This window comes from Epinephelus lanceolatus, chromosome 3 (assembly GCF_041903045.1).
Source record: "Epinephelus lanceolatus isolate andai-2023 chromosome 3, ASM4190304v1, whole genome shotgun sequence".
NCBI classification, from domain to species: domain Eukaryota; kingdom Metazoa; phylum Chordata; class Actinopteri; order Perciformes; family Serranidae; genus Epinephelus; species Epinephelus lanceolatus.
Window position 1 is genome coordinate 11,605,758 of NC_135736.1, and position 69,535 is coordinate 11,675,292.

The following is a 69,535-nucleotide window of genomic DNA, read 5'->3' on the forward strand; positions in this document are numbered from 1 at the left end:
TACGGAGAGGGCAAAAGATGTAATTCAAACAGGACGCGCACAAACACAAACTGGCCGACTTAATGTGATGATCTACGGCCAGGAACCCATAAATACAGATTGTTTTCTGTCATTTAGGAGGGCGATTTTAAAGTCATGCTGCGTAACAAGCCACATCTTTATCCTGTTAAACTTTATTAATTTGGCCTCAGCTTTCATCCAGAGTTTATAGGCCTTCAAAATGCCCCAGTCCCAGAGGTAGGGCTCGTTGAACAGGGCTCACCCACTGTTAGCTATGTAAACAGCTGTAAACCATGCACACACACACACACACACACACACTGAATCCATAGGAGCGTAGAAAAAAAAAAGTGAAACCAAAGCTGAACCTCAGAGGAGCAGTGTGTGTAAGTGTCATGTAACATTTCGCATGCTAACCAAATGCAGAAGTCTGACTGCAAATATTCAGAGGTGAGGGCAGGAAAATGTGACATATTTGTACAGTTAAAGGCAGGGTGTAAATTGCAATCAAATTTACCTTCACATTTCATATATATATTTAGCTGTATGCTGTATGTCTATTTCTGTGTATGTACATTTAGAGCAACGAAAAGCTGGATTCATATTCCTTGTTTGTGTACACACTGGGCCACTAACGCTGATGCTGCTTCTGAAAATTATCACTGACATTTGGGTCTTAGGAAAAGGTTTGCTTCCTTTTCTTTACTTGTTTTTATTTCAAGGTTGTATTTGTACACATTTTTTGATAAGACATGGAGCATTGTCTTATGCACTTGATCTGATTTGACTCAGAGTGTGTATGTGTTTGCAGTGTGTATGACACTAAGCCACCAAATGTGTGTGTGGTCAGGAAGCGCCGCTAGCAGCAGAATAACTGCATCTTAAAAGTTGGTTTACTGTAAACAGATGATGGTTGAAGTGCGTGTTTCTTTGATGACTAACTGTCCTGCTCTTTGGTATTTGTGGCTTCATGATATTTATTTATACAGCAACTTTGATTAAAAATAGAATCGATCTGATCGTTGCCTTTTTTTGCATGAATTTACAACTATCAACTGTGGTTTTAAATATTTTAATTCAAATTTAATTTTGTAGTATTACAGTGATGCAATGAACCAAATAAAACGAGGCAAGATATTTTTATGGCAAACCCTCTCTTGATTTAATTGTAAAAGTTCATTCATTTACTTTCAAGTAATTTTGACCAAAATAATAGTTAAAGCAAGTTGCATGCAGCACATTTCAGCAACAAGACAATTCAAAGTTCTTTTCATAAAACAGGTATGTCCAAAGTCCAGCCAGAGGGCCAATTGCGGCTCAGGGCCCCATGGCTTTTATTTTGAAATTTAATACATGACACAATGTTGGTTAATCAAACAAGATCACTCTGCATTTTTTCTGTTAACCTCACGATGGCAGGTCTATTGTAAAGTTTGTAGACATGCACCAAGACGGAGCTACGCAGGTGGAACTAATGTGTTTTTAATAAACAGATAGTAAACAAGCAAACAAACATTTACCTGACAACAGATATTTCCTGCTGGGTAGCAGACGTGGCCACAGCAAAGAAGCGTAATGTCAACAGTGGGGGCCACGACTTCCAGGAGCAGATGAAAGTTGAATTCTTTTTCACTGAAAGCTGAAACAGTTGTATGTGTCTCACTTGTGTGTGATTATCTTTTAACAGCTCATATGATGCAAGAAGCAGCTGGCCCCTGGTATTCTCACATTATCTAATCCGACACCGCCGCTGACATAAAACATCAAAAGCATCGAGACAACGTGCAAAAGAAATAAATTATAAACGGACATTTAGATACAATTTAAAACCTCATATAAGAGCAAGAGAACAGAAAAAAGGCATAAAATACAAAAGCTACAAAATATTTGATTTAATAAAAGGCAAACAGAAGTCTTCAACCTTGATTTAAAAGACATGAGAGTTGCAGCAGACCTGCAGTTTTCCGGGAGTTTGTTCCAGATATGTGGTGCATAAAAATGAAATGCTGCTTCTCCGTGTTTAGCCTTGACGCTGGGGACACAAAGCAGACCCAGCAGTCCCAGAAGACCTGAGAGTTCTCAATGGTTCATGGTGTAGCAGAAGATCAGAAATGTATTTTTGGCTTTAAACCATTCAGTGCTTTATAAACCAACAGTAGTATTTCAAAGTCTATTCGAACAGGAAGCCAGTGTAAAGACTTCAGAACCAGAGTGATGTGTTAACTTGAAGGAGGTTTATGGGAGCTGTCAGTGTTTCAGGTTTCATCACTCTGCAGAAAACTCTTGAAGAAGCTATGAGTTAAATTTTTGCAAGATTCTCATAATTAATATTCAAGGTTTTATTTGTCACATACATAAAAATATGTAAGGCTGTAATAAAAGGGCAAGAGTGGAATAAAATTAGAATAAAAGTAGGTTGAAAGAACTGCGTACTTGTGGCAGGTTTGTATTGTAAAATGCTCTACTTTATTTGTACATGTTTAACAGTAAAATCAGTCTTAAAATCAGTCTTTTGTTTCTCTGTAAGTTCAACCTGTCTCATTCTCTCTCATCAACACTCCCCTAAACACACACACACACACACACTCAGAGTATCTGGACATGTTTTGACAGGTGGTCATCACTAGTTTATACTGTATAATAGCAGCCTGCAGAAGTTCCTCCGGGAACGGAAGAGGAGAACAAATGTGTGTGTGTATGTGTGTGTGTGTGTGTGTGTGTGTGTGGGTGTGGGTGTGGGTGTGTGTGTGTGTGTGGGGATGTGTTTGTGTTATGTATATAATCAAATGACAGACAACCAGAGCAAACACACACACTCTCACACACGGAAAAAGTGGAGAGAGTGATTGAGGAAGAAGGCGAGGGAGGCTGAATGTTATTTCAGTCACAATGCATCCAGTTGTCACTGAGCCTCGTGACCAAAAGCGCTTTCATTCCCTTCTCTCTATTTCATAAACCACCTCCGTATGTTTGACCAGCACATCTGGCGGACAGATGTCTATCTCTGTTCCATCTCTTGTTTTCTCTCCCTCTGTACTTTTTTTTTTCCCTTTAGGCAGGACTGGTGTTAATCCCTCTCTCCTCCACCTGGCCCAGACCACCCACACACTGAGCGGTGCAGCGGCGGCCCACCAGCAGAGAGCAAGTGTGTGTGTGTGTGTGTGTTACAAGGCATCATGCCTGCAAAAGGAGAACTGTACTTACTTTTACATGTAAGTAATAATAAAATGCAGACAAATGGAAATGAACAGTGTAAATGTTTTGTGTACAACACATGATTAATTCTGTTTATGTTTCTGATAGCACATAAACATGATAATCAAACTCCTGCCAGTTTATAATTATAATAAATAGCACTGCGTTCTTTGCTGTGAATTGTTTTACAAACAGCACACGTTGATATATGGAAATATGGAAAGAAAACAACAGTGTCTTGTTCTTTGCTTTCAGAGAATGGAAGCACTTGTTGAGGTTAATTTGAAGCTGGCGAGCTGAGTTTATTTCCTTGGACGAAAACTCAGTTTGACTGTGTTGATTTAAAGACGGTGGAGCTCTGACTGGACACTTATGATCTTAACTAACATGCATACATGTCTAAATTAAAGAGTCCCAACTTGAAGGACTTTGGGTACATGGTCTATATTGACATATAACACTCACTCACTGCCCACTTCAACTGTACATCTGATGATACATTTACAATGTTGTTTGACTTTTCAGTTTTTCTATGTCATCTCATTTTCATATTAAATACATATGACATAATCAGGGTCATGAGCATGCCATACTATGACTAAAAGACATAGAGAAAATGATGACAAATTGTTTCCTTTAAACAAGCAAGTGGCTTGGAAATTGTTAGTTTAATAATTAGTCTTTGTCGCCATCTAGTGGTGAGCCAACCAAAACACAAAATAACAATAAAATCTGCACAGCTGAGGTACAGTACAGTACATGACACTGTAAGTCCATCTTGATGCATACTGATGCAGGACATAGAGGAAAATCACACCAGATTGAAATAATTCAAACAATAATTTTATTTGATAAATTAGTCTGTCGTATGTAAGTCAGTGGTGTTATTTTAATGTGGAATGTATGTGTGGTATTGTGACAAAACAAATAAGAAAACCAAACCAAAAGTGAAGATGATGAAGGTGAGAGAGGGAGACAGAATGAAGAGCCAGCCTAAATAACCAAAGACCCAGCGTGCTCAGGTGGAACTCATCAAGTTAATAGCTCCACCCATCTCTACCTGCAGGCGACCTGCAAAGACAAAAACACAAGACAGCAGGAGGAGCGCTGACAGGGTCAAGGGCTGTTTTAACCCCCATCTTAAGAACTGGGCCCTAAAATAAAACAATTTATTCAAACTAACTGTACCAACTAAGGATACATCAAATACAATAGTTTAAATGCACACAGTCAGTCAATGCAACATTCCTGATGTAAGTATCAGAATCCCCCACAGCTACCTCGATCAGGTCCGAGGAGCACTTAGCAACAATACAAACAAGTAGAGTGAACAGGTCACATCAAAGTGTGACATTCCTTGTGGCAGACAAGTACAGGACAAAGTATCTGTAATAAATCCTACCTTCATCAAAGTTGATGTTAAGTTTTTGTTTAAATTGTTTTTTTAGAAAGGTGTTGATTCAAATGTATGATCATGCTGGAGGCTGCAGTCTGTGAACAGTATAGAATAATACCGACCGGTGTTTGTGTTATTTATTTGACACGAATACCACATCTGTCCATTGTACAGGGTCAGGGTCAAGAAGAGAAGTAGCTCTTCAGGCCTGTGACAGGCTGTCCAGAAGTGGATACTCTAGACTTCTCAGACCGGCATGGTGAAGAAAATGACAGAGCAAAAGTTACTCTACCCTCATAACTTGTTTAGGAAGAGGAATCTGAACTCATAACAGCTCCAGTTAAGCCACTCAATGGCCAACAGATTAGACAGTGTTGAAAGGACTGTAGCCACCACTGAGGACACTGAGCCCATATGCTCTGTATTTTGGTGATTGCAAAATGTCGGCTTTTGCAATGTGTTACTTCATATAACTTTAAATTCGGAAGGATATTAGGTGCAGAAATAGGGCAGTGTACTACATCAAAGTATTAGACTAAAACTCAAACTCAAAGTTAGAGCTGTAGGTCAGATCCTGTGGTGGAGAGCTGAAGGAAACTCAACAAAACAATAGAGTTTTTTTCCCCTTTGGTGTAGTTAAAACAAAAAAGGTCATATATGCCATATGTGTTTACTGAAATAAAATTAACATTGCATCATTAGAGTTGTGTTAAGGGGGCTGCAATATTTGCTTCCATACACGCATGTTTTTAACATTTTCATAAAAACATATAACATTTTTGCAACAATGCCGTTTAATCACCATTTTACCAAATCCAGAAAAAAAAAAAAAAAATCTATAAAAGCCACGTGCAGAACTTGTCATCATCGTCATCAGTATGGGTGTTCATAATAAATGAAGATTTTTGTGTGTAATGCCCAAATTTCAGTGGCACTTACGCAGACAGATATAATTTCTCCCTAGGACGTGGCAGCATTTTGTACATTGGTGCATACAGTATATGTTAAAAACAGAAGAGGTGGTTGCTACATTACAAATGTGTTCCAGCCTCCGGCCATACACAGAAAAACAGCGGCAAAATATGAACAACAAAAGCATTTTAGATAAGAAAGCAAACTGCATGGAGCTTTTATCCAAAACAAACAATCAAGTCCAGAGCGAGCGAGGGAGCTCCAAACAGGAACTCATATATTTTGAATTAGCGGTGAAAAGTGAGGGAGAAAGTGGAAAAGTGATGCTGTGTTTCCTATTATTGCAGGATGGAGGTTGACAACAGGGCCGAGTCCCTCCGCCACGCTGTGAACACACCAGTGGAATTTGGATGGCAGCAGTGCTGATGATGAGAAATATGAGAGAGGAAGACATAATATGCTGTTGTTCCACGCGGTGTCATCGTGACCCAAGGGCCAGACAAACACACACACACACACACACACACACACACACATTTTATGTATGTGTGCTTAAAGACTCAGCCATCCAGATATGCGCAATTAGAAACACTAAGTTTTGGCACTAATGCACACTGAATCTCACACACACACACACACACACACACACACATAGAGGCTATTGTCAGTGCTCATCTCATTTGGAAATATTTGTACTTGTGTTGTCAAAAGTGGAAGTGGATGCGAGTGAGCAGTTTTAAAAGCCGCAGTGCACTCATAAAGTTCTGCACGTAATCCAGCGCAGGTGATGACGCTTCAGAGTCAAAGGTCAGACTGAGGCTTTGGGGTCAAATGAGTCAAACCAGTCCTCCCATTGAGAGTTACTGGGCTGGCTCTCAACTGTGTGCCGCCTCTTTCCCCCTGCTCATCTTGTTCTGCCTGTCTACACTGAGGACACTCAAATGAACAGCTACTGTCTGTTATCCTGAATGATAAGTTATAAAATGCAGACAAAAAAACCCATAAACAAACAAGATTGATTTTTTTTCGTGTACAAAATATTATTAACTCTGTTTTTGTTATTACTTAAGTATGATAATCATACTCTTTCCCAGTTTATAATTGTGACAAATATCACAGCACTCATTACTTTAAACTGTTTTAACATGTTGCATGTTCAGCAACTCAAATGGACAAACTTGCAAACTTCATAAGACAAGATCAGATGAAAAATAAACACTAAATAGGAGAAAAAAATTGAAATAATAGCTATGACAATAAATGAGAGAAAAACAAACAAACAAACAAAAAAACAACTGGGTCACAATAGCACAAAATTTTAACAATGACACCAGTAACATAATCCAAATTAAAAGCCAACTTAAAAAGTGGGTCTTCTCAGTTCTCAGTTCTGAGAGCTGAGGCGAGGGAACCCCGCAGGTTAAGGACTCTTTCCATCTCAGCCTTCTCCCAAACTTTTGAAGTTTCTATATATATGAACAGTATATTTATGCTAGAGAAACATTGTAATGTGCGTTTTATACTGCTGAAGGGTAGTGCACTTGCGTAATTAAACATTGTCACAGGTATTTTACACTCCTGGTTTAAGTACCTCATGAAAACACACTGCTGTGCTGCTTTCCTGGCTTCTGTTCAGCTGTTGATGTTGAATGTACAGTTTGTGTGCAATCAAGGAAACTATTGATTGAACCCATTATGCTCTGATTAGCCCACCAGCCGCGCTCTACCTCCCAGCTGAGTGAGTCTATTCTGAGACAATAAAGGAGCCCTTTCTCCCTCCTCCTGTCCAACCGACCTTCCTTTCTTTCTCTTCTATATACTTCTCATCTTATCCCTCTCTACTTTGTTTACCATTTCCCTCAATCATCCTACATCTTTGATGTTTGTCATAAAAAAATCTATGTATATATGAGGATGAGGAGCGTTGGTATTCTCACACCTGTGGCCATGGCAGACACATCCTGTTTGGAAAAGGCCTGATCCACCTCTTCGCCTGCCCCTCCACCCCACACCTCTCCCCCTAGTAAACCCTCCCCACCACTAACACTGCCCCTCCACCACCCCCCTTTGCTCTGCCAAACCAGGAAGTGTGCACAGGAAACAGCTGTCCCCCACGTCCGCCTGCTTGCCCCGGGCCAGGTGCATCCTGGGAACGGAGCGATGTGTGACCGTCGACATGTGGCTGACACCGAATGAGGTGCCGTTACAGTAATCAGGATCACCATGAACTTTATACAGCGATAAGATAAAAATAAAGCTCCTTGCTGTCTACTTGAACAAAATATATCTGCAGTGTTTGGGCCTTGATGTTACGGGGCTGTAATGAGGAAGAGCTACATCATTTGTTTGATCTGCTTGAGATGAAGTGGATACACTTGACTCACGAATGATCGCTTTTCCCCAACTTACAGGGGAACTCCACAGATTTCACACATCAAAGTCTGCTGACAGGTGTTGGAGAGTTTTACTGCACATTAAAACAGTTGTGTAAAGGGTTTAGTGGCTCCAGAGGGAGCTTTGCAAAAGCTGATTAATTACCTCAAGTGATGTCACTTCAGTCAACGTCGGCTGAGGGTGAAGACTGTAAGTCTGAAAATAAAAATAAGCTGTTGGTATGGAGTTACAGACCTTAGTAGCCCACTCATCATTTCTGCTTGAGGCTAACGCCTGGAGGTTATTAGCCGATTGCCTGTGTGGAGTTGCACTGTGGGTAATAGTCACCATGTTTTAAGACTGTCCACTGTGAGTCCAAATATGTTAAAGGAGTGAAATGTTAGAGCCCTGACACACCAAGCCTGACGGTCAGCTGTTGGTCAACACCGGGCTGACGGAGAGCATCTGTCCCCCTAGTTTTTGTGGTGTGTCCTGCACCATTGGCAATACTTGGCTCTTGTTAGCTGTTTTTTGGCTACTCCAACATTTTGAATCAGCAAACAAACGACTTAAGAGTTAAATATCATTTATTCTATCAGCATCGGGTTGTGTTGTTCATGTGCGAACTGGCTAACTAACGCCTTGAATCCGTCCTGTCCGTCTTCCAGTTTCCCTTTTGAATGGCAAACACAGGCCGCTAGTGCCTGCTGGTAATGCAGAGTTATTTCCGCTCACATAGGCACAAAACACATGTGCTAGTTAGCCACTGGCTGTAGTCTTTGCAGTGTGTTGAGGTGCAACTTTTTGGCAGTTTTTGAAATTGAGAAAGTAGTTTTGAGTTTATTCATTTAAACGTATGCATAGGTGCACAGATTGTCTCTCAATAGTCCTTTTTCTCTTCAAAATATTTGATACATTTCAGGCTAGAAGCGATGCTTTTGTCCAAATTTTGTACTCTTCCACCAGGTCTGACACTGACCCTCTACTATAATATCTGATCAAACATTTTAAAAAACAAATCTATCATGTGTATAGTGTGATAATATTGCTGCAGTAAAGCTCCTCCGCTGCTTTTTACACTCACAAATAATCTCCTCAACTTTTTCTTTATTTATTCAAACAGATGGCATCTTTTTATTAATTAATTATTTAGCCAACCTACAAGACTCCGATCTACTATTTTAATCTTACAAAACAGTTAAGACTAAATCTGTTTGATTATGCGTTTAGTGTTAACAATATTGCAACATGCACCTGATGTTCTGGTGATGGGGATCAGGTCTCTTGCTATGTTAATGTAAGTGGGTGAGATCAGATTCTAGGCTGGCACTGTAAACACATGCTCATGTTTTGTCCTAAATCTCCCACATAAACTCAAACTGTTCTTGTTGTCATTTTCTTTACTTGGATGGCCGGTTTCCAGGACAAGCAGGAAAAATAAATAGAGTCGACATCTGTCGCGGCAGAGGAGGACAGAGAGCGCCTGTCCCGGCCAGCGCTCACAGCATTGTTTGTCACTTTCTCCATGAAATGCACTGCGAATATTGCCTCAAACAATTAGGTTCCAGTGATCCCTATCGCCCGGCACACAATAGTGTTTACATGACGTGGAGGAAACGTGGCCATGGAGCCCACTTTGGGGAGTGTGTGTGTGTTTTCTTGAGCATGTGCATGTGTGTGTATGTCCTCCCCATGTGTTCATTTCACTTTTATGACTGAGAGTTCACACTGTATTTGGTGAGGGTGAAAAATATTGGTGTGTCATAATTCTCCAGTTTTCTTAATAAAAAAAGAACATCATTCACAAAAAATGTGAATAAAATATAGATAAAATATAGTCCATACCCACTGAGTGCACAGTTGCCCACGTACAGTTTCACATGGTGTGTGTTTGTGATACGGGTCATAGGAAATTGCAGATTAAATAGTCAGCTGAACCCATTAAGAAGAGCAATGTATTCAGACAGAGTTTTTGTGAATTTGATAGTAGGCCTACAATTGCTTTATTGAAAGTACAGTGGTACCATTGCCAATAGTGGGATAGTTAGTGGGCTAAAACTGTACATTAGTAGTTGAGGTAGCACGTTGAAAGGCAGATAGTTAAAGTGTTTATATGTTGTATTGACTTAAAAGTGGGGCGCACTGGTAGTTTACATGGGAAAGGTGCGGTTCGCCCTTGCTGCAGCAGCATACCATACCATGACTTAGTCATACCAAAAATTAAAAAAAAAACAACAACTTTCGGGCCACAGGGGGAGCCACAGCGATCAGTCACGTTTTAGCCATTTTTAAGCATTTTTCTGTTGTTATAGCACCACCCAGTTGCCAATTAGAGTTAAATTTCTCCAGTCACCTTGAGGCGTTCTGTTCTACATATCTACCAAGTTTAGTAAAAATCAATATGCAGTTCGGCCTAGATAAGAAATTAGCTCTCTAGCGCCCCCATTTTGTTTGATGGGGTCAATAATGGAGGGGTCCCCTCAGATTATGTGTGGTCATATGCCTACAAAGTTGCGTGGTGATCGGTGAAACCATTGAGATGTTATACACCTTTATGTGATGAGCCACGCCCTCCACAATATGCATTGCCTTATAGAAGCTCAGTTTTAGTAAGTTTTCCAACTTTTGCCAAGACGGAACTTTAGATATTGGTCCCTAGATTATGTTCACCGAGTTTCATGCGGATTGGTCAAACTTCCTAGGAAGAGATCAATTTTAAGTGTTTTTCAAAAAATTCAAAATGCAAATTTGTTCCTCATGAGGAGAGGCATCTCTGTACAAAGTTTCATGTCTCTACGACATACGGGGCATGAGATATGCCCATTCAAAGTTTGCAATTTCAGTTGGTTGCTATAGCACCCCCCTTTGGCCAGTTGATGTCATATATATCCTCCCATGACCCTCTACCACTGTGGCAAATTTCACATGGATTGACCAGGTCAGTGAGGAGAAAAACGTGGAACAAACACACAGACAGACACAGTTTTCGTCATTATATAGTACGATAGTAAGATAAGATACATAAACACATACCTGCACGTACACATATACATACATGCACACATACACATAAATAGATATCGAGTTTCAAAGCAGAATAAGGGGTTATGAGTTCTGAAATGTAAAGCAGAGCTAGACCATGTTGGGATTTAGAAGTAACCAGTAGAACCTTAAACTGAATTTTGCACTGAATGGGGAGCCATTGTTATTCGGCCAGGACTGGAGTGATGTGTTCCTTATGTTGAATATTTTTGAGAAGCATGCTGCCGTGTTCTGCACTAGGCTACCTGTAAACAGTTCACTGCTCCATTGTTAAGACAAGTAAATAGAGAGTTACGGTAATCCATGCGGGAAAAAATGAGGGTATGGATAAGTTGTTCAATTATGTTTCCGGTGAGCACTGGTTTCATGGCCAATATCGTACAGTATCGGCTAGTTGAACACAGCAACAATCAATTTCTCCTTTCACCACAAAGGGAAGATGCAAATCCACTCAGACTGAATAGCAGCAAATATGAGGTGAATATTAATAATATTAATATATATTAATTTTGCTTATGTGTGACCATGCCCTTTGTTAGATAGTCTTACTTTAAAGCACTTTAAAGGGGTGGTCATCTCAGACAGTGGCTCAGCAAAATTTATATGGGTGTCATTGTGAAATGTTTGGTTGTAGAAGCTTGTTGACATACAGGCTTCCTCTCAAGGCTAACTGGTGAAATACTGTGGCCAGAAAGCTAACTGATAACATGCTAGCTATCCATGAACATAAAAACTTTCCCAAGCATGTTTTTCTACATGCAGGCATCTTGTTCCTGGGCGTGTACATCATTGTACTCAATAAAGGCTCATTGAAGAAAGAAAAAAAGCTAATGAGCTTGCAAACCTATATTGTAAGTGGCTACAGGGCTAGCCTTACCTATTGACCCAAGCCATTAGCCCTGTGGCCCAACAAAAAGATTAATACCATCATATCCTGTCTTAAAACTGTAAATTGTCTCTCTTTTGTGGCGCAGTTGCTGTGACAGGGGAGTCAGTGGTGCAACATAGCTAATAAACTACAACAGCTTCCCTTATTTTGGACTCTTCAGCTCTGTCATGGCCTGCTGTACTGCTCAGTTAGGCAATGCAATGAATTCATTTTGCTGCAAAATTTTACAGTTTAAAATCTGATAACCAGGCTTTACTTCTGCTACCCATCAAAGAAACACACTGTATGTACAGTATGTCTCTAAAGATAGTTAATGTCATATTTATTTTGGTTCTTGGACGACAGTTAAGCAGCTGGTACTTTACCGTGAAAAGGCCACAAGCTTTTCATTTTCCACTTCTCACCCACACATGTTTACTGGGCCAGCAAGAAGATCAATGTTGTTTCTGCAGGTGCGCACACACACACACACAAAGAGAGAGAGAGAGAGAGAGAGAGAGAGAGAGAGAGAGAGAGAGAGAGAGAGAGAGAGAGAGAGAGAGCACCTTTACATTTACTCTTATTATAACTGACGTCTCCAGGGTATTTTAACAAATAGCCTGACCCTGGCTTTCACACATACATACAAGTACACACACACACACACACACACACACACACACACCCTTCAGTCATGCACAATGGCTCTCCCATAGATACTCAATTTATCGAGCTGGGTATTTTGAGGTAGCCAGGAGAAAGGCGTGACAACGCAGCTCTGAGATTAAAACAATCCTCTCTTGATTTCTTCCTCACTCAAGGGAAAAGCGGAAGCTGTCTGTTATCGTTTGTTTCTATTATTATTCTCCGTTTACAGTTTGGGTGTTCACACTGAGCTGTATATGAGAAAGTCAACTATTTGTCTTCTGGGTCTTTTGAGAGAGCTGAAAACCAGAAAACTGTGACTATCTGAGAAAGCAGGCTTTTACAGTAAGAGAGGGGGAAACCAAAATGTTCTCTGATTTGTTTTTTTATCTTTACAAAGTTAAAGAAATTAAGCGGCTTTTGAAACTAAAACTGCATCAGTGTGGTTTATAGTTGCAGTGTATTTGTTTTTGTTTGTTTAGCACATTCATGGTATCCTTTTTTCAGCTTAAACTCAGCTAAACTGACAGGAATCCAATATACAAGAAAAAGACACAGACGCCTGTAATAATGTCCAAACAGTCAGTACTTATCATTCTAATAATATCCACTCTTTATACTTGTACTTGTATTTTGCTTCTCTCCCAACCTGTTTTTATTTTTGATTTAAGTTAAAGTCTATCTATGCCACTGTCAATCACAAAAAGTAAAAAAAAAAAAAAAAAAAATGATCAAAACTATTCAAAATACAGTTTTTAATGTATATATGTATTGTCATGTATTTAATGCTAATAAATGCATGAAAACAGAAAAATACTGGAAATAAAACGATAGTACAATCTTTTTACATATTAAGTGTTTTTCTCCCAACCAGTTTTCACTTGGAAATCAAATATTTGGCCCAGAACAATGAAAGGCTTCTGTCTGGACTTCGACAGTGTACAGTATTTATTTTTCATCATGTGATTTCCTATCAGCACATATATCCACAGATAATCATAAACAAATGATGAAAAGCTAAAGGCATTTAAAAGAGTTTTGTTTTGAATTAAGGCAAAAAGCAACAGGCACAAAACAAACACCTTTAAAGAACCAAAACCATATTGTGTGACAGTATTGAACTTTGTGACTTTTAACAGGAGCATAAAGCACAGGAAAAGTTAAGCCCAAAGGATTTCTGTCTGTCCCCTGTGTAGCTTTTTATATATTACAGGCAAATTTCATGCAGCATCTGCAGGCACAGCAGTGCCACTGCAACGTTATTCTGGCCCACAGAGCGCGATCAACTGGAACCACAGCTGCCGAAGGCACACGAGTGTGACAGACCGATAGATGACACTGTCTGCACTCTGATTGTACTATTATTATTTCAGCATGATTAGACCCCAGTGCAGTTATTGTTTATAATGATGATGATGACTACAATGAAAAAAATCAGCAATGACGATGATGATGAAGGTGATGACAGATTTATTGGGCAGTTGCTCAGCAATGCTTTCTTTCTTTCCCAGGACCTTGAAGGTCACATAACTGTAAAGCCTTTATAATGTTTGCGTTACAGTCTGTCTAAGAAGGAAATGACTGAGGGAATGTAAAAATGGTGCTGACCCTGAGGTTGAGACAGACAGAGAGAGACTTTGTGATGAACAGGAATGGGTGAGCGCAAAGGAGAACGGGGTGAGAGATAGATTTAGGAAGGAAGTTTGGGAGCTCTTGGGAGGAAAGTTACCATGATGACGACTGGTGTGTTGGTCATCGGTGACACAGGTGTGCTCTGATGTCATAACAGAAAATCTCCAGCCCCAAATCTGTCTGCTGTCCAATAAATAGAGATCTATTGGGTTTGAACAACACTGTGACACATCTACAGTCAGGTCCATAATTATTTGGACAATGATACAGTTGTCGTCATTTTGGCTCTGTACACCACCACAATGGGTTTTAAATGAAACAATGAATACCTGCTTAAAGTGCAGACTCTCAGCTTTCATTTAAGGCTTTTTTCAAAAATGTAGTATGAACCATGTAGTAATGACAACCATTTCTTCACACAGTCCCCCAACTTTAAGGGCTCATAAGTATTTGGACAAACTAACATAATCATCAATTAAACAGTCAGTTTTAATACTTGGTTGCAAATCCTTTACAGTCAATGACTGCCTGAAGTGTTGGACACATAGGCATCATCAGATGCTGGGTTTCTTCCCTGGTGATGCTCTGCCAGCCCTTTACTGTAGCCGTCTGCACTTCCTGCTTGTGTTTTGGGTGTTTTGCCCTCAGTTTTGGCTTCAGCAAGAGAAACGCATGCTCAGTTGGATTCAGGTCAGATGATATGACTTGGCCGTTGCAGAACATTCCACTTCTTTGCCTTAAAAATGTCTTTGGTTGCTTTTGCAATATGCTTCAGGTCAATGTCCATCTGCACTGTGAAGCATCGTCCAATGAGTTTTGAAGCATTTGGTTGAGTCTGAGCAGATAATGGTGCCCCAAACACTTCAGCTTTCATCCTGCTGCTCTTGTAAGCAAGACAAGACTTCACTAGAATAAATACAGAGGGTTTATCACAAGATGCAAACCATTGGTTAGCCTTAAAAATGGAAGGCCAGATTAGAGTTTGTCAAAAACCATCTAAAAAGCCTGTACAGTTGTGGAACAGCATACTATGGACAGATAAAACAAAGATCAACTACCAGAATGATGGGAAGACAAGAGAAGGAAGAAGGGAAGGAACTGCTCATGATCCAAAGCACACCACCTCATCAGTGAAGCATGGTGGAGGTACTGTTATGTCATGGCCATGTATGGCTGCCAGTGGAACTAGTTCTCTTGTATTTATTGATGATGTGACTTAAAAAAAAGCCTTAACTGAAAGCTGAGAGTCTGCACTTTAAGCAGGTATTCATTGTTTCATTTAAAACCCATTGTGGTGGTGTACAGAGCCAAAATGATGACAACTGTATCATTGTCCAAATAATTATGGACCTGACTGTATATTTACTGGAAGTAAGGGCTGCAACTAATAATTACTTTCATCATTAATTAGTTTGCAGATTATTTTCTAAATTGATTGATTATTTTAATAATAATATTTAATATTTTAATAAGGCTAGTAAAAGGTGGAAATGGCTACGATAATTTTGAATGAAACTGCTTTTTTGAACAGCCAACTCTCAAAAACTATTTAATATATTTAGTTTAATATCACAGGTGAGATCACATCCTTATAGCTGAGAGCTGATAGCACTGATTGGTGTTTTTTCAATTCTTGATCAATAATCAAAATAGACTAATTATGTGTTGCTCTAATAATTAATAAATGGACCTAGTGAGATCATAATTTAATTAACTTTAATAAAAGAAAAGCTCTACTCAGAAATAGGGCTGCAACTAGCAAGTATTTTAATTATCGACTAATCTGCCAGTTATTTTCATGATTATTTGAATAATCGTTCAGTCTATAAAATTAGAAAAAACGGGAAAAATGTTCATCATAATTTCCCAGAAACCAAAGTCACGTCCTTATTTTGTTTCTTTTGTCCAACCAACACTCTAAAACCCCAAGACTCTCCACTTACTGTCATAAATGAGAAAAAAAGGCAGCAAATTTTCCCGTTTAAGAAGCTAGAACATGGAAATGTTTGACATTTTGGCTTAAAAATGACTCAAACGATTAACTGATTATCAAAGTAAGATTAATTTTCTTTTAATCGACTGAACATATAAACAACTAATTGCTGCAGCTCTATTGAGAAACAGTTGCTCCTCTTCTCTCCTTCATATTTCATCTCTCCTCACCTCCTTTATTATATCAATTTGTCTCAGATCCAGAACAAAAGAAAATATGTGTTTTTATAATAATGCTGCCACAAAGAGACATAATAATGGATTCATTGTTCATAATCAAGATGCTAAAATGACCATTAATAGCAGATATTTTAAGATAGATAATAGGTGATTCCCCGGCGGCCTCTTTTGTCATTGCCTGTGTATGAAGAAGCATGAGCATGTGTGTACCATTGTCCATTTATTATATTGTGATATAAGTGCACTTGCAGATATTTTCTTGGAAACAGTCCAGGTCCCTTCAAAGTCTCAGACTGACCAGTCTACTGTGGTGTGTGTGTGTGTGTGTGTGTGTGTGTGTGTGTGCGTACACGCATGTAGGCGCAAAGCTGCTTGTGTGTGTGAGTGTTGTGAAAAGTGTGTGTGTGTTGGTATTGGTGGTGGAGGTGGGGAGGAGGGGTGGTGGAGGTTCCTTATCTGCAGGCCACAGGCAGCTTTTGAGGCTCTTATCAGCAGCCACCATATTGTACTAGCACATCCTCTTGTCCAGCAGGGAGCGGAAAACTCTCATGCAACATGGTTCCCTCTCTCTCCCCTCTCTCTCTCTCTCTCTCTCTCTCTCTCTCTCTCCCTCCTCACACTTGCCAGTACCAGAGCTCTTCGACTGGCAACCAGCTACAGCATTGTGTCTTCTTGGCGAAGAGAGTGAGTGAAGGAAGGGATAGACGGGACAGTGAAAGAGAGAGTGGTGAAAGTAACATATGGACAGGAGTGGCAGGCAGAGAACATCTCCACGTTTTGAGTGTGCCTTCGTTCAAAGGACCAACTTCACAACGATGAACAAATTGGATGGTCTAATTCTGACTTCATCTCTTTGTGAACATCTGGGACTTTAATCATTTTTTTATTTTTGATTAAAGATTTTTAAAGAGATTGACATGGGTATGAGGAGTGTTTTGACAGGTGTCTGACAGTTCTGACATCAGAGATTGACAGACAGACACTCACAGACTGCAGTGGAGTGTGAGCGACCTGAAGGAGGAGGAGGAGGAGGAGGAAGAAGAGGAGGAGGGCGTTCAACACTGAGGAGATACAACATGTGCGTTTGCAGATCACTTGAACTCTTTTGCATGACTGACAGACGAGCCACACTGGATATCACAATGTATCTGTGAGTACTTAATATAATACAATTTATTTATTTTTTTATGCAGTCTGTAGTACATGAGCGGCTTACGTCCACTAGCAATTATTTTAAACAAAAAAAGGATCTGATTGTAGTCTCTATGTGCCATATGTCACATACAGCATGTAATTATGGTGAAATAGTTCCTGTTGAAAACTGGTACTCAAATTTGGTGAATTTAAAGCAATTAGAAAAGACAGAAATTTAATATAAAGTCATGTCAGATGGTTTGTTGTGACGGATTGTTCTGTTAAAAGCTGAATTTTATGTGTTTTTTATCTGACCAGTCTACTGGTTACAATAAATATACAATATAATGTGCATTTGGCCTAAACAATAATATAAGGAATATATAAATGGACAGAAATAAAGGGCATAGATGTGGTGCAATTATATATATTTATTATAAATAAAGAATATTTTAATGAAATATTGGTGACATATAGCTGGGTTTATCACAGTTTTTAAATATATTTTATTTGAGGTTATTGTGCCAGAGAATACAGGCTTGACTAAAAATCAAATGCGGTAAAAATATCCTTTATTAAAATATGCTACACAAAATATGTGTAGCATATGTGTAGTCAAACTGATTTGTTTCTCTGCTACCACAGCAAAATGAATTATCTTAGTGTGTGAGGCTGACGATGTTTTTAGCAAAAAAAAAGTATTTTACACTAAAAACTTCTAAATATACATCTGTAACTCTCTGTAGCCTCTCTAGGGATTTTTCCTATCAAGATATTTATGTGCCAGTAAATATAACACTGCTGCAAAATCAAATGATACAAGAAACTACCTGTGAGTGTTGTCCATACCATTGTGAAAGAGGGAACTGTTCAAAATAAAGTCATGACCACTAGAAAAGACAAAACAGGAACACTTTGCGATTGCAAAACCTGAGAAATAATGAGTGTTACGCACTCTTGCAAAGTAGAGCAAAAACAAATGCAGAGTGTAACAGTGAATTAAGTTGATATTCTGCATTTAAACATCCCATCGAGGCAGCAGTATAAGATGAATCTGTACATTTTCATGGATAAAATTCAGATTTTAAACTGTAGTCCAGCTTCCACTGAGGAAACAAACCAACAGCAGCTACTGCTTAAATATCAGTACACACTCTTGTGGTGCTCATCTGCAGAATTTGACCTGTGAGCACATTTTCATGTCTTATTGCTTTTACTGAATATATTACAAATATATATCCTGAGTGCCTTTTTCTTTTGTTCAACAGACTCTTTGATATCAATCCAATCTTCGGGGGTCTGGAACGTTTTGAATGCTGAAAAGGATTTTGACTCACATCCTCAAAATACACGTAGACAGACAACTAGACGGACAGACTCATTAAGAGCAGCCACTGGAGACTCATTCAAAACCTAGAATCTGCTGCTCAGGATGTACTGTGAGAAAAACCCAGACCACAACACCCACCCCGGCTCCAAGTCGCGCCCAGAGACAACACCACAGAAGTAGCCCTCCGTTGAAGACTGCAAGGACTGAAACATTTGTTTCCCTGGCACCCTCTGTAATGTTAAAAGGAGGGAATGAATACAGGCTCACGTTTACTCACACTCTAGATACAGCCAGCAGAGGCGGGAATGATGGGGGGATCAGAGGGCAGCTGTAGCTTTATGCGAAGCACATATAGTCTGGACTGACAGGTAGATGATTCACATACTGACCCTGGCCATGATAAGAAAAACTGATGGATTTCAGGTTGGCCAGAGGAAAATCTACATTTCTAGAGAGGTAGAGCAGCAACGCATTGCATAATCTGCAGGAAAGTGGAACAAAGGACAAGGAAATAAAGGGTTTAAAGGAAGAAACACACACACACACACACACACACACGCACACACACTTGGTTAGAAGAGGTTTAAAGGTCCCTTTAGGACAAGCTGCAGGTGGTACAGGAGCATGGTAGTTACTCTTACACATATATAAAGACACACTGACACACGCCCACAGCACACACGCTGGGCAGCTAGGAGGAACAGGAGTTTGGCACTATGATGGAGAAGCTGAACCCCGACGGTCCACCTGCCTCACCCCCAGATCTACCTCGCCCTTCCTCCTCCTCCTCTTCCTCCGCCTCCTCCCCATCCTGTGCCCCTGTGGAGCAGCACAGTCCCCTCCAGAACAAAACTTTAGCGTCCTCGGATGCTATCAGCAGCCCACATCCACCTAATAAGACAGGGCACAAGGGACACACGGATGTCCCCTCTGCTGGCTCGATTCAGTCCTCCATTGCCACGACGACAGTGTTAACCAGTCACAACTCAGATAAAGCTGCTGCACCTGAGCCCATTGTCATGGAGACGGAGGAGGAGGAGGTGGAGGAGAAGCGAGGAGGACCGAAGAGCACCACAGCTTGTGCTGCCTCTGCCAACGGGTCCCCAACTCTTTCCTCTCCACCTCCACTCCTCCCGGCACCAGCCAAGACCTCCCCGTGTCCTCTACCACCTCCAGCCTCCACTGCAACCTTCCCTTCATCTTCATCACCCTCTCCTCTTCCTCCACACATTCCAGTCATCAGTCTTGGTCACAGCAAACCCCCTCTCCCACTCCCTAATACTCCTTTAACTGCCCTCCACCCAATCCCCAACCTCCTACACGGGCCACACGGGGACCTTCGCCGCAGTCAGCTGGCTGGTTTGCCTGTGGCGAGCCCTGGAACTTCTGGGGGCCCTTCAGCTCCATCCCCAGGGCCGCTGTTGCCTCAGCAGTACCTGTCTGCACACCCCTTTTTCACCAGGTGAGATTTGGCTTTAATGGATTCATCAATAAGCAACAGTTTCACTTTATGACCTCCTTAGACCCTCATCGTGCTGAACAGACTGATTTTCACTTCTCAAATTGTTGTATTTTAATAATTTTTGGGGCCTAAAGAAGCAAAGGTTTCTATTACACTAGAAAAAAGCAAAGGGTGGTGAAAAGTCAGAAAATATTCAATGTAATTTTGTTTTTACATTTTTTCTTTTCCATTTAATCATCTGGCAACTTCTCTTTTTTTTGCAACCCCAATGTTGGGAACCACAGTATTAACAGACAGCTCTGATAGTGTCACCTAATATCCAAGTGTTCATGAGCAGTTAAGTAATTCTTGAGGATGCATTCAATCCTGCAAGGAAATCTGAAATATGGAAAATACTATAACTCACTATACTAATGCTCATTGACCTCCTTTTCGCCAGGAAGGCAAACAGATGTGGAACTCTTAACGATATATGTTACTGGTGATGATGATGCCGTCTCATTGGCAACAGTTTTCTGTTTCATATGAAACCTCAACTGCTGGGATTTCACGACTTCCCATTGTGATTAATTGTGGCTACGCTGCACGGTTAAGCAGAATTGACAGCAGGATGTGTGCTGCGCTGAAGGAACCTCACATTTCTCATGCTAAATTTACTCATCAGGACACTTGTTTGCAGAACATGAGTTGCATCAGGGAAGTTTTTTTGTGTGCATTTAGTACCAAAACCCTGAAGTGATCACTTTTGAAACTATACCTCTACTTTTAATTGCAGCTAAATTTAGTCGTTGAACTGCCAAAAGACAACAAAACACAACTCTTAAAGCACTTTTTGGGCCCGTAGAGTTGGCAACTCTTAGCAAACACTCATGAAGAAAGGCACTCATTTGCAGACATTATCAAAGGCCTCCTACTGTTCATCTATTCTCTACTCCAAAAAGGATTTTCCTCACAGTTTCTTTCTGTAACAAAGAAGCATCAGCTGTGTAAAAAGTAGGATTTTTTTTCGACATCTAAGGTTCCACCATCTGTCATGGAGGTCTGGGAATAAGATTCCCTCCTCACTTCTCTCTGGTCTGTTTGTAGCAGGAAGCATTGATCTATTTCATCCCCCTGAAGTAGAATCAGCTAGTAACCACACTTAATGAGACTGGGCTAAAACTCTGCATGCACACTCAATCAACGCCACCAGCATAATCACACTGCAGCTAATGGCTTCCACCATCTTCTTGATTTCTCCACTCACTCTCCAAGGCTTCTTTACGTAAAGAGATGCGAGAATGACTTTACATTGTAAGCTGTTATATTTAGCTGCAGTTGATTCTGAGTGCAGTTACAAAAGAGTCACATTTTCACACATTTTGCTGTGTTTCTGTCTTCAGTTCCTACCTGGGTCCCTCAGGAGGGAACTATGGTGTCATCAACAACAGCCGCATCAAGAGAAGACCCTCGTCACACTTTGAGGTGGAGATCAATGACTGTGAGTTTCTGTGTGACCAAATAAAGAATCAGTCATCAATACTGATACAGCCATTGTTACAGTATGTTAACGTTTGCATGTTTGACACAGTTGTATGGATGGAATTGCTGCCCACATAATGGAGAAGGTTAATATTTCAAGGTTGCCAATATTTTGTATTTTCCTTATTGTCAGCAAGTCTTGTGAGAAAAACCAACAGCAACAATGCATCTGTGGCTTTCAGCTGCAGGCCCAGTTGTTCTTAAAAGGTTAAATAATTCCCTCAAAAAGCTGGGCACTGTAGTTTTTAACAAATGTTACTCACATAGAAATAAAAAGTGCATTTGTCGGGGGACTTTTTCAGTGGTGGATTAATACGCATTTGATGCTCTTGTGAGTATTTGCAGCAGCAAAGCAGTATACGTGGGATTGACTCAGGTATACCGTAATAAATGAAGTTGTCCCAGTGGCCCACTGGCATTATTTTAATAGATTGTGGACAACAGCTGCGTTCTATTACCCTGGAAATCCAGAGTTCTCGCTAGAGCACAATTTGAATTTGAATTTGCTCAGCGAGTCAGCCTAAATCTTTCTAGATTTGGGTCTGGATTTCCAGGCTAGCATTCTATGGCACAAAGGAATAATGTACAACAGTCTAAAAAAATACGAAGATCATTGTTGGTTTTGGTCTTTTTAATGGGATTTGTTGACAATAATAAGAGTAAAAATAACTTTCTTTTTATATCCTTTAAGGCCCTACACACTCAGACAGTGATTATATGTGTCTAACAGGCCCTCCTCAAAAACTCGCTCGCCGTGTCTTCACCAACAGCCGCGAGCGCTGGCGGCAGCAGAACGTGAATGGGGCGTTCTCTGAGCTGAGGAAACTCATTCCCACACACCCACCCGACAAGAAGCTCAGCAAGAATGAAATCCTCCGTCTGGCTGTGAAATACATCAACTTCTTGGTCACTCTGCTCAATGACCAGGCACAGGACAAGAGCAGGGACTCGACTGAGGATGAGGACGAGAGCACCGCAGCTGAATTGGACAGAAATAAACGGAACCTTCTTTTTCAGTGCAACACCCCTCCTCTGTCCCACGCCGCCCCACCATCCTCAGCCCACCCTGCGACGCTCCACAGAGACAGAGACTCAACTGACTCAGTCATTGCTCTGGCTAACTCCCCAGCAACATCCAGTTGCTATGGTGACACGGACAGTGAGGAAAGCTTTGGGGCTAAGACCTCTTTGGTGACCCATGGCATTCTGGGAAAGGTCAAGGGTCAGATAAGGATGGTGGCAGCAACAAATGATGAGCGGTGACACCAAAAGACAGCAAACAAAGAGGTGTGCAGCCACTGGGAGTTTAAATGTCACACTGACAGACAGGACACACAATCGCCGCCAGATACGGAGCTGGTGTGATTCTCTCTACAGCTCCAAAGTAGTGAAATAAGTAAGATTTTTGGGAAACGTTTGCGGTTTTAACTGTCTCTATGTCTTTTCCAGTGATGTGCAAACATTTGAGTTTGATGCTCTGTGTTTTAGGAAAATACTGAACTGTGCTGTGGGGCAAGTTGAGGCATGAAACATCACAGAACATTTTGAACAGACTCAAACATGTTTTATATCTAATTAAGGTCTAACCTCACTATCAAACAATGTGGATTCACAACATGATCCTGGAAATTGAGGAGTGTTTGTTTTGACTTTTTTTAGTGTTAATAACAAAAATTCAACAATGTTTTCCAACCTGATCTCACAGAAATGTGTGCAATGACCACGACCTCTTAACACCATATTAAGTAGTTGTGACATGAAATGTGTTACAATTATGTGCTAGAGCGGTCACAGTTTTGAATACGTGGTTGACTTGTGAAACTGTTGCAGTTTTGTAAGGTCTAGGAACCAAAACTACTCAGGTAGGTTTAGGGAAAACCAAGCAAATATGCACTAGCTGCGACCCCGTCCTCGCATGCATCTGCCCCTTTTTGTCAAACGGCATAAACAGTTAATCAGCTTTCATTTGGCTAATTATAACCAATCTATCCACAAATTCTAAGGCAAATATCTGAATTTGTTTGGAGGTTAGGGACCTTTTTGCAATGGGCCACTCCCCCAACCCCCCAGAGAAAAACCTGTGGCTGTGAAAGGGTGGATCAACCGACTGACCAACCATCCAACCAACAGAGCGAGCTGCTGGTTGCAGATAAAAGAAAAACTTGGCGAGGTTTACAAAAAGTTAGTGTTTTCAGTGAAAATAAATCCTACTTACACAATACGTAAAGTTAACATAAGCCAATGCTAATTTTGGTTTTAAAAAATAACAAAAACAGCAGTCTCCTGAGGGACAGTCCTGTATTTGGTTGACCCACCCACCACACCAACCACTTCACTACATGGATGTTGTTGCTCTTCATGTTACCTATGGGGTCATAACATAAACCACCACCCACTGCGTAATGGGAATTTGTGTGTCCAACACGCAATGGATTCTTATTGACTTTCCATTGGCACTGTTTAAAATTAAATTTAACACATGGGTCACCATTATGGTGGCACATGTGCCACCAATGGGGTATTAAGAGGTCGTGGTCATTTCAAGTATTTCTGAGAGACCAGGCTGATTTTTTCTCAATCAAGAAATTCAGGATCCTAAATTCCCCCTTTGTGGGTCCATAGAAATGATACATCTCTCAAAGATGGTGAAAAAGCAGATTTTCTGTTCCAGTCTAAATACAGCCTCAGAAATGTACATGTATATAATCAGCACTGCCCCAGTACAATTATGGTAATTTAAAGGTGCAGTCTGTGATTCTAATCCAACAAAATTTGTTAAATGCAGCAAATATCTCTTCACGGTCAGCTAGCTGTCTGCTCTGTGTGTGCACTGACAAAAAAATTTTGTGTTCATACACAGGCTCAATTGAAATTGGAAACACAGACTCGGTCAGACTGAGCCACATGACACTATTGTGCCGTGCTCGTGCACAGGAGAGGGAAAAGGCCATGGTTGCATAAAGAGAAAGGCAGTGGGACTGAGAGGGACGGTACACAGAGCTTCCGAAGGAGCACTGACAGGAGGGGTAAATGTGTTTGGGAGTTGGGCTCAAATACCAGCAATCTGTCTCCAGAATTGCAGACTCCACCTTTAAGAGTGCCATATTCTCTGTTGTGCCTGCAGAGAAGTGCATGTAATGCATTCATGAATCGAAGTTGCAGTTTTTGATGTTCCTGCTGTTCTTACTGTCAGAGAAGCAGGGCCAATGGTCCCACCCTGACATTGTGACACACTTGTACCAGACAGAAATAAAGTGTGTTTTAGTTTGCTGTTCCTTATTTGACATCCTCTTATTGCGCTACAAAGACTGCTCTCTGTCAGCACGATTTCTCAACGATTTGCCGTGTTTGTCAGACATTTAAGGAACATTTGTGTATCCTCAAAGTATACACAGAAATCTCAGCACAAGATGATCACAATAACCATCAGATGTTGGAGCTACAAAAGCAATGCTACTGGGTTATTAAAAAAATTAAATGTGAATTCTAAACAATAACATGTAAATAAATCACATGTCCACATGCTAATAGAAAAACACAACAACCTATCACCACACTTTATACAGTATGGGCTGAATAGTCAAAGCAGTACTCCATGGTGTTTGTTTGTGCTGCTCACCAGAATGACAGATTAATAATGGTACTTTTGTCAAGGGAGCCATAAACAACACCAGTCAAAAAATGAAAAATAAAAATAGTGAGTGATGTGACACCCTAAAGGTAAATATAAACTGCTGATTTTATTGTTGTCCCATGAAGCGTTGGAGTTTTCCCAGGCAGCTGATTTAGAGAGGAGTGGTAGAAGAAGTGCTCAGACTTTTTACTTAAGTAAAACTAGCGATGGCACAGTGTTAAAATACTGTTACAAGTATAAGTCATACATTCAAAATCTTGCATTTGTAAGTATAAGCATCACAATATTAACATGTTATAGTACTGATTCTGCAGAATGACCCATTTTAGAATAATGTATTACCAGATTTTAATTATCGATGCATTCATGTGCATCACTGATGTCGCAGTTGATAAAGGTGAGGCTTATTCAAATTACTTTATAAACTATGGGGTACCTACATTTATTATGATACACCATAGCTGATTCATATTTTGTATTAACAGTCTGAATCTGAAAATTAATGTCAAATAAATAAAGTGGAAAAAACTTCTATACTGGCGTCCAAAGTGCAGTAGAGTCAGAGTATAAAGTAGCATAAAATGGAAATACTCAAGTAAAGTACAAGTTCCTCAAAATTATAGTTAAGTACAGCACTTAAACTTAGTTACATTCCACCACTGCATGTTTTTAGCATGTTTGTGCATGTTGTTTGTGTGTGTGTGTGTGTGTGTGTGTGTAAGCCATTGAGTGGCAACAGATTTATGTAACAGCAACAATTGAAGGTGTGCGGTTGTGTGAGGAAGGTCAGGGTGGATGTGGGATGCGGTTAGAGATGGGGTTCAGCCTGATGAGGGGGGTTGCATAAGTGAGAGGTTTGGGGGTAAGATGCAGCTGTGTAGCGGTGCTGGTGTCTCTCTGCCTGCATGCTCGGCTCCATCGAGTGGCCAGGAAACGCCAACAGTTAGTGCTGTCTCATTGACGGCCAACGAGTTTCCTGGAGGAGGGGTGGTGGTGTGTGTGTGTGTGTGTGTGTGTGTGTGTGTGTGTGAGTGTGACTCTGATGGGTGTTTGGACATGTGGGGTGGTAACCACTGCATGGGAGACAGGGAGAGGGGAAAAACAGAAAAAAGAGCCACCAGGATGCTCTGGGAACCCCTATACACCCAGTTTCAGGACCGCACAACAGGAAGAGCAGCTTTCACAACACTGCTATGGCTGCCGCTAGCCGTTCTGCTGTGCCAGCCCCCACCCCACCCCACCCTTGCTTTGTTGTGAAACCACAGTGAGGATTACAGAGGCAGGGGTCACACAGATTAAAGAGGCAGCCTGCTGCAATATTCTGAAAATGCACATACTAAAATTTTTACCAGTTACATTTGCAGCAACAGCAGTGATTTGCTGTGTTGTTGGGAGTTATTTAACAATTTATGAATTAAAGACTAATGTTATTGCAGCATGCTCATTTTTTGCATTTAATGCAAATTATAGTCTTACACTTTGCAAACTGTAAAGCTTGCCTTTTGACGTATGCTTTGTTGTCATAATAATACATAAATAATAATATTCTGTGCAATTATCTTTGGATCTACTGTGATTGATCTGATAACGATCGGCTGCAATAGAAGGAAGTGGTGGGACTGTGTCTCAGACTTCTTCAGTAAACATGTAGTAAGCGTGGTGTAGAACAGGGCACTGGCACAGTTTTTGACCTCACAGTCGACTTGACAATACTTTGCTAGTTTTGTTTAAAGTGAGAATAAAGCAGCCAAATGAAGGCAACAGATCAGCGGCTGCAGTGTTTTCATTTGGACTGTTTAACATGTGAGACGAGTAGCGGAGCCCTATTAAGGTGGCACATTTTTAAAGAAGTTCAGAGAACATGCCACGACACCTACAAAAGGCCTCCTGGGTGCATGGTGTGATGCAAGAGAGAATAAATCAATAGACCATTCTCACATCAGACATTTGGCTTGTCATTACAGGAAGAGCACAGGTGTATTTGATTAAATAAACATGACTGCCTTACATTTAGGTGAGCTGGTTCCAGTGTCCTGGTATAAGCCTTTTTCACAGAAGACCTTGTGACTTGTGACAGAAGCAAAAGTACAGGAAGAGCCAGTTCCAGGGTCCTGGTATCATGCATACTGGCTCACTGGCATACTGGGGTACTAGATGGAAGTGGGCCGTCGTTACCTAAATGTGTTTCATCTGAGCTTTTCCTGCTGTGAAAAGACAAGATGTGTGCTGTGAAAAGGACTATCAAGGTGTGTCCAAATTAAAAAAAAAAAAAAAAGACTTTATTCATCACAAACAAAAGCCAGTGCAGTGACTATAGAGTGCTGCAGGGATGACTTTTTCTGGAGACTGACGCGGAAGTTAGCATTACATTGGTTCTGTTGTCAAAAAGCTAATGGGATTTTCCTATTGGATTTCAGATTATTGCATCAAACAAGGTGTGTGGAAAACAAATGTTTATGATACTTACACATTGTTCAGCAAGATAAACTTCACAAATGAACACCACTCTTAGAATTTTTGAAGCATACATACAATTGCCAGACATAAAAAGCTAACATTAGGGTATCAATGAGTTATACCACAGGTGCATGACCTCACATCACCACCACAGCTAGGCTATAAAGCCATGTTCAGCATGATGACGTTCTGTAGTCTCATTTAGCAACTTGTAAGTTACTGTCTTTTTAAGACACGTAAAAGCTTAAAAGTTTATGAGTGGGGTATTTACTGACATATTTTATGTTGTAGAACAAAGCTTGTGTTAACCACAGACCTCGTCTCAAACGTCTAACCAAAAACCCATTCAAAAAACTGACTAGACTTTAAGACAAGGAAACCATGAGTGCCAAAATGCTAAATCATTTCTGGGTTTTAGGACTCATTCTTGCACCACTCTATACAGGCATTAGCTCAACACAGCTAGCACCACAAACACATACCCTGTGCATGAGAACTGAACCTGTGTGTGTTAATGGCTCAGACTCTTCCAGGAACTTAAGTTTTTATGTTACTTTTTAAAAGGTAAATTGGCCTTTTTCACAATGAACATTTAACTTACCAGAATAGCAAAAGCAAAGGTGTTACTAATAACAAATCTGCAATAGCATTTTTTCCGGCCACTTGGAGCCATCAGAAACAAGTTGTGAAAACATCATTTAAAAGTGTCATCGCCTTTTAAGTTGTTTAGTGTAGTGCCCGTTCAAAATGTGGCAGTTCAGAATGGGCTGATTGCTCGGCCTTCAAGGTTGCTGCTTGCAACTTTCTCAAGAACCGCTCATCCAAACAACTTCACAATCCACACTGTTCTTCCTTGGGTCCTGAGCACTAAACCTCCTATGACATAGTTGTGTCCCCTTACAGTGCTAAAGTATACGCTAACAGCTAAAAAAATATTTATTATAGCTGCTTTAGTGACGGTTTTGCTCTATTTGAGTGTCCCAGTAAGCTATGGCAGTTTGATAGAGAGCCAGCAGGCACGATACCAGCACCCTAAAACGGAGGCTGCCAAATGGAACTCAGCCTTCATTAATTTTATTAAATACACCTGTGGTTTTCCTAAAGTGAAATGTCAAAATCTCTTATGTGGAAAAAGGCCTATTAACAGCTGTTTGCATGAGCATCTTTAACATTATATCTTATTGTTTCTAAAATTTCCAAATCCAAACTTTAGCTTTATTTAGGTAAGATAATAAACTTAAGACATAAACTTCTTAGTCATGAACTCAATGTGAAAATATTAGGAACTTTACAAAAATCAACTTTAACATCACAGCTTTTCCCTGACCTCACCTGCTAAGCCTGTCCACAGGACAGGGTAAGCTAATGTGTTTGTTTTTTTTTTCTGGGTTTTTTTTCTTTAATAGATCTACAGTACTTTATATTAAATATTGCAATGACTCAGGATATAGGTCAGGAAAAAGAAACCTTATAATCTTGGTTGGGACTGCTGGGGTGTTAACCATCTCTCCCTCTTTTGATACAGGAGGCCAAGCAGGGTGATGCTGGCCTGTCTGGGACTTAGAGATAATGTCCCTGTCTCCACCCCTCCGTTGTGCCCCTCTTGCTACAGCCCCTTGCACATTGAAAATACCAGTAGCTCTTGTCCCATCAGTCACGTACAGACTAAACCTGCACGTGCATGTGAGGAGCTGACGTGCTAGAAGCCTCTGGTCCTTTATCAGCTTTAGCGTGCTGATAATGAGGATGCAGCTTTTTAATGCAGAGGTTTAGCAAGTTGTGAGGTTTTTTTCAAATGTTAAAACATCAAAATAGTAAAAGAAAGAAAAAAGCTATAAAAGCTCACAATAAAACTGTTCATATTTGCATTGCAACAATCAAAACAGACCAAGACAATTTTGTAATGAATGTTCTTTTTTTTATTAGGCACTACTAGCACTCGTAGCACAGTATTCAGACATTAAGAAATGAAAAGGAAATTATAATAAATCATAGGTTCAAAATATTTTCTATTTTCTTACAGAATGACATCTTGCAAACAGTATATAGGACAAGCACCTAAGTGTTTGTCACTTGCACAAACAAAATCAATTTAGCCAAGTTTAGCCAAGTTCATTTTGTCAAAATCATATCTAGAACATACCATTTAGTGTGAGTGACATTCACCCTTTGAAAAAACGTCACACCCAACTTTATTTATAAGCTGCTGGAAGGAAACCTAAAGGTCCAATGTGTACGATTTAGGGGAGTTCAGTGGCATCAGGAGGTTTTCACCAGGAGCCGAATTATCAGCAGAAGTCTCTTCCTCTCCAAAGCATAGAGACCAGATGATTAATAACAGTTAAAAAAAAAGTTGAATGAAGTATGAATGAAGTTTTACGTTACAAATCAGTGTCTAGGCATGTCAGAGATGGGCTGCTTGCCCAGCCCCTGCTAATGTGTGTACACCTTATTTCTGATCAAGGCGTTCAGGAGGTCTTTAGCAGGAGCCGATTGTCTGCAGAGGTCTCCTCCATTTCAAAATAAACAGACCCAGCATTTTAAATTGGCAAAACACTAAATAAAGCAGTTTCACATTATAGAATCTGGATTTTTCTCAACACTGCTCGTCGCTGAGAGGCTGCCAACTACGGTGGCCAACACAAAAACGCGCCAGTGTTTGATCTGGGCTGCTGCAGAACATGGTGGTGCAACAAGGCAGACTCCATGAACGAACGGCTCATTCTAAGGTAACAAAAACACGATTCTTATTTTCCGATGACTATACGCCAAAAACATTTTACATTCCATTATTGCCTATATATTCAGACATCCAACACATTGGACCTTTAAAAAAATAATGGAAAAAAATTACAGTTTGGATTTGTCTTAAGGCATCTGTTTATATAATAGTTAATACATTTTGACACAAGTATTCTGAAATGAGTCCTGTAACATGCAGTCTATTAGTACAGAAAGAAAGATTAATAGAAAAGTGTATGTTTCACACATCATCAATCTGTCAAAATAAACAAATATATGTGTCACTGTTTTGGAATTATGCACTTTGATGGTACTAATTCAACTTAATGTTTTTACATGTGTTTTACATTTTATATACATGAACAATTCAGCTGTTCATTCAGTTTTCAATACTTTCTCTCCTTGCTTTACCAGAGAGTCAATGCTATCATTCACTGTTCTTGCCACATTTTTTGCAGCTTCATCCGTCTTTTCTAAAGTGTTTTTGTTGCTGAATTTTCGTCTGCCCACCTCAGTTACCGCAGATCCAGCAGCTGCCCCGATAGCTCCGCCAATCACCCCCCCCAAAAGCACACCAAGCACCAGACCCAGCACTGCGCCCCCTATGACTACCTTGGGCACCTGTTTAGCAGTATTCCCAATTTTCTCCCACATTGGGCTCTCAGCCACCATTTTGGCCCCTGATTTTGCCCCAGAGCCAATCTGCCCCCACACTGGACTCTGCGCCACCTTCTTTGCACCAGCACCAATTCCAGCTCCAAGTCGCACAGAGCCGTCAGCCATCATTTTAGCTCCAGTTTTGGCCCCAGATCCTACTTTTCCCCACACAGGACTCTGCGCCAAATTCTTTGCCCCGGCTCCAATCCCAGATCCGACACGCATGGAGTTTTCCGCCACTATTTTGGCCCCTGATTTGGCCCCTGAACCAACTTTTCCCCAAACTGGACTAGCTGCTGCTGCCTTTGCTCCAGATCCCACCCATGCAGAACCATCCACCACTGACTTGGGAACTCTATCTCCTACTAGTTTGGACACATGTCCAGCACCAGCTCCCACCTTCCCCCACACAGGACTATCAGCCACAATCTTCTGGACATTTTTTGCTGTAGTGCCGACTGTCCCCCACACCGGACTATCTTTCACCTTCTTTGCTCCCTCACCAACCCACACAGAGCTATCTGCCAAAAGTTTGGGTAACATCTTTGCACTGGACTCCATTTTCTCCATAATGGAACGAAGAAGTGAAGGGGACATGGTGGAACGTGTAATAGGAGGAAGGCTCTCATTATTCATTGTTTTTACACTCATCTCTGCCTCATCCCTTGTTTTCTCAATCTCATCCTCTAACACTTCCTCCTCTGCCTCAGCCACAGTCTGCATATATGGATAGAGAACCCGCCTTTCAGAGCTGAGCTGTTTATCGTCTGCCAGTCTGTCTTGCTCCACTATTTCTCCCCTTCTCTCCCTTGCTAGCTGCACCTGTCTCTGCCTCAGTCTGGTCTCTGCCTCTTGAAAAGCAGGATGAGAATAACACTGTCCTCCACTTTCCTTCACTGTCTGCTCCACCTTCTCTAGCAGCTCTGCCACGTTCCTCCTCTCCCTCCAACCTCCTCCTGTCTCCATCACATGAAACCTGTCCCCGCATTTCTCCACGAGCTTTAACAAATCCCTCCGCTGACCAGCAATGTATGCCTCCACGCTGTCACTGCCTGCCTTCCCACTCTCCCTCAGTTTATCTGCGTAAGTAAAGAGGAGAATAGTGTGTCTCTGGACCGCCTCGGGGCCAAAAACATTCTCAAGGGCCTCAAGAGCCTTCAGTTCGGTCTTTGCAGGCTGGTCTAAGGGGACGCACATGAGGAAGGCATGAGGGCCGGGGCTGGACAAAGCAACACAGGAGGAGATCTGAGCTCGCACCTCATCTGGAGCTCGCTCTGAATTGTACCAGTCTGGGGTGTCCACTACTGCCACCTGCAGGTGAGGGAGGAGACACATGCAGCAATATAAGGAGTTGATTCATGGGAAATCAGCAGTGCACAACTGAATTTTTATGACACAACAAGAAGAGAGAGATTACATTTTAGAGCACAGGTATGAGATGAGTGAAAGTAAAATGAAAACGTGAAAGCAAACAACACAATATCATACCTGTCTTCCCTCAACCATGGATTTCTTTTTCTCACACTCCTGAGTGACTGCTGTGAGGCTGTCTGGGCATGACTCAAACACCTCCCGCCCCAGTATGCTGTTGCCAGCTGTACTCTTCCCTGATCCAGATCGCCCAAACAGCACCAGGCGCAGCTCCGGAGAGGATGAAGAAGATGAGGAGGACGAGGGGAATGAGGTTGGAGAGGAGGATCTGGGGAATGAGGTAGGAGAGGAGGATCTGGGGAATGAGGTGGGAGAAGAGGATCTGGGGAATGAGGTTGGAGAGGAGGATCTGGGGAATGAGGTGGGAGAAGAGGTAAAGGTTGGCGAGGAGGGGGAAGAGGTAAAGACAGGCGAATAAGGAGAGGAGGTCGGAGATGCCTCAGGGGATCTCTCTTCAAAGCTGTTCATTCTGTGGTGTACTGAAAAATCAGAGGAAATTTGGAGTTTAATATGTAAAGTTAAGAGACAATGAATTTTTTAAAACATTTGTCATCACAGGAGTGCACTTTGAAGTGACATAACATGAGATGAGACAGTGAGGTCCTGTAACTCACAAGTAGTGACCACTTTGGGAGTTGATTTACCCTCAGACATTTGTGAGAGTATAGCTCCATCTACAGAGGAAAAAACAGTAAATTTGAGTCCTGTTTTGTGCCCACATTTGTTCTTTTTTACATGGCATTGTGATGTTGAATATTGGGTACAAAAATGCATACATTTACCTGCATTTAATTTGAAGCTGGGAGTCCTCTTGAACTGTCTGTCATCATGCGGCTCTGAATAGGACTGTTGCTCTGGTGCTGGAGTTGAATGAAGCCCGTTAGATCTTTGCCTCACACCCACACTTTCCTCTGTTTCATGCCTCTCTTCTCTCCTCCTCTCCAAGATGGTGCTGTACTCCTCTCCTCTATCCACACGATCCACACTCCTTCGTGTTTCTGTGTTTAAGATGTGCGTTGAAGCGACGGGCTCTCTTCTCTGAGCTCTGTATGTTTCCATAAGTTCCCGCTTTCTCTCTTTCACTCGTTTCTCCAGCTCTCTCTCCTGGGCTGTTCTCATATAGTATACCCCACTTCTCTTCACCATGTTGTCCACCTGTTACATAAATACATGAACAATATTTTATACAATATCCCCCATACTCACATTTAGAATTACAGTGTTGTATTTTAGAATTCCTGCAATTAAACTCTGTGGAAAAAAAACTGTGAAATCAATTCCCATGTCAGTCAAGGTCACAATGTACCTGTCCCGACTATAGCTGGGTGTGTGAGTATGAAACAGGGCGTTGCTGGGAAAAACATGCACGCTCAGTGACATTCTCAGACAAATCAAAACAAAGAGCTCTACCATGTGCAGTATGCAATAACATTTCACTTTCTGAAGATTCTAAAAAAGTGCTTGACAAAAATCACAAAATGCACGGTACCTCATTTCAAGAGATCTTAAAGCATACGCCCAAACTGACCCAAATTGACTATATTGTGAGATAACCAACATAATCAATATGAAAACAGAGAAGCTGTTAACAGTACACACTGCAAAAATTTGTGTATGAACTCTTCATGCAGTTGTTAATTGTTCTCTATGTCGACATCTCACCTTATCCAGCAGCTCCCGGACTTGCTCCCTGTCCTGACGCTGACGATTATTGAAGACATGGCACCTTCCCCCACAGCTCTCAATCATCTGCCTCAGGCCTGGGTGTTCTTTCTGCAGGTATTCCTGCAGAAAAACAACTTAGATTTGCAATAGGTTGCCTCTCTCCCTCCATAAACAGCAGCTGATTAGTTGATAATCCTGTCAATACTAGTGCTGGGGAATAACTAGTCAAATGTAATTAAATTGCATAATAAATGTTAATATAATTATTAAAATTATTATAGTTACTGAGAAAAAATGTAATTACATTACAGTTACTAATTAAAATGTTGGTGATAAAAAGGGTTTACATCTGTTAAATTATTCTCCGTAAAAAGTTTATGTGTAGAATGGAACATTCATTCTGTTGCTTTGCATCTTTTTATCGTGCAAGAATGCATTTTTCAGCTTTATTGCCCAGTTTAAAACATTTTTAACAAAAATAACCTTCCTTAGACTGGTCATTACAGACATTCTTTCATGTCACACTTTCATTAATAAATATGACTGCATAGGATCTTAATTACTCAAAATATAAAGTGACTACAAAAAGCCATATATTCAGTTTCGGCAACCAAAAGCTGATGCCTAGTTGCCAGCCTGGCAACCTTTTAAAGTAGCATTGAACCCTGTATACGGTGCTAAAATTAAGAAGACTTGAAATTTTATTTAGTGTACTCTAATACCTCCAGTGTTCTTCCCATCAAGTAGTCCCCACAGGTCAGCAGGACGAGGGTGTGATCCAGCACCTCCTCCCCAAATGCCTCCTCCAGCTCTGCAGGCACACGACATTCCATCTGGGAAAGAAAACCAAGGAAGGAAAAATAGAAAAAAATCATTATATTTGGACTTTCATTGACAACTGTTCATCATTACAAAAACATTGCAAAAAAAAATTGCACCTTGTGTACTAATGAATGTTCTGTGTAAAGCAAATACGAATTAAAGTTGTATGTATTATGAAACACAAGTGTAAATAAAATGTAAACTAAAAGCATGTCTTTGGCTTTTAGAAATACCCAAACAATGTTATTGATGACTGCATCAGTGAGAAATAATGCCAAAAGCAAAAACACAGGTGGAAGGACAAACAACCACCAACCAACCTCTGTGAATTGGCCAACAGGAACCAGCAGCAAAATAGCATGTGGGCCTGGTGCAACCAGCGTCATCGCTCGCTCCGTCTCCTCCCTGACACTTTCCTCCATCTTCCCGCCGGTCCAGTACCATCTCGGCGCCTCCACCACAGTCAAACCCCTGCCCTCAGAGATGCCCTGTCGCAGCTGGCAGCTCCTGGAGGCAGTGGGAGAGATGGGTGACAGCTGGCCAAGGATAGTGTCCGCCGAAGAGGTCTTGCCACATCCAATGTTTCCCAAAAGAATAAGTCTCAGCTCTTGGGGCGAGGACCCATAGGAGCTCCCTCTCAACTGCTCACTCATAGCTGTAAAAAGAGAAAGGAAGAGAAAGAGGTCAAGTGTGTTATCTGGATGTAATTCAGTACCAAAGATTTATTTGGTAGGAAGCTACACCAACCAACCAAAAGCAAAGGTGTGTTCATACATGTTGACTTTTAGAAGATGAACCCACATGCAAATGACACTACAAAAAGAGAACTAAACAGATTGGGTAGGAGTCTAATTATCTTATCTGACATCACAACTCTTATATAAGCAAATGTGAAAGTTGTGATGCCTTTTATGTGTTTCATCTGTGATATGTGAAGGATTCTGAATGTTTGTGTGCAACAGTTAAAAGAACACCATTTTCTTATTTAATTTCCTTTGAACGTCACATTTCTTTCCTATTTATTTCCTCCATCCTCTCACCTCTTGTGCATGACTTAACAAGAACTACGATAATTGATAACAGCTATGCTCTCACATGAAGCTTTCATTTCACTGAAACCTTTCTTCCTTTACTAACCGCATCCCTTTTTACTTAGTGTGCATGATATGCCACACCTTGCCAGTCCTGTCCAACTACATTCTGGCTGGACTTGTATTTGTGGACCGATATGCAAACATGCACAAAACACATCCACCTACATTGAACACCAACACAAGGACCAAACATATAGCATATCAAGTTCACTATGACAACAAACAACAGTGAGAGTGAAATTCAAACTTGGCCTTTAACTAACACTAAAAGTAAAGAGTATTACCAGACGGACACTGGTTGTTTTGTCTATTCAAAGCGCACATAACACTGACAACCATTGCTATGATCACTAATAATCTACAACTTGCTGCTTCAGGTAAACTTCCACTTTTATATTTAGATGATTAGTACCTAGTTTAGTAAACAGATATATTAATCAAACAATAATAAACATACTTACTCAATCGATCATGTATCGTCTTCTCTGTTTGTTCCGTAGTCACTGAGATATGTCTCTCCTGCAGACAACTTCAGTACATGTCGACTCCTAGTCGACAAGTGAAATCTGCCTACGCAGGTAGGATCTGCAGTCTCAGGGAGGTACCTGTCTCACCACTCCCAATTTTGAATGCATGCACACATGAACACACTCACAAGTATATTTTCTCCGTGCACAACAGGTTTCTTTGTCTACAGGCTGCTAAGCATTCCGAGATGGGGCGGAGGAGGTATATCCCAGGGCACATGTGAATCATTCTAACTTGGTTTTATCTACCACACCCATCAGGTCTCAAACTAAGGGACGGTTTCAAATAAGCTGTCTATTAAGGTTTAGAGTCACTAAGATTAATAACTGGTAAACTATGCATGTAAATATTTTTGCAATGCTGCGGTTGTCAGGACAGAGGGCATGTAACCAAAAGACATGACAAGTTGAAGGTGTAAGGTCAGTTATTCAACAAGGAACTTGACTTTGGTTTTATTGTACGTCATACAGATGGGCATTAACCAGTCTCAACAGTCTCATCCTACATAGCTTATGAAGACATTGAAGCCTCAAGAGTCACTTCTATGGGGACTGTACATTTTTATTATCTACAAAAAAAGATAAATAAGATCACAGGTGTTGAATTATTACTTCAATTAGAGACAGACGATTGACCTCATTATGAAATTTTCTTACAATAACATTTCACAGGTAATTACTTAATTGCTAACCTGTGGTCAAATGATTTCTAAAACTAAAATTAAAATTGCTCTCTAACTATATACACCAATCAGCCACAACATTTAAACCACTGACTGGAGAAATGAATTGCATGATCTCATTACGGTGCAATGTTCTGCAGGGAAAACTTGTTCCCTGGCATTCATGAGGATGCCACTTGGCATGCACCACCCACCCAAACACTACTGAAGACCAAGGACACCTCCTCATGGCAATAGTACTCTCTGATGACAGTGCCCCCCCCCCCACCCCCCCAGCAGGACAAGGCACCATGCCACTTCGCAAAAACTGGTCAGGAATGGCCCAAAGAAGGTAGCAAAGAACTCAATGTGTCAAACTGGCCTCCAAATTCACCAGATCCCAATGCGACTGAGCATTTTAGAGATGTGCCGGTACCCCAGATCCAAGTCTGATCCATGGTGGGACCTTTCGAGATTGGACTTGCCTCTGACCTGTAAAGGCATGGACACAGGACCTCTGTGGTTGTCCTGTGGTGTCTGGCACCAAGACACTGGGGGTTGTACTTGGTCTGCAATGGTGTTTGCATGGAAGGAGAATGACAGGTGGCATCCACATGACTGCCAGGATGAAAGGTTTCCCAGCGGAACACTGCATTGTAACTAGGACTGTAACTAACGATTATTTTCATTGTCGACTAATCTGTCGATTATTTCTTGGATTAGTCAACTAATTATTTTATCGAAAAATGTGTTAAAGTGTTGAAAAATGTCAGTCTGTCTGTCCCAAACCCCAAAATCATGTCATCTAATGTCTTGTTTCGCACTCATGCCAAAGGGTTTTAGTTCACTGTCACGGGAGTGTGTGTAAAGCTGCCAATATCTGAACGTAAAAAGCTGCAGTAAGAGTATTTTTTGGGTACTTTTAAAGTACTTTTCTCTGAAAAATGACTCAAACCAATTAGTCGACTACTAAAATAGTCACCGATTATTTTAATAGTCAATTAGTCATCGTTTAGTCGACTAATCGTTGCAGCCCTAACTGTAACAGGATAACCAAAGTCATTAACTTTACCTGTTGGTGGTTTTAAGGTTTTGACTCATCAGTCCATTTAGCCTGAACTAATCTTGTTGCAGTATTGCAGGTTTGGATGTACATATCCTATAAATCATGACCTAATTTAGATTTGAGGCTTCTGTGATACCTAGTCATATGCAATCACATTTATCATTGTTCATTGTATTATCGATTCAGTTTTATTCTTTAAGATGAACTTCTGCAAATTTGTAGATTCTTCAACTTTTATATTTGAGTACAAATGTAAGAACATGTAGGAGACTATGTAATAAATCTATGTAATGCCTGATCAACTCCACTGTAAAGCAGAAGAACAGAAATTGACACTTTTAATGTGTCCAGTGACAAAGTCAAGAGGTACCTGGTCAAAAAAAGTTACATAATACAGTCTTTACACATCTTTAAATCAAACAATCAATGAAAGAAAATAACATATTACAGTAAATTGGTATATTTGTGATAAAACAAATATATTTTTATAGTGCAAACAAATATTCTTTTTTAACAAAATAGACTGTAACTTATTTTCCAAGTGTAAACTGACCTATAGTGTCTTTCAGCATAACAGAAGGTGCTGCTGGTGTGGTCTTCATCATCACTCACAACCCGGGCATCACATAGGCAATGTTTTCGAGAGCAGAGGCCTTTAAAAAATAATAGAAACAGGGGATTCCTCTTTGTCACTCATGTACATGTATGTGTATTTAAACAGAATGTAAAGTAGTGTAGGCACTGTTAAGTGGCTGCATCTCTCACCAGTGTGTGCTGAGTGCAGCTCCTCAGCTCAGGTATCTGTGCTGAGAGGCAGATCAGAGGAGCCAGGGCGCACAACAGAGAGTCCAAGAGCAGAGACAGACTACTTGACATACTGATCATTTTCTGTAGAGTCACAAAGAAAAGCAATTATCAACCCTTGGTGCAGCAAGAGTTTTATGCTCTCTTGAGGCTAAATGAAACCTACACTCCACTGTTCCTGTAGTCAGATAATGGGCAAAATTATGGAGCAAAAACTAGAGAAACATGTTTGTTTCTAAACTTGAATTCTACGTCAGCAATATCTCACAGCTCACAAGTTTTGCTTTTAATGTCTTTACCTTCTTTAGTACTGTACAAAATATTTAATTAAAAACAAAAACACAATTTTCCTCCTTAGGCATAGGTTAATGCTTTTTCCCGATCACTTGATCCGCATAAAAGAAAACAAAGGTACCTTTTGGGACTCCTAACTTATCAAAATGAGTTTAATGTTTTGGTACATTTTTCAGCTCAAGGATGCTCAGCCACAGTTTGCTCCACAAAATATTTTGCCAGTGGTAATTTAGTCTCGTTAACTCTGAATGCCTCAAAGGTGGACTGTATTCACTATTGTGGATTTATTGTATTTATTCTCAGCCACTGTGCCAGACAGGCATATCATCCCTAATCTGTCGGTTTAAAAGGTAAACAGGAAAAAAGAGGAACATGTACCACTATGGATTGCAGCAACACTTCAGTAAGGTTTCATCATAACAGGAAAGATAAAAGCTACGGACATCCAATTATGAAGGCACAGCCCCTTTATTATCTATGTAATATGCTAACAATACAAAAGGAAAGCATCCCAAACCAGTATTCAAGAGAATATTCTGTTTTTTCCTACACTAAATCTACCCACATCTGTCTCCTGAAGATGGTGGCCAATCAGGGACAAGGATTCCCCCAGCAGGTGTAGGTGAGCCGCAGCACTGACAGGATCCCGGGCAGAGAAGCCAGGACTCCTGGATGTGGATCTGAGAGTGTCCCAGGCTGAACTTGTGGGACTGCACATAGAACTGATGGGACTACAGGCGTCAGTCATGGGGCTAGACATCATGGGATTAACTACAGAGGTCACTGTAGAAGCAATGGCAGTCACTGAACTTGAAAAAGGTAAGAACGGACGAGGCCTGTGGGTAACTGGAGTGGCAGGAGGGGTGAGAGTCCTGGACACAGGACAGTCTGCCTTGTTGTGCTGGTTATCTAAATACACCCAGTAGTCTGACATGGAGCTTGCCTGGGGGAAATCAAATGGTAAAAAAACTGATGAGCAGAAAAAAAACTTTGAGCATACAGGATAGTAATTACCTGATTGATGCTGCCCTCTGCTGTGCAAGATGAATGCAACAACTTGTCTCTGATATCCTGGAGGAGAGAGTTTACGCATTAGTCATGAGTAAATATGGAGGGGATGAAATTACAGGCAGTTTAAATGAGTTCTTATAGTCTTAACACCCACAACAAACTTAACCTGACAGACTTAAATGTATGTAATCTCCTCTGTTCTCTAACCTCTTCCCCTTCTTTTGCATCCCATCTGTCTCGTGACACACAGACTGGATAATCACGGAGGAAGCCAGAGGACTCTTCTCCATATAGCTCAGGCTCAGCTCCACCATTACCTGCAATATGTCATGTGTTTATGCATAAACACTCTACTTAGATCATATGATTAATCATGGCGTTTTTAGCTGAAATTTGCTCACCATTTACCACTGAGATATGGATTTTCTTGTTGACTGAGCCTTCTGGTTCCTGAAGGAAAGCAAACAATAAGCACGGGGAATTAAAATAATTAAGATAATCAAAAATAACATTTTTACAATGTGGAACATCTCACATGACAGTTGCACCTAATTTCAGGGATCAACATTTAATCAGTCATATATTGTATTCATTTATTTATTTATTTATTGCATTACAAAAGCTGAGAAATGAGTTTGAGTGTGTACCAAACTGTATTTACACATAAAGTCATAAACTGGCAAAAGGCTACTATAAAGTGCCACAAAGCAGAACAGTTCAGAGTTCAAATATCTGCAATCGAGGATACATGTGACATTGCAACAGAAGATAACACAACAGTGATGCCAATGTATCAGTAATCTATGTCACTATATCAGAATATATGAACATGCATTATTTGTCACACCCCTAATCACAACTGTTAATCTGCTGCAGATGAAAAATAATTTGAAACACTTCGTTTCTCACTGACTACAGTACCAGCACAGCCCCCGAGTCCACCTTGAAAGGCCTCTTGGTGCTACATTCCTCAAAATCCGAATTTGGTTCCGCCAGCTCCTCCACGTTCATTAATAAGTCTTTGTAGGATCCTTTCTTTTCCCTCTGTCTGCCACCACTCAGTGGGCCTGCTTCTCCATCCATCTGCACAGTCAAGGATGAGAGGGACAGCCATTCAACAGCAGCAATATAAGCTATAATAAGATTGAAATGGAGTGTATCTATGGTTCCTGAGCTAAATATTCTCTTAATTTGGCACATTAAAAGAGACCTTTCCAGGGTTTCGTTTTATCAGCAATGTTCTGTCCGTGGTCAAATGAAACCATTGAAACCTGCGCCCTAAAATTTGCAGGCAGAACAGCGTTCTTGACTTGTATATCTCTCCACACTGGCTGAAAGGATTTTTATGATTCAAACTGCATTTGAAATGTCCATCTTTCTTTGTTTTTGTTTGTTTTGCGATTTGAACTGTGAAGATAGCCCTTACCAATCTCTTACAAAGTAGGTTTACATTAGGGGACACATGCTCAAAACCTAACACAAGGCTAGACTAGGACCCTGGGAACACAGGGATGATCCCTAAAGAAGCAGGTTAGGAGCTCCAGTTGAGATTAAAGGGAAGAATAAAGTGTAATTTAAGCAATAATTCAGTTACAGTGTGAGATAAAGACCATTTCATTATAAAATGTGCTTTATTTAGATGCTATGTCTGATGGTGTTTTAATTTGTCAAGATTTATGTCAGACAAAAAAGGTGGGATAACTACATATGCTCTGCTCAAAATGTGTGACAGCTGTAGCTAGCTAGTGCTAATGCAAAGCTATCTGTGGTACCAAACAAGCAATGGTGAGTGGGCATGGGTAAGGGTTGACCTTACCTTGCGACAGGGATTTAATGCTGGCTCATTAATAAAATGGATGTGCTTCTGCCCAAATATATTTCACAACGGGTTGAGCCAGTTTTTATCGACAGCAATGAAAACAAACAGATATGGCAGAGGACAGGCTCTGACTGCTGACTAGTTACGTGCTGCCATGTAACAAGTTCAAAGTCTGTCGTCGAGGTTTATAGACTGATTTACAGCGACAGTTTAACGGTAACTTCGTGGCTACAAGCTTAACGTTCATTTTGAAAGACTTTTGTATATGATACTTCCGGTTTCGTCGACTAAAAAGCAAGCTAACATGTAACCAACAAGCTCAAATAACAACTTGGCTTAATGTCATGTCTGTCGCCGCCAGGCTCGGGTAAACTCACATCCGTCCGAAGCCTGAACAGAGTAGAGGAAAAGCTGCTGACTCACGTTTAGTGCTTGTGCTTCCCCCGTCTCTCTGCTGATTCATGTTAAGACCGGAGCCAAGTAAGCAAACTGATTTAATAGATGACCGATTAGTGTGTCATGTTGCAGCCAGCTGGACGAGCAGGGACACGTTCGTCCAAGTCTGTTCGTCTGCAGCTCTGAGACATTATTTATTTATTTTTATTTATTTACATAAAATTATCCTCTTGAAAAGAGTTTTGGATAGTTTAAAAAAAATAATAGAAATGTTGCAAGACTTCAGTAGACATAATTAATATTATATTATCAATAAATATCAAATAAAAACAATTATGCGTGTCTTTACTTAATAGGCATAATTACACCTGACGGCCAAAAGTATGCAGACACCCCTGTCTATATACTTTTGTGTACTTTTGATGTGGGGCTGTTTATTTGTGGTTTATTTTAGTCAAATTAATTCCAAAAACACAATATATAAGTATTAGTAAAGACTTTTAATCTATTCCCTGTAGACTCAACTGCTACACTATATCTCTGACCATGTTGCATGTTTCCCACTGTACAGTGAGTTGTTACATATGATTTGTAAGAGATGGTGTCTGTTATCAGCTGGACTTCTAGCCCAGAAATCATAAATTTGCCTCAAAGAGCTTCGCTATCTGTGCAACATGACCTCTCCAATCCTTAGACCCTATTGTCAAGATTGATTCCAACATTGTGCCTGCAGCAACTCCTTTTCCTGTTTCTTGAGATGCACCTGTTCAAAGGGAGAAAACAATTTGAGGTTAATGTGAACAAACTTAAAAGAACTGGAACAGCATTCTAATCTCAGCCCCGTCCAGCACCTTTGGTATGAATTTTGGGGAACATGTACTGTGAGCCAGGCCTTGTAATAATAACCCAGCACCACACTGATGCTGTTATGATTTAATGTGAGTGAATCCCTACAGCCAGATTCAAAATCCTGTGGAAAGCCCACCCAAAAGAGTGGATGCAGCAAATAATTTTCAGGACTAGATGTCCAATAATCACATCTGGATGTAATATTTTGGCATCCACATACTTTTGGCCACATTGTGTATGTTCTTTCAGCTGTATTAGGTTGCTAGTATTTTGTATTACACAAGTCACGACTAAGTAAGTCATATAGCATGCCACAGTCATTTATTTTTTCATGTGAACATTGACAGACCTGTCAGAGATCTGGTAACGTGTTTAAACAGTGTCATGTTTCTGATGAACTGATAACTGCCGGCATATTGTCTTGATACAGTCATGTGATTGTTCTCTAACATTAGTCACAGTGTCAACACTTCCTCTCTCTGGTATCAGAAACTCACACAGTCATGTTTAGAGTCGGCTCCTCCTCTCGCCTGATCCAACTTTGGAACTCTGCGGCTGCACTGTCATGTTTAGCACTCAGCCCTCCCTCCCTCTGGTTTTCCAGGGCATTGCATAAACTTCCTTACTCATGCTAAGTCCCATAGTCCCTCCCCTAGAACTTTTCCAAGTGGTTCTCAAAACTGCTGCATCATGTTAACTCTCCAGTCCCTCCTACTGCTTTCTGCTGAAATTGCCAGATCATGTTTAGCTGTGGTTTTGTGACACTGAGTTCCTGTTTTCATTCAGCTGCTGGAGGGAGGAGACAGAGGAGGATCATATATAAGAGGGAGAAGACTGAGGGCACACAGAGCACAAACTGTACTGTATATCAAGAGAAGAAACAGTGAATCACTGTGGACACTACCAAACCTACAGCACCTCCTAACTGGTGAGTAAAACACTGGATCTACACTGATGTTTTTGTCATACTTTGAATATTTTGTGATGTTTTAAACCTCTTCAATCCCTCTGTAATGTTGGTGATCATGTTGCAAGGTGGCCTGCAAAAGCACTTTTCTGACATCTGAACTTTCTTCAGGGCTACAATGGAGACAGAGAAGAAGACTCAGCCAACAGCAGAGCAGCTGACTGACATGTAAGAATGAGCTGCTGTGATTTAGTGTAACACTTAATCCTTGTTGCAATCATATTCCATGCTTCTAGACGATTGTGTTCAAGCTGTACATTTCTTAAAAAACATTGAACTTACACTTCGTTCAGTTGATCTTATCTGCATTAGTGCTGCAGCATCCATAAGTAGGTTTCTAGTGCAGTTTGTGATGACTTTCTGGTCATGCTTCTGTTTATCAGCTGCATGCTGCCCGCAGTAGACAAAAATCTATAGGTGCAGTCACACAATGTAGAACTTCTGTACTTTGGAGTCCCATATTTGTTCTTTATGTTTATCCCATGCCTTCCTCTCTCACCTGTTACCCATTTTTATTTTGCAGGGATCTGTCAGAGCAAATCAAAAAGGTGACAAAGGATAGTCACGTCAGAGCAGAAAACACAGAACTGATGCTGAGCTTCCAGAGGGGACGAGTCTCCCTGCCGCAGTACAAGGTAGCATTTTAAATCTCTTATCAGATGATATCACTTTTATTCTTACCTTTTGGTATGGTAGGATGAATTTTTTGTCTGACACCACCTCTCCTCTTCCTTCTCAGCTCCTCCTGTGCTCACTGTATGAGATCTACCAGGCCTTGGAGGAAGAGATGGACAGGAATTCCGACCACCCTGGTGTCGCACCCATTTACTTCCCAGCTGAACTGGCCAGACTGAAGGCTATCGAAAAAGACCTGGAATATTTCTACGGCCAGGACTGGAGAGAGAAGATTGTTGTCCCTGCAGCAACTAAAAGATACTGCCACAGGCTCAGACAAGTATGTTTCATCATAACTTTTATAGTATATCTCACAAACACAATTGCTTCTCTTCTGTTTGACCCTGAAATAACACTTCATCTCTGTTTTGTTTTTTAGATTGGAAAAGAAAACCCTGAATTTCTGGTTGCCCACGCTTACACACGGTACCTAGGTGACCTGTCTGGAGGGCAGATCCTGGGTCGAATTGCTCAGAAGTCCATGGGGCTGAAGAGCGGCGAGGGTCTGTCCTTCTTTGCCTTCCCTGGTGTGTCCAGCCCCAACCTGTTCAAACAGCTGTATCGCAGCCGCATGAACAGCATCGAGTTGACGGAGGAGGAGAGGAACGGCGTGTTGGAGGAGGCTGTCAGAGCCTTTGAGTTTAACATTCAGGTACGTTGCAATGATAGTTGGACAGAGCAAGAAACCTTCAAACAGAAATTTTGCTATGAACTTACAAAACTGATGTTTGCTCTTGCAATTGTTCATCAAAGCAGAAGCAGCTAACTGACCTTTTTGCATTTGTTTTACAGGTCTTTGACGATTTGCAGACATTGCTGAGTGTCACCGAAAACCAGCCACAGACCTGTTTGACACGCTCCACACCAGTGAAGACACTCCAGATGCCCGAAGCCATCTTTAAAACTGTCCCACTGCTCAGGATGGTGCTAGGACTTTTTGTGGTTCTGGCCACAGTCAGCGTAGGAGCCTTTGCTTTTTAAAGATAAACTTAATATAAGAAATACTATGTATTGATCTGTTGCTGCCACTCTAAAACTATTCAGATTATAATCCCGTAAGATTTTAAATCCCTGTAAATAACTAAATACTGTATATTTTTGTAATTTATCTGTGAAGCTCATTGACAATGTTTTCATGAAGTTGAGTGTAATGATTTTTGAAGTCTACTATTTCAACACTGTTAACCAGTAATGTGCAATATATCAGCTTTTCATACTGTAAATATGTTACTTTTTAATAAAATCTTATGTTGAAAGTAAAGTACTTATTCCTCGTGCAACTTTGTGAAGTATAGTCCGTGCTTTAGTTGGTACTGCTTATGCATATATTCTGGTAATGGGAAAGACACTGCTGATGTTCAACGTCCAGCTGGTTGACATTTGCACTAATGTTTTGGCAGCACACCATGAGCCTGCTGTTCATTTGGCCCTTGGTCTTATAATCGTTCCTGGTAAAACACTGAACAAACTTCCATAAGATTGTGCAGTTGTTGAACACAACTGCTGGTACACCTTCTATAACACGGTATAGGTCCCCCCTAAATCAAAAGTACATATTTTTCCTCTTACCTGTAGTGCTATTTATTGTCTAGATTATTTTGGTGCGAGTCGCTAAGTGTTGTGGATATCACCCATAGAGATGTTTGCCTTCTCTTTAATATGATCAAACTAGATGGCACTCAGCTTGTGGTGCTCAAAGTGCATTTGAGGGAAGGGGAAAAAAATTTTTTTTTTGAAAAACTCAACAGCGATGTCTCTTTCCAAAAAATCATGACCCGTTTACTCAAGTGGCCTGTGCTCATGACAGACGAGATGGAAACATTAATGGCGTCCTCCTCGGCTGAGCTGTAATGTTCGTTAGCTCAGTGGTGCTAGCTGAGGTAGCAGTAGATGCACGCCTTCTCCTGTGCAGTGATACAGTTGGCAGGTGTGGTTCACTAGAAAGAAAGTAGTTCCTACATGAAACTGCTCACAACAGGGTCTGTGGATTGTCTTGAGTAACCAGGTCATGATTTGTGGAAAGAGACATTGCTGTGAAGTTTTTCCAAATGTATTTATCTGGCACTTTGAGCACCACAAGCCGAGTGCCATCTAGTTCCATTATACTGGAGAGAGGGCAGACATCTCCAAAACTTGGTAATAGAGCTGTACCCAACTCAGAATGATGTCAGACAAATCGGATTTGGCTGTTCAATACAAATACTCAACTATTTATTTTTTTTCTTCAGATGTTGTTCCAACATTTGCTGACACTAGATATCAAACAGAAGCCACAGACTGTATCATATTAACTTGCTCTGAGCTGTAAATTCACCATTTCTAACATCTCGAAGCCTGACCAGGCAAAGCCTCTCTTTCTCAGGGCAGCTCCCTCCATCTCAATCCAGGTTCACACTGCATGTGGAAGTGCCATGAAGTGCAGCAATTTTCTGTGGACTGAGACTTGCTTGCTTTCAGCACCCATCTTAACCAGTTTGGCTGTTCACAATGGTGCGGCGCGGTGCCAAGGGTCCAGGCCGGTTCGTGATCTGCAGCAAAAATTTCAGCATCTGGTCTATTTTTTCTGCAAGCAAATCCAGCAAGACAACACACTGAACATGTATTGTAAATTATATAAAGTGTTATAAAATATGGTATAAATGATCTGACTATGATAAATGATAGAATACACATCCCATGCTTCCACATATTTGTCAGTTATGTCTAAACAGAGTGCAAGAGAGAGAAGCAGGGCCACATACATTCACATACACACACAAACAAGCAGAGACAGAGCTCTATATGTGATTTCAGGGCAGAGAGCAGAATCGCTTGCTGACCAGTGCAGAAAAAAAGCGCTTCTGGTGTAAACATCCAGGCAACGTCTAACAGGCGGCTGCACGATAAATAAGAAATCAGGGTGCTTCCATGTCCAATGTGAACCTGCCGTCACATAGATTCACCCTGGGTCCAAGACAGCAGTGGCCTGCAGCTCATTCTGCAGCTACGTGTGGGGACTGAAATGTCCCCAGAAGTACACAGCACACTGTCTGACAAAATAAAGAATAAATAAAGAAAAACAAAGAAAAAACAAACAATCTCGATTGACAAACAGCACTACAGGACAGAGGACACAATATGTATTTTTGATTATGAGACGAACTGTCCCTTTAACGCACAATTAAGACACAACACATCACTTGTGTAAAATTTGGTATCCACTTTTATTGTGGTTTCATGACTTTCCTAAAATCTGCGCACCAGTGGCACACATTATAAATTAAAAACACAAACTGATTGTTAACAGCAGCCAGAGCAAATGTCTGGCTTCATTTCTGGTCTAATTTATAGTGACACAAATCAGTAGAGTGCTGGTATCTGTTTCCCCCTAGAGGACAACTAAAAGAAAAACAAGTCATGTCAGAAATGATTGTACTTCACAGGAATTGGCTTACCTCAACCTTAAAAGGCACAGCAGCCTGAGTAAATCAGAAATGTCCTCTTACTGTCACATAAACTGTCCGAATCTTTAAAAGCTGAAATAATGCTTTACATTCAAAATACATTCCCTTTTACTGCTGCAGCTCCTCCTTCAGCATTTTACTTGTTTGTGCTATACATTACTACGCAGTCAGTATCAGAGAGTACATGCCTAATACCAAAAGATAAAGCAAATTTGTTTCACCAGACCACGGAGCTCTGAAAATGCATCACTTCCTATGAGAAGGCCATCAACACAAAACAAAACTCAACAGCTTCAAACGAAAACAGGAGAAATGACACGGGTTTACAACTGACAGGGTTAATTCACAATGTTACCTCAACATGCCAATCTCTACCCACCATCTCCTCAAAAAACACACACAGACACACATATCAAAACACACAATCATCTACGAAATCTACAAGCTACAGGGTGCCAGACGAGGGGTATCCCAAGGTGCTTTAAGGGGAATTGCACAGCGTAATTTGTTTGTAAATGTCACTGACAGTAAACAATGAAAAGAACACACAGAGAGCACACACTCAAGGCAAAACAAAGGAAGGGATCCATACTGTGGGAAGGCAAAAAGACTGATTCATATTTGTAAAAGCAGCTTTAAAGGAAAAACTACAGTACAGACAACAAGACCGTAGTCAAATAAAATAGATTCAATCTTCAAATATCTTCTATCTAAAATGGCACCACTCTATCTCATGGCGCTGTAGACATGGGTGGTCATGGGACCTCATAACTTAACTTTGTTCAGTAAAACATATTTTTCTGTTTTGATGATTGCATATAAGTAGAGCGGCCTGTGTTTGAGTGACATTCAAGGCCACTGGTTCATTTCAAAAACACAGTAACTTCACTTGCCCAAGACAATTCCCTACATTTTCTCCATTTATACAAACATATTGCACATTACGTCTAGAAAGGGGGAGTCAATTACATTTGTGACATGCATCTAATTACCATAAAAACACAAATTAAAATAGACATACAAAAGTGAAATTACTTTGCAGTAATATTTTTGCTACGTGTTCAGCTTTCCATATTCTTCATCTAGTTTTATTTGGCACGTTGTCCTACTGTAAAAGGCAAAGAGTTTCCAAAGCCCGAAATAGGTGCTTAACAGACTTAAACAATGTACTGTGGGCACAGTTTTCAACACCTATCTGTTTCCTAAAACACTCTCCAAAACATCTGCATAATGCCACATCACCTTGGCTACCTGTTGGAACAGCTAGGACAGTTTTGGCTAAAAAAGGTGCAGTTACTTTTAGGCAGAAGCGGCCGTCGAGGGGCTGCTCAGTTGGTTTCGTAAGAGGACAGCAGGGCTGCGTCTACCGGCTCCATGCAGGAAGGGCAGGTGAAGGAGCGCATCAGCCAGGGGTCAATGCAATCGACGTGGTAAATATGAAGGCAGGGCAAAAACCGGATGGGATCACCGTACTCAAAATCCATCATGCAGATCACACACCTGGTGGAGAGAACAACAGTGGGTTTATAATCTTTAAATATGAAGATAATGCTTGTAAAAATAGCTCATGACAATCTTTCCAAAGTCTTAAAAATGCTAAGACATGAGCTTTTTTTGAGGTTGCCTTTGAAAATGGTAACATTTCTTAAAAATAATTTACAGAATGCCTCTCACATTAACGCTACACAGATCAGGACAGTGAAACCAACAACACTGATGTCTTGTTTCCAGCTGAGATGCTCAGAGCAGTGGATCCACTGTCTGCTAGCTAGCTGTCACTATGGGATTCATACCCGAAATAGCCTGGTTCCAGACCATAGACCCCGCCCACTCAACTGAGTAGGCTTGCATTACTGGTCTGGCATACTTCAATGAATTTGCGATTTATCTTGTCCAAACGATGGACGGACCAATGAACACCGGGGGTCTAGCGATTAGCCAATCAGCGCCACGCTGATGTCAAGCTGTACGCTGGTGGGTAACTGGTGAGGATAGCAACAATGGCGACCGCCACAGATCCTACAGACCACATTAACGATGCTATCGAGGTATTTCACCACTACTCGCGTTAATGGAGGACCAAATTAAGGAAGCTGTTAAACTGGATTTAACGGCGATGCAGCTGGGCGTGCACGACGACGGAGACATTTTAAACGGGCAGTGCTCGCTTGTTTTCGGCACCCCCGAGGCATGGATACTAATGACGTCAGATTCTGGGTGAGTCGTTGATCTCTACTGATTGGTTAGGGAAAAAATCAAATTCCCTCCCCTTTGTAAATCGCCTTCAATGGAAGCCATGTCAGACTGAAGGTTCTGGGAGCTTCAGTCTGACACTTAGGCTATACCCGAAACCCAATTTGTTCAGGACCTATACCTATCGACTGACCAATGTCCTGGGGTCTCATTTATAAAAGAGTGCTTAGGATTCATACTAAAAGTTGACGTGCGCCCAAAAGCTGAAAATGGCGTGCGTCAAAAATAATCTGATTTATATACGTGCACGCAAACTCGCATGCAATGTTCTCTTTATAAATCACAGACCTCCTGGAGTTGTGCGCACCCAGATCCGCCTCATATTCCGCCCTCTACATGCCCTAGTTCAACCATAAATGGTCAGGCAAATCACCTCATGAATGCGATCTGCATATAAATAAGCCGGCATGCGAGTGTTCTCTCGTTGTGTGAGTCATGGCGACGGGTGAGAAACAAACCAAAAAATGGAATTTCTCCGAGACTGAGCTAGAGACCCTTTAACGGGAGGTGGAGGACTGAAGAAAGATTTTATTTGGTGGCCACAGCAGCAGGATCACTAATAAAAGAAAGCGAAAAAAAGTGGCAACACATCAACGCTGCTGATGCTGTCAGCTGTGTCTGTGGGACTGCACGGAGTGTCTGATCTAAAGGTAGACCAAATATTTCTACTCCTTTACCAACATGTAGTTAATGTGTTGCTTTTAAATTTGAGGATGTTTGACATTGATGTGCGACATAAAGAATCACTAAAGGTGGAGGCAAAAAGGAGTATGTGCCAGTGCCATCTTGCGCAATTACGCACTAGGGTCACCGCAGTATTTATATGTTTATGGCAATTAGTCTGATCAGACACCCGGCCTGAATTACAGCATGAACCAGTGGTATCCCGGTCCCAAAATACAACATGTAATTTGAAATACAATTCAAAGATGAAAGTGTAATAGGTGAACACGTTTCTTCATGCCGGTTTTGTCATGAACAGCACATGTCTAAGTAGGGCTGATGAAATGAGTGTAACGGTTGTGCTTAATGGCTGTATTTCGAGACATGATAAATGCGCTGGAAATATTTAGCTAAATAAATAAATATATTCCATGCAGTCGCGCCATCCTCTCCCCCTCCTGCGCTCACAGAGTGGACAATGAGACGTTAGAGGCAGTGCGGATTAAATACATATTTAGAAAGAATTTCAATTCAGGATTTGAGTTGGATTTTACAATGTTTTTATGAAACAATTATCACTCACTCCAAGCGCAAAATAATAACATGCAGATTAAAAAAAAACATCAAGCAACAACAAACACACATCACATATTTCAAGTTCTGTTCTACCCCTTGTCCTCGCCATGAGACAAAAACATTATGTTTCATATTACAAAGAGCATTTGAGAAAAACTGTGCCTAACATAAAATAATTGATGTCAATTCATGTTTACTGATCTTTCTTCTATTCTGATTAAAATTCCATTTAATTTAAAAAAAAATAATTAATTAAATTTCATTTCAAGTGACAATAAAGAAAGTCTTACAAAGTCTTGTCTCCTATGATACAATGAACAGCACAGAATGTGGTAAAACTTCCACAAATGTTGTGAAAATCTGTACCCTTAATCTGTAACTGTATAACTACAATTTGTGTCAAATCATAAATAAAAAAAACTGAAAAGGGAACTCGCAGGTGATAAAAAAAAATAAGTATAATTTAAGAATGATACAAGAATCAACCCAATCCACTGTGTTCAATCAAAACTGCAACAACAACAAAAACAGAGGAACATAAAAAAATCAAATCAAATTTTAGACTCACTCTTTAACTTTTTTGTCAGAGGGATCTGAGCCCGGGTCGAAGATGCCTTTGGGCAGGTGATGGATGAGGCCGATTCGCTGAGCAATGCGGACCTGCTCCTCTTCAGTCAGTTGGTAAGCCAGACGGCTCTCCCCTGGGGTGGGATGGTACACTGGCACAGGCTGGGTGCGCTCCTGGAAAAGAATGTACAGAAGACAACCTGCATCATTTATGAAATCATTTAGTCTTTTTGGAAGGAAGATTTTAGACATGTCAGTGCTCTCTCTGCATTACAGCCTGACAGATATCTGATTTCTGAGGCTGATACTAATATTTGTCGTACTAATCATGACAGTTTTATAAGTCATTTGGGAGACATCAAGCATTAAAATGCTCCTGTGCTTCTGTCAACACCAGGAGAATGGCCATTTTGCAAGTAGAGATGGATGACATAAAAGCACTGTTATTGAAGTCTTGGCATTGTCTGGGATTTTGGTTGTCATCAACCTTGAAACCCATCAGCTAACAGTCTCATAATAGCCTCTAGGGGCAGCAACCAATATTTCGGGGATTCCAGATAGTGTAGCCAGCAGGGCCAAGAATTCCTCTTTTGTGTGCCACTTATTGTTCACAGTTCGTTTCTCAACTTGAGACAGAGCCAGACACAAAATCAGCTAATCAGATATCTACATTAGAATGCAGAGAAATTAGTAAAAAGCTAATAAAAAGCTTAATCAACATCAAACAGGCCTTGAGCCTGTATTTTGACCAATATGTTCTGCCTCCTTTGCTCTCCACAATCACTGCTTACATGCAGACAACCAAAGCCTGCTGGGACTACAAATGGAAACTAGAATGCTTCCCATACCAAATTCTTGCCCTGTTGCCTACAGATTCTGCATACATATGTTACATAAAATGTTGTACATTGCATTATAGATACTGAGGCTCTGATTAAAAAAAATCAATCAATCAATCAATCAAATAAAACAAAACAAAAAAACACTTTGTTGCTCAGATCTACCTACAAGTGCACCTGTGACAAGAGGAACTCCAACTTCCAAATAAAGTCCCAACCTGAATGAACAATATCAGCCAGGGCTTCTGTTATTTCATTATTGGACAACTTACACTTCACCCTTAAATTTCTAAGATAAAGTCAAAATCACCATTTAAAATCGCCAAATTTGGTGATACATGGTTTTTACTGGACAGAAAAAGTATGAAAAAATGTAATCTAATAAGTAACTAAACTGTCAGACAAATGTGGAGTAAAACGCACATTACATTCCTCTGAGATACAGTGGAGCTGAAGTATAAAGTTTCATAATATAAAAATACTAAAGTAAAGTGCCTCAAATTTGAACCCCGGTACTTAAGTAAATGTACTTCATTACATTCCACCACTGGCTGACAGGTACAATAATAAGAAACTGGTAGACGTTATTAAAGGGCATACAAAACTGGCTTGGATGACATGCTCTTAGATCCCCGGGGTATACTGAAATTGTGCCCCAGCAGCTCACCTGGTAGGGCGGCGGAGGCTCTCCGGGCAGACTGCCCCCCTCGGACTCGTTCAGCAGCGACAGGTCATCCGCACCTTGTGAAAACAGGCAGTTCCCCATTGAACTGGGACCACCATGAGCGAGTCCACTTGGCTCGGAGGGAGACAGACACTTAGCTAAGCGTCAATTGGAGCTAAGCTACCTAGCTAACTTGTGAACGAGTTGGCATTAGCTTAGCTAGCGGTTAGCTGATAGTTTGTTGTCATTCCTTGACGAGCTTGACGGAAAGTCGACGGGAGAAGCGACGTCGCTCTCTTGACAGGATAAACTCCTCACACTGAGCTATACGGTGGCCGGTAGGACGACTGGTGACATATATTCTAACCGTCACGGCGAGGTGTTTTTGTATCTGGTTGTGTATTGTCTTCTTGTGTTTACGAAAAAACACAAACCGGAATACCGTCATCAGGAAGGTCGTAAAACACTACACTTCCGCCCTCAATTGCATGACTTTCAGAATAAAAGCGAGCAATTTTAACATGGAAAATATGATTTTAAAATACTATAATTTGGTACTCATCGCCACACCCATGGAGGGATTGTGAGGTTACGGGTACATAAATGTTGTGTTATTGATCCGTAGTACTTATACAACATACCATAGCAAGATATAAAAAGTATTATAGAAAACCCTCCAAGAAAGAGAGGCGGGCTTCGACATTCCTAACCAGAGCTATTCTATTTTACTCATTTTGATGGCATGTTTCTGTAGTGATCATCTGTAGACATCTCTCCTTCTAACAAGAAATGTGAACAGTCACTTCAAACATTTTGCTTATTCTCATTTATGCTTGATGTAAATAATAATAATAATAATAAGTACAAACAGGACTTACAATATAGCCAACGTGGGCACTGTAAAATCCCTCTTTGTATGTGAAAAAAAAAATCCCCCTGACCTGAACCTCACCCCAGGGGCGTAAATATAAACAGTGCAGGCAGTGGGGTTGCAGTTGGAACCTGTGGGGTGGGGGTGACGGGTTGGGGTGGCCATAGACAGAGCGGACCCTCCATCAACAGTGTGTTGGGTGGAGAACAGGCCCTTCCAACTGATACAGATTGCCGCCTCAGAAATACCTCTGTGTTCAAAGACGAACTCTAACAGTGAAACTGTTAAAAATGGTGCCATTTGCTATATATGCTATATATATTTCCCCCTTAAAAGGTTAAGACCATCTCAGTCATGGTTTTCTGTTTCTGTCTTTCTTTTTTGCAAAACAGCTAGTAGCAGTCTATAACAAAGATTATGACGCTTATTCTACATAATATGTAAAGAAATAGATTTACAAAAACCTTTCATCTAAATGCATAATTTCTTATTTCTTAAGTATTTAATCTGGTTGCGCAAGGCAAAAAAATAGTTCCTACTGACCTACATTACACAGTTTATGGCGGTATATGAGGGCCTTTTCTCCATACAGGAGGATTTAAAAAAAACTTCGTAATGCTAATGTTTTTACTTTGAAGTCGAATACTGCCGGATGTACTGATGTTGTTGCCGCTTCGAGCGAAGCACATGTCAGATGTGGTAAACGGAAAACAGCAGGCAAATATACATAGCTATAGACTGTACGAAGGAAAGTTGCTGGTATTTATGTATGTATTTGTATGGTTAGTGGAGATAAACGTTTTGGGGTTTTTTAACTGACTTAATTGTTCTTTTCCTGCTCTACTTCCGTCCAGTGCTGTTTTTAACATAGAAGAGATTTTAAGGACTGGAAAATGGTAAGAGGAAGAGTTAACCTGTGATATGCCCAACAAGAGCTAAAAGTAACATTTTTGTATATAATGTAATACTGTATAGCTACATTGCAAAATACTGTGTATGATATAAAGATGTAATAAGCCATGTAAAAAGACAGTTACTGTTATTATAACGTTACTTGTGATAGCTAACTTACTAATTCCTGTCGTGCGGTATGGATGTGGGTGGTGTCTTTTTTTTAAAAAAAAAAATGCTTCTAGCAGTCACCAGATTTACATATTTCCAAATCCTACACAGGGTGTAAATTGACTTTAGAATGACAGTTCTCAGTAGAGAAATAGCAGGGCTGTACAAATACTGAGGATAAGAATTCCAGTACCTTGGTGTTGTTCTTGATCCTAATCTCTCTTTTAAAAATCATGTTAAAAAGATTTCAAAAACAATCAAATTCAATCTACTTAACTTCAAGCAGATTAGGCCATCGCTGACAGTTAACGCGGCCAGAATGTTTATGCATGCTATGATTTTTTCCCACATTAAATATTGTTTTACAAACTGGTCTCTCACTGGAACAACTACAATTAAACCAATAGAATCATTATATAAAAGGGCCCTAAAAATCCTTGACAGAAAACCAATCTCTCACCACCACTGCCATATCCTTGAGAAGTACAACCTCTTGAGTTTTGAAAATTTTAAAGTTCTTAAGTACGCCTGTATTATTTACAAAACACTGAATGGACTTGCACCTCCTCCATTAAAAGAATATATAAAACTCAAAGTTAGCAGTGGCAGAACCACCAGAGCCTATTCCAGGGGAGATTGCGAAGTACCTTACAGACACACGACTTTTGGACAATCTGTTATGTCGGTTAAGGGCAGTAACATCTGGAACAACATACCATGTACAATAAGAGAATGCCCTACCTATAGCACCTTTAAGGCCCACCTCAAAAACTGGCTCAAAACAAACCAACACTGTAATCATGGCTAGGCGGACCTGTCGCAGAGCCCGATACATATACGTATGTGCCGTGCTCTGTGACTGTCCGCCATGCTTTGCACTGTCTTTGTTGTTGTTATTGTTGTTGTGCAGTGCATGCCTACATATACGTATGTATGCATGCACTGCACTATACTGCACTGTGATGTATTATCTTTGTGTACCTAAATTGTGAATGGGACTTTTCATCTGCTGCTAAGTATCCGATGTCTTGGTCCACTCTAAGCGGCAGGAGTGGGCCACCACATGTGGATCTATTTAACTATCATGCACTTGCACTTTAACAACTGGCACTTTACACCCGGCACTTTATAGAATCCACACCGCACTTTATGTCTATGTATGAATGGGTATTTTAATGTGAACTCCTTGTGTACTGTTATTATTATTACTCCTCCTTTTTTTCTCGTCTACCTCCAATGTGTCTGTCTGTCTATTACCTGCCAAGGGACTACGGATGTAAATTAGCAGGTTTGCTAACTCCGACACATTTACACGTGTACTCACATACTGATGTTCATTAATGTGTACTGTCCCTTTCAAATAAATAAATAAATAAATAAATGATCCACCCCCACCCCAGTGCAGCTGCATCCGCCAGATGCCACCAAACTCTTATTACTCATACTTAGACAATCAAAGTCATACTTTTTCAGTAATTATTCTACATATTTTCCATGATTATTTTCCATTAAGATAGATGCCAGCCAGGTACGTGATTCTGAATTCCTGAAAAAGTAATATATTTTCATTAGTGACCTTACATAGAGAAGTTTATTTTCATTTAAATACAGCACAGCAATCTATTATTCTATATTTGGCATCTTGGCTCTGACCCCTGTTAGTGCCCACAACATACAGCATACACAACCACACAGAGAAAGACATTGGAGGGTGATGATAGCATGTATCCTCTGACTAAAATCAGAGCCTGCAGGTGGATGCGAGGGTGCTCTGTTAGTTTTCAGATGTTTATTGCCTACATGTTTAATATATGTGTATTTGTAGAGGGTAAACTGTACAGAGGCACAAAGCCTAGCCTCAATACAAAGTGGGACTTTTGCTTTACCTAATGTCAGTCTTCACACATTTAGGCCACAGTAGCTCCGCCATCACCACCACCACCACCACCACCACCACCCCCTCCTCCATCCTCTGGAAACCAGCCTCGTACCAGATCTCCACCCAGCCCTCAGCATGCTGCAAAACCATTTAATTTTACTGACAGTCCAGTCCAAGAGACAACTCCTTCACAAGAGGCTGTACCTGATGCAGAGGTAAGTGTCTCCTTCCTAATCTAGTTATGTTGGTGCGAGACCCCTAAAGGATCTTACTGTGAAATCTCTTATCATCCAGGGTGCGCTAGCTGCACTACAGCTACCAGGTCAAAATGGGGAACCCCAGTCACCTCCGACAGAAGAACAAGATGACAGTCCCTCTGATGATGAAGAGAAATGCTATCGAGCACCAGTACCAGAAACTGAGCCGGCACCGCAGGTAGATTAGTCAATACTCTTTTACACTTTCCATATCACATAAAACTCAAGAAATAGCTGTTAACTTTCTTTCTGTCTCAAGACGACAGAGCAGCAAGATGAAGCACCCATTCAGATGGATGAGGCTGGAGAGGACCAGTTGATTTGAAGCACCTTTAGGTCCTTGAAAACAAAGATACATTTACATTTACCAGTACTCGAAAATGCTGTTCAGAACTGCACTGAAACAGTTACATGAAACAGCTGAGTGAGCACATCACTTTATGTTTAGGCCAAAGATGTTTTTATGTAAATGCTAGCCATACACTTTACAGAGCCTTTGAGAAACTCTTAAACTTAAAAATAGATATTTTAGTGACATCCATAAAAAATCTATCGCAAAGAACGCCGAAGTTATAAACTATAAGGACAGGGCAGAAGCACTTTTATCATTTATTGTTTCCATTTTTTGTTATTTAAAGGAAAATTTAACTGAACCTCACCTAAAAAGGTCAGATCTCTAGGATTTGGGAGTATTATTCATTCCATGAACACAGTTTTATTTTGTCTTTCTGCCTCTGGAGACTGCTAAGTTTTACAGCCTGAGTTACAAAGTTGGAGTTGGAGTTCTAAAGACATGGGCATTTTCTTTGGAGGGATATGTTTTGGTTGAATTTAGGGAATTGCAGGATCAAACTTTTTTGGAGCTGGACCCATATGTGAGAACTAAAGTCAGGATATCTCGACCTCTGCATCTTTAATTTCAAGCACTCTATTTTAATCTGTCTCCTCTGAGTCCTCCAGTTTTATGGAATAATGTGCAATACTAACTTGAGGGAGAACCCCTTTATTTGAAGTACAGTCTCTAAAGTACTTAAATAGAAAGAACAGTTACGTCCATTGCTTGTGATTTTTTTTAATGATCTCTTTTTTGTTTGTTTATTTAAATGCACATTTAGAGCAATTTTTTTATTTTTGTTTCACTTTGTCACTAAAATGTTTCCATAAATTAAATTCAAGCCTGCTTTGAACATCCAGTGTCTTTGCTTTACTGCTTTAAGGTAAACTTGAAAATATGTTGGATAGTCCACGGCCATGCTAGCAGGTTTCAGTTTAGTGTGCTAGCATGCTAACTTTAGCTAATTAGCAGTTATTATACATGTATTGAAGGTGTAGGGTTTAGAGGCATCTGTTGGCAGAGATTGTAAACAATATTTATGACTATGTTTTCATTAGTCTATAATCACCTGGGAAAAAAAAGAATTGTGTTTTCATGACCTTACAATGAGCCGTTTATATCTACATGAGAAGTGGGACCTCTCCTGCAGAGTCCGCCATGTTGTTCTACAGTAGTCCAGAGTGGAGAAAACCAAACACTGGTGCTGCATCTGAAATCACATACTATTTGCTATGCACTACTAGTGTATTATTGTTCAACATACTTTTGTGTAAATAAATAGTAGTATATATCTTTTCCGACGCACTGTGCTGTAATAACGTTACTTCCTGGGAGCCTCCTTGCCAGTTGGAGACATGTAACCATAGTAAACTCTGCCAACCTCAGCTCAACTTGTAATTAGGGCCCAAGCACCAAACGGTGCGAGGGCCGTATTGTAATCCAATCTTTGAATTATTATTTTTCTTCCTCCTCCAAATGAATCTTATTATTTAGGGGCTAAACATGCTTGAAACCCATGAAACATTGCACACTTACATTTGATATTTTATGGGTTTCATACTCTGGTGCAAAAAATGACTCAGAAGCGCCTCCTACAAAACTTTAACAAAGCATCCTCTGAGGCTTCTTTCACCTACATGTACAAAACTTGGAAGGCACATGAAACACCGCAAGACATACAATAACCTGTCTTGGTGCCATAACCTTAACCCAACAGGAAGTCAGCCATTTTGAATTAAATGCGTAATTTTTGTGCATTTTCAGCCATTTCCAGGGATCATACTTTAATTAACTCCTCCTACAGATTACATCCGATCAACATCAAATTTTGTCTGTACCATCTAAAGACCTTTGACATCGAAATTTACTCAAAGATTGAGTTTTCGTTGAACCATGTGACTGTGGCGAGTGTCAAATTTCTATGTTTCGCCACCAAATAGGAAACGGTTTTTGAGTCCAGCATACATGGTCCAATCTGCCTCAAACTTCACATGGTTGATGACAGTCCCATTTTGAACATATTTATATGCCAATAATTGGTTATAGCGCCCCCTACTGGCAATAGGAAATTATGTTTTATGCTTTAATGTACTTCTCCTAGCAGGTTGGCCAGATCCACTTCAAAATAGCTTGGAAAAGTCTCAAGACCTTTATGATTCTTTCTTGTGAAAATTGTGAGTTTTCGTCAAACAGGGTTGCCATGAGAGCGTGGTGGCCATTTTGCATGTTTTGCCATAAACCAGGAAGTTGTTGTAACTTGAGCATACATTGTCCAATCTGCCTAAAATTTCTCATGCCTGATAAGAGTCCCAGCCTCATGACATAAGTGCTAAAATTAAGCTATAGTCATGTTTTATACTTTGACATACTCCTCCCACAGGAGTGATCAGATCCACCTCAGATTTGATCAGCATAGTAACAAGACCTTGATGATACTTACTTGTGAAGATTGTGAGTTTACATTGAAGTATGATGACATGGCGACACCTTATTTTCCACGACACAGGAATTTGTTGTAACTTTCGTATTCCCTAACAGATCTGTACCAAATTTCACTTGTTTTAGGCTCCAGGCCCAAAGGCATCAACATGCCAATTAGGTGTCATAGTGACTGCACCACCTACTGGCACAATGAAATAAGCCCTGTTAGACAATTATCTTTTGATTTTCATGAATCAGCCTGGACCTCTGACGTGTGCAAACGTTCACGTTCATCGCTGCTTGCAGCTTTAATTTAAAATGCTTTTAAAACTATATTACACACAGTTAAACTTCAGGGATATCAATCTGGCCATTTAGGAAGCACAAGAGATGGTGAATCAATTCCACCTGCTTTGGTGCAAATGAAAGTGACAACAGGTGCAATGGAGAAGCAAAGGCAAGACAACCTCCAAAAAGGAATGGTTTTACATATGGTGGCCACAGACAGTTGCTCTCTCAGACATTGATGGGAGTGCATACAAGCACATGGTGGCCACACACACTACTGAGTCACATTATGAGTTGCCATGATTAAATTCACGTAAGTTGAATTTTTACTTTTATTTTCGGTGGGATTGTGAATCCAGCCCTCAGTGGGTTGATGATTTTGGTTTCCATTGACTGTTGTCAAGTCATTTTGTTTTCAACAAATTATACAGTGTACATCAGATATTTGTTTTTAACTTGAATAATTCAATTCATTGTGATTTGAGGTCTCCTTAATTTTTATGGGCAGTGTATTAATACTGCACTCATAACAGGAATGCAAGTATGATGGCATTAGCTTATTAGCATAACTCACATCTACTTTATCACGTAAACACTGCAGGACATTACACAGCTCCAGAGCTGATTCCTTATTTCATCACCAGTCTAGGGAAAGAAAGACATGGCACAGCAAAAGGGTACAGTCAAGAACATCCTTTTTATTCAATCAGGTGCTGCTCTTCTCAAACTGTGTTTTTCTTCTTATGGAAAAGAAACTGTAATTAACACATGCATTTCACCTAGAGCTCTGGGGGTGTTCTCACAAAGAAGTGGTGCTGCACTGAGGGCGTAGACAGAGGCGTAGAAGAGCTGGGAGTCAGGGGGCCTAGGGTGCTGCCTATTACACCAATAACCATACACGCTTAAGAAGATAAAGAACAAAATAGACAACAGAACAAAGACACGGAGCAGTCCAGCATGAGGTGGTCAGAGGAGAAAAATGGAGGGGCTTCCCTGAATCCTCGAAAAATCGGAGCAATCAGGTTCATGCTGGCCTTTTATCTATCTTGTTGGTGTGTTGTAAATGGCTAATACTGCTGAGGATTTCACTGTGTGAAACCCACCATGAACAATAATACTTCACTTTAAGAGATTGGTTTGAATGGATGTGGGTTATGTCCTGGAAATGCAACCCCCCTCTTTCAGCCTCGTGCAGGACAAGTCCGGTTATAAGGTGCTTGTAGCTTTCATTTACAGTCCAAAGGCATTCTCCAAGAAGGCCTAAACGACGGCATACCCTGATAGCAAATATTAAAAAGAAATCCAAATTAAAAAGAAACAAAGAAGGGGGAATTAAAACAAAGCCAAAAATAAATAGCTAAAACAAAAGAGCAAACTCTTATCCTAGTCAAAGCAGCCCCTTTTCCAACATCCCAAAGCAGTTCATCAAGCCCTCTCGACCCCATTAATCTTCTCCGTAAACCTCTTCAACCCAAACCCCTGAACCCCTGTCGTCCCTTTCCTAACCCACCCAAGGACACCCCCAAAAGCCCGTCAGCGTAATTTGTTCACTTACATTAGCTGTTGAATGGAGAAGCTGAAGAAGATGGGTATGGTAATACAATGTGAAGCATACAGACAAGAATAACATGTGAGCTAACTGCATTCTGCTCAGACAAAAGTTTTTCGGCAATATTTTTTTTTCACCCTCCCAACAGCAGAGAGGGCAGGAGAGAGAGAGAGAGAGAGTAAGAGAGAGAGAGAGAGAGAGAGAGACAGAGAGTGACGGACACACAGTTACAGACTACTCCAGTGTCTAAGAGAAAACAGACAGTGGAGACAGAGGGGAAGAAAAAAGCAAGAGCTCAACGAGAACAAGTTTTTTTGCCTTTTCAAAAAATGTTTTTTTTTGTCATCATTTATCAATAAAAAGTAAAGAACTAATTCACACCAGTTTCCTTTTGTACTATATATATATATATGTATATATATACGGCTTTGAAAAGGAAGAGAGGATATAGGGGAGGTACAATGGAGGGGATTCATTTCGAAGGCGGGAGGGAAAAAAGTTGCCCCGTAGCGCTGAATGGGCGACAACCTTTTGCCTCCTAATGGCACTCAGGGGCAACCTGCTACCTCGAGCCGTTTCGAAAAAAAGGGGCGATCTGGATTACAAAATGGAGTCTGTGAACAAAAGGCACTTTTAAGGGACAACCTTTAACTGCTGGGAAACTATACACTACAGCACAAGCACTATAAGAGTCATTTACAGAGGAGGGGGTGGAACAGGGGAGAGGCTCACCTTGCTGCCTGTTTTCATAAATAGTTTAGACCTATTTTTTTTTTTTCTCCTGATTGTAAGCTACTTTTTTTCGCCCCTTTTCTGTTTCTGTTATCTGTGCAGGATACAAAAGGTCTAACCTATTACTCTTTCCATTGCATGTGCGTCTCAACACAACCTGCTGAACGTTATCCAGCTCTAGATTCAGAAACATATCAACATGATCATGGGAATAAAAGATTTCTGGATGTGAAGCATCTCCCGCCGTACAGGGAGGAACTTGTCATGTATTTATGTCAATGTATGAGAGAAAAACGAGTTAATTTGGGAGGGTTTGTTCTGTTTTTTGCTGGTGAGTTTCAGGCAGTGCACGGGTAAAGTTATCTGAAGTGTTTTTTGACAGTATAGGTTTGTTTTGTTTTTTTCTAAAGGTTGAACCAAAATGCCTTTTGTGTCACAACCTTAAGGAATAGGAACCTCTCCCCCCGCTCAATACAAATAGAAGAAGAATAAAAATAGAGAGAGGAATAATGCTGTTTCCTAAATGGTCTGTTATTTTTGTTCATTACCATTCATTTACAATAGTTCTGAATGTACTTTATAGTGTTAAAGCACCAGTTTTCATCTGATGATAGAGAATTTTTTTTCTCAAGTTGTGTAGAATTTTTTTTTTCCTTCAGCCCTCCCACATTTTTATAAACAACTGATTACACATAAAACATTAAAAAAGAGACAAAAGGAAATAAAAACAAATACCCCCAACTTACAAAGACTAGGATTTTTCATGGCCCTCTAGTTTAGAGTCCCGGAGCGTGCGGACTTGAAACAAATACATTTTTTTTCTCTTTTCTCTTAGCTTTCTTAAAAATCTCTAACAGACAAACACAATGATCTACCCAATGCATTGCACGTGGCTCAATCGACACATATTTTTCAATAATAATACTTTCCATCAAAAAAACAAACACTTTTTTTTCTTCAAACCTACTGTCGATTTTTGACATGTTCATCTAGGTATTATAATGCTGCGCTGCAGATGGCGATGGCGTGTGTCGTTTGATTCGTACTGGTAACAGTAAGGTGATGTTACTGAAACGGGTTGTGGGGGGGGTGGGGGGTATGGTGAGAGTTCAGAAAATAACTAGACTGCCAACCAGCTCATGTAGTAAAAGTTAAAAAGGAGCATATATCATAAATATATATGTATAAGATCTCTCTCTCTCTGTCTTTACAAAAAAAAAAAGTTTGCAGTCCTCTATAAAGATCTGTCCTAGGCCAATGGTTTCCACATGCACCAACGCTACCATTCCCTGTAGCTTTAGCTTATATGTGGGAAGAGAACCTGAAGTCAAGTTTATTACTAATTGCATGAAGGGAATACAGAGGCACTTTCATATATTGTTATAGTCTTGATATATGGTTTTAGTACATAGAGCTAATGTTACTAGAGAGGCTGAGAACAGGGTCTCAGCCCTGTTTACTATCCCTGCAAAACAGAACCAACAGCTAGGCAGTCCAGTTATTTTGTGAGGTCGGCGTTTGTTGGATTGTGTCATGATGAAAATAATACCAATAGCAAATTTCAATGTGAACATTTACATAGAAAAAAATATCTCAAATTAAAAAGACAAATCTTAAGTGAATGAAAAACCATTAACAAAGGCAGTTTGGAGAACCAAATATAAAGGCTTCCCTTTATTATCTTATGTCTGGGTGTTGGTGGTGTGAGTGTGCATTATATATGTGCGTCTGTGTGTGTGCGTGTGTGTGCGTGTGTGTGTGTGTGTGTGTTGTCCTCGAGGTTTTCCTGTGACTGGACTAAGGGATACAGGGTGAAGCAATGCAAGGGATGCATGTGATGAGCTGTTGTTACTGTGCTGTCCATACGTGAGAGATTTGAGAAACTGCTGTTACTGTTTCGTTGAAATCTGTTTCGCTGAAATCCGAGCGTTAACGTGTTACTGCAAACTACAGAAAAAGTGTTATGACATGCAAGAGAAGGTTAAAACAATCCAAGTGAGACAAAAACAAAACCAAATCTGGCAAAAAATAAAAGGAAATCGCAAGAAAACACCTACAAACAAAATGAAAACTAATAATATGAAGCTGATGCTGTGTGTGCATTACTGTAAATTAAATCCCATGTCTATGAATAATAACAAGGTGATATTATGAGTGGTTGTTAGACAGACTGTTCAGGAGAAGATGGTCTGTCTGCAAGCGTGCATGTGTGTGTGAGTGTGTGTGTGCGCATGTGTGCTGCGTGTTTCAGGGCTCAGACTTGAATGTCAGCATAACCACATCCCTGCAGTGGCAGCCAGCCTCGACTCACTTCTCTAATCGCTCATCTGACCATCGATGTGCAATACTGTTCATCCCTTATTAAAAATTAATAGTGCATAGGTGAGGGGACGAAAGAGCACATGTAGAGTTAGTGTTATGACTGTCTGTCGTGTGTTCACTCGCTCGCACTCGCCTCATGGCTATCACTTCTCCCACAGCAGGACACCCTGATACTTTGACAGGTAAACAAAGACCAGCCACTTAGTGCATATATGTCACACCATTGGATGGTGTCACCATGATTGGCCAATCGGAAATGAAAAGAGGCTCAGGGCTGAGCGAATGGAGCGGCAGAGTGTGGCGCGACACACAGGCATGTGGCTGTGGCTAACAATCTGGACCCTGGGCAACGCTGAGCTCCAGATGGGGCGGTGGTGTTGGGATGGGGGTCAGGTGGGACCATGCACCTGGAGGAGAGCTGTGTGGCGAAATACACAGATATGGAGGCGTGCAAATTTGGGTGGCAATCTTTTCAACTTGCACATCCAACTTCACCAGTTACCACTACTTTTTTGGATCTCCCAGCCAATGCATGGAGTTTCATTGTGGAGACAACAAAATAATAAGAAAAAAAATCATAAAAAAAAGAAACAACAAATGTATAATTGGTCATTTGTCAGGTTGCCATATTGTGTTTCCTTTGACATTTCGTGGTGTGTGTGTGAGACAGTTCATCTTCCTTTTCCTTGCATTCTGAGTCTGTCCACTCAATCTCATTGGAGCCTCCTGCATAAAGGGGGACGAACGTTCCTGTTCAAATTGTGTTGGGTTGGGAGTCCTCTTGGGGTGGTGTGGTTGGTTTTTTTTTGGAGTTCTGTAGTAGTACTTTGAATAGTGTTGGCTAGAGAGAAAGACCTTTTAGTGTCAGCAGTCTGTTCTTAATCAGCGGTGATGCGTTTGTTTTTCAAATTTCCAATTTTCATGACACAATTTTAGCTCTTGATTCAGAGAGGCCTTGTCAGAGGAACCAGGACTGTGGGGAAGAAAAGAAAGGAAGAAATTAGTCTTTAAACAAAATCAGCAGATTTACATTTAAACTTAGTTCTGATTCTCATCAAAACAAAACAAAAGAAAAAATACAGGACATTACCTACCAACAGATGCACACATAAGTTACTGATATGAATAAAAGAGGGAGAAGAGGGTGGCATAACAAAGTATGAAAAGGTGTGAAGTATAAACACAGAACAGCATCTTGCACAGTGAACTTTAAAGCATGGTGTAAATCACTGTCTCCCAGAAGGGGTCACAAGAGGAATCTGATAGAACAGAAAACAGAAAAGAAAAAAAACAAACACATTTCTGCAGCACAATACAATGCTAATGTGTTTAGACATTTTTCAAATTTTTGCCTTTTTCTTTAGTAACTAGTTCTTTAATAACTCGATGATTTTACCTCCGCAGACCTCTAAAAACAAATTAAAAATAATGTTCTGTCTGGCTGAACTGCTCACAACCAGTAGGCATATGCAATGTAACGACAGGCTGCAAGTAGAGGTTCCTTTGTTTTACGAGTTTAACAGGGCTTGGGAAACACTTGTATGGATAACCCTTTATCCACTAGGTGGCCACCTTCTACTCCTTTTCTCCCACACATACATTACTTGCAGAACTCAGCTGTCCCATGCGGTGTCGAAAAAGTTACTACCTCAACTTCACCGCTTGCTGTTTTTAAGAGGCCTGACTCTGGTGTTTTACTCATTAAAAACACTTGTGCTATTTCAGAGCTACAAATAGCATTAGGGCAGCAGTTTTTTTGTTTCGGCCTGAATGGCTTTCCAATGAGCAAACACGGGACTATAACTGCTCTGTCATGCACTACCAGTTTACATGTAAGGCGATCCTCCTAATATGTCTCTACTCTGTGGGCCCGAGTGGTCTCAGGCTACACTGTAAAGCTATTGAGGGCAGCTACTCCAGGGATCCGGTTTCTCAGTTTGATAAGAGGGCAGAGTGGAGGCTTTGGCACAGGCCGAGCTGTTCTGGCTGCCGCTGACATTCCACAGGCCTCGGCCCGGGGAGAGCGGTGGATCACCCCACCTTTAACAGCAAACTTTCTGTTGTCCCCCATTCTAGCAAATCCAGAGAGTGTTTTAACCCCCCCTCAACCTCCATCTATCCTCCACCACCTCTGCCTCCCTCCTTCCTACCCATGATTCTTTGGTGCTTGTAGATAACTCCTCCTCCTGGCTCCAACTTCCCTTAACCCCCTTCTCTTTTCCTCTCCCTCTCCTACTCCGGCTCTCCCAGTGTAATCCTTGGCAGCGGAAAGTGACCCCCTCTCTCTAACCCCCCTTCAAGTCCAAGTTCAACTGCCTATGACATCATGTCTGGTTGCTGCGGGCAACCAGACAGCCGGGACGTGACTGTGGAGTGCAGCGAGCTTCAACTAACTCCCTCTCTCTTTTTTCCCTCCGTTTCGCTCAGTCCCTCCTATTTTTTTCATACACGTCCCTCTATCTCCCTCTCTTGTCCTGCATGGCTGAGGTCTCGCCACCAGAGAGCTCCTCAGACCAGCTTTTCTCTGCTTCTCGCCCTGACAGCAGTGAGAAGACTCTCTCCTTCTGTCTTGGCTAGTTGGCTTGAAGGCGGCGAGCCGGGCTGGCAGGGCCGTCGTCTGAACCTCTCCATATGCCAGAGAACAGCAGGATAGGCAGAGACCTCTGTTACTCACTCTGGCTGGGGTTGTTACTGACCTACTAGGCTCAGCTAACTGGGAGCAGTTGATACCAGTGCCCAGGTTCTCGCTGTGCGTGCCGTAAACTCGGAAGAGTGGCCACTTTTCAATGATGTTTGATAAGCAATAGCAGGGGATAATAAGCGTTCTGAACAGATGTAAGCTGTTGTAAAAGCCCTGTTGTTTTTTAGGGGAGAAAATGAGGGGCAAGAGTTTTGGCACAGAGTTGAAGTGTATGTGCGTGTGAGTACATGCTCACAAACACACACATTTGGATGGTGTTTGGATGTCCCCTCAGTGCCAGGTCTACATCTGTGGGAGAGTGGTGCAGGTGGGGATCTCGAAAGTACTAGAGGGAGCAGCAGGAGGAGAGGGAGAGAGAGAGAGAGAGAGAGAGAGAGGGAAAGAGAGGGAGGGTGGGCTGCTGATGCACGAGGGGAGGGCGGGGGGAAGCGGAGCAGCCGAGCAGAGCTGTGCAGAGGAGGAATGCAGATTGTTTCCATGTGTGGGGAGCACAGGAGAGCCGAGTTGGCTGCAGGCAGGTGCGGTTAGCCCCTAATGAGAAAAGTTGTGTTGGTGATGGAGGAGGCCCAAGACACTGCAGCCCAGTGGCAGAGCGCAGCCAAAGCTGAAACCACAATGTAGTTCACTACTGGCCTCACACGCTGCACTAATACACACTGTGGGGCTGAGCAGAGATAAATCAACACGGCTGGAGCTGAAACTAACTGGCACTGCTTAAATTCACTGTGGGGAAACTACTGTGGTATAGACACTGTAAACCAATACTGAAACTCAAGGCCTTGGTGCATGGGCAACACTTTGTGTCAATGTAGGTGGGCGAGTTTGCAAACAATTGATGAAAATATCTTGTCCATGAGACA

The 69,535-nt window shown here is 40.9% G+C and overlaps 7 protein-coding genes across 63 annotated transcripts in view; 3 read left to right on the forward strand and 4 right to left on the reverse strand.

The window, feature by feature from the left end:
• Window positions 1-16,847: 16,847 nt before the first annotated feature.
• lyl1 (LYL1 basic helix-loop-helix family member) lies at window positions 16,848-24,956 on the forward strand. 2 transcript variants are annotated; one of them, XM_033625071.2, is made up of 4 exons: window positions 16,848-17,385; window positions 18,638-20,161; window positions 21,544-21,641; window positions 22,374-24,956. In XM_033625071.2, exons 2-4 carry the CDS (start codon window positions 19,416-19,418, stop codon window positions 22,943-22,945), a joined length of 1,416 nt encoding a protein of 471 aa, XP_033480962.1. In that variant the 5' UTR covers window positions 16,848-17,385; window positions 18,638-19,415; the 3' UTR covers window positions 22,946-24,956. The 2 variants fall into 2 exon arrangements, with proteins under 2 accessions (XP_033480962.1, XP_033480963.1); XM_033625072.2 differs by having other exon boundaries at window positions 22,413-24,956.
• A 4,711-nt stretch (window positions 24,957-29,667) lies between these two features.
• Window positions 29,668-36,936, reverse strand: LOC117254671 (GTPase IMAP family member 8). Its single transcript, XM_033623044.2, has 8 exons — window positions 36,646-36,936; window positions 35,411-35,745; window positions 34,991-35,101; window positions 34,266-34,388; window positions 33,386-33,758; window positions 33,218-33,277; window positions 32,661-33,082; window positions 29,668-32,483 (listed from the first exon to the last, which is right to left on the reverse strand). Exons 2-8 carry the CDS (start codon window positions 35,741-35,743, stop codon window positions 30,891-30,893), a joined length of 3,015 nt encoding a protein of 1,004 aa, XP_033478935.1. The 5' UTR covers window positions 35,744-35,745; window positions 36,646-36,936; the 3' UTR covers window positions 29,668-30,890.
• A 1,615-nt stretch (window positions 36,937-38,551) lies between these two features.
• On the reverse strand, window positions 38,552-42,926 carry hmgxb4b (HMG box domain containing 4b). Of its 4 annotated transcripts, none has more exons than XM_033623276.2 (8): window positions 42,791-42,926; window positions 41,491-41,631; window positions 40,950-40,998; window positions 40,756-40,865; window positions 40,552-40,608; window positions 40,103-40,480; window positions 39,205-39,327; window positions 38,552-39,092 (listed from the first exon to the last, which is right to left on the reverse strand). In XM_033623276.2, the coding sequence occupies exons 2-8, from the start codon at window positions 41,629-41,631 to the stop codon at window positions 39,048-39,050; spliced, it is 903 nt and encodes a 300-aa protein (XP_033479167.2). In that variant the 5' UTR covers window positions 42,791-42,926; the 3' UTR covers window positions 38,552-39,047. The 4 variants fall into 4 exon arrangements, with proteins under 4 accessions (XP_033479167.2, XP_033479164.2, XP_033479165.2 ...); XM_033623273.2 differs by having other exon boundaries at window positions 41,470-41,631; XM_033623274.2 differs by lacking the exon at window positions 42,791-42,926 and adding an exon at window positions 42,365-42,750 and having other exon boundaries at window positions 41,470-41,631.
• Window positions 42,927-44,386: 1,460 nt separating this feature from the next.
• On the forward strand, window positions 44,387-46,515 carry hmox1b (heme oxygenase 1b). The gene is made up of 6 exons (XM_033623278.2): window positions 44,387-44,540; window positions 44,691-44,747; window positions 45,103-45,214; window positions 45,319-45,534; window positions 45,634-45,906; window positions 46,047-46,515. Exons 2-6 carry the CDS (start codon window positions 44,698-44,700, stop codon window positions 46,233-46,235), a joined length of 840 nt encoding a protein of 279 aa, XP_033479169.1. The 5' UTR covers window positions 44,387-44,540; window positions 44,691-44,697; the 3' UTR covers window positions 46,236-46,515.
• Window positions 46,516-47,435: 920 nt separating this feature from the next.
• On the reverse strand, window positions 47,436-54,718 carry rnf11a (ring finger protein 11a). Of its 3 annotated transcripts, none has more exons than XM_033625417.2 (4): window positions 54,263-54,718; window positions 52,758-52,930; window positions 49,995-50,197; window positions 47,436-47,782 (listed from the first exon to the last, which is right to left on the reverse strand). In XM_033625417.2, exons 1-3 carry the CDS (start codon window positions 54,359-54,361, stop codon window positions 50,026-50,028), a joined length of 444 nt encoding a protein of 147 aa, XP_033481308.1. In that variant the 5' UTR covers window positions 54,362-54,718; the 3' UTR covers window positions 47,436-47,782; window positions 49,995-50,025. The 3 variants fall into 3 exon arrangements, with proteins under 3 accessions (XP_033481308.1, XP_033481307.1, XP_033481305.1); XM_033625416.2 differs by having other exon boundaries at window positions 47,436-47,817; XM_033625414.2 differs by lacking the exon at window positions 47,436-47,782 and having other exon boundaries at window positions 48,439-50,197.
• Window positions 54,719-55,804: 1,086 nt separating this feature from the next.
• Window positions 55,805-59,573, forward strand: LOC117255066 (uncharacterized). 2 transcript variants are annotated; one of them, XM_033623622.2, is made up of 5 exons: window positions 55,821-55,897; window positions 55,985-56,026; window positions 58,104-58,286; window positions 58,366-58,506; window positions 58,588-59,573. In XM_033623622.2, exons 2-5 carry the CDS (start codon window positions 56,024-56,026, stop codon window positions 58,651-58,653), a joined length of 393 nt encoding a protein of 130 aa, XP_033479513.1. In that variant the 5' UTR covers window positions 55,821-55,897; window positions 55,985-56,023; the 3' UTR covers window positions 58,654-59,573. The 2 variants fall into 2 exon arrangements, with proteins under 2 accessions (XP_078021020.1, XP_033479513.1); XM_078164894.1 differs by having other exon boundaries at window positions 55,805-56,026; window positions 58,588-59,572.
• Window positions 59,574-64,735: 5,162 nt separating this feature from the next.
• Window positions 64,736-69,535, reverse strand: part of nfixa (nuclear factor I/Xa) — a 119,482-nt gene continuing 114,682 nt past the window's right edge. For all 50 annotated transcript variants that reach the window (XM_033624088.2, XM_033624085.2, XM_033624078.2 and 47 more), the window contains one exon: window positions 64,736-66,947. In XM_033624088.2, coding sequence (XP_033479979.1) covers window positions 66,933-66,947 — 15 coding nt within the window. In that variant the 3' untranslated portion in view covers window positions 64,736-66,932. The remainder of the gene's footprint in view (window positions 66,948-69,535) is intronic.

What these genes read in the sequence shown, in the direction of transcription:
- LOC117255066 (XM_078164894.1), top strand. An exon ending in AGGCTGTACCTGATGCAGAG is followed by an intron (nt 58,287 to 58,365) that starts GTAAGTGTCTCC and finishes CTTATCATCCAG; the next exon opens with GGTGCGCTAGCTGCACTACA. An exon ending in AAACTGAGCCGGCACCGCAG is followed by an intron (nt 58,507 to 58,587) that starts GTAGATTAGTCA and finishes TTCTGTCTCAAG; the next exon opens with ACGACAGAGCAGCAAGATGA.
- hmox1b (XM_033623278.2), top strand. Translation starts at nt 44,698, where the DNA reads ATGGAGACAGAGAAGAAGACTCAGCCAACAGCAGAGCAGCTGACTGAC. An exon ending in GCAGAGCAGCTGACTGACAT is followed by an intron (nt 44,748 to 45,102) that starts GTAAGAATGAGC and finishes TTTATTTTGCAG; the next exon opens with GGATCTGTCAGAGCAAATCA. An exon ending in ACTGCCACAGGCTCAGACAA is followed by an intron (nt 45,535 to 45,633) that starts GTATGTTTCATC and finishes TTTGTTTTTTAG; the next exon opens with ATTGGAAAAGAAAACCCTGA.
- hmgxb4b (XM_033623273.2), bottom strand. Translation starts at nt 41,631, where the DNA reads ATGGATGGAGAAGCAGGCCCACTGAGTGGTGGCAGACAGAGGGAAAAG. An exon ending in TGGACTCGGGGGCTGTGCTG is followed by an intron (nt 40,999 to 41,469) that starts GTACTGTAGTCA and finishes GCTTTCCTTCAG; the next exon opens with GAACCAGAAGGCTCAGTCAA. An exon ending in ACCATCTTCAGGAGACAGAT is followed by an intron (nt 39,328 to 40,102) that starts GTGGGTAGATTT and finishes GTGACTCTACAG; the next exon opens with AAAATGATCAGTATGTCAAG.
- rnf11a (XM_033625417.2), bottom strand. Translation starts at nt 54,361, where the DNA reads ATGGGGAACTGCCTGTTTTCACAAGGTGCGGATGACCTGTCGCTGCTG. An exon ending in AGCCTCCGCCGCCCTACCAG is followed by an intron (nt 52,931 to 54,262) that starts GTGAGCTGCTGG and finishes ATTCTTTTCCAG; the next exon opens with GAGCGCACCCAGCCTGTGCC. An exon ending in TCTGACAAAAAAGTTAAAGA is followed by an intron (nt 50,198 to 52,757) that starts GTGAGTCTAAAA and finishes TCTCTCCACCAG; the next exon opens with GTGTGTGATCTGCATGATGG.
- LOC117254671 (XM_033623044.2), bottom strand. Translation starts at nt 35,743, where the DNA reads ATGAGTGAGCAGTTGAGAGGGAGCTCCTATGGGTCCTCGCCCCAAGAG. An exon ending in TGATGGGAAGAACACTGGAG is followed by an intron (nt 34,389 to 34,990) that starts GTATTAGAGTAC and finishes GTTTTTCTGCAG; the next exon opens with GAATACCTGCAGAAAGAACA. An exon ending in TCCCAAAGTGGTCACTACTT is followed by an intron (nt 33,083 to 33,217) that starts GTGAGTTACAGG and finishes CTGATTTTTCAG; the next exon opens with TACACCACAGAATGAACAGC.
- lyl1 (XM_033625071.2), top strand. Translation starts at nt 19,416, where the DNA reads ATGATGGAGAAGCTGAACCCCGACGGTCCACCTGCCTCACCCCCAGAT. An exon ending in GCACACCCCTTTTTCACCAG is followed by an intron (nt 20,162 to 21,543) that starts GTGAGATTTGGC and finishes TTCTGTCTTCAG; the next exon opens with TTCCTACCTGGGTCCCTCAG. An exon ending in TGAGGTGGAGATCAATGACT is followed by an intron (nt 21,642 to 22,373) that starts GTGAGTTTCTGT and finishes ATATCCTTTAAG; the next exon opens with GCCCTACACACTCAGACAGT.